At 45.2% G+C, this 72,089-nt stretch overlaps 1 protein-coding gene and 1 pseudogene across 2 annotated transcripts; both read right to left on the reverse strand.

The window, feature by feature from the left end:
- Positions 1 to 11,542: 11,542 nt before the first annotated feature.
- LOC310784564 (delta-type opioid receptor-like) lies at positions 11,543 to 42,915 on the reverse strand (the record flags this gene model as incomplete). The annotated part of the gene is made up of 3 exons (XM_083645553.1): positions 11,543 to 12,072; positions 13,394 to 13,749; positions 42,671 to 42,915. The coding sequence occupies 3 exons, from the start codon at positions 42,913 to 42,915 to the stop codon at positions 11,543 to 11,545; spliced, it is 1,131 nt and encodes a 376-aa protein (XP_083501679.1).
- LOC310784563 (cell division cycle 5-like protein pseudogene) lies at positions 19,232 to 21,960 on the reverse strand (annotated as a pseudogene). Its single transcript has one exon. The product of its transcript is annotated as a cell division cycle 5-like protein pseudogene (transcript).
- Positions 42,916 to 72,089: the final 29,174 nt, after the last annotated feature.

The raw sequence follows: 72,089 nt of genomic DNA on the forward strand, positions 1-72,089 counted from the left end.
TTTTCTGTTTTCATACAGACCAACAGCGTTGGCTAGTTGTTGATATTTATAAAGATATGGCCCCTCTCAAATAAATTATTTTTGAGGCAGTAGGCAAACTGTAATGGCGTCGATTTCCGAAAAAGAATCTTGACTTCAACACAGCCAAAGAGTCCAGTATAGACAAGAGCATATGTCATTTCTTGGTTTTTTCCATAGGTATTTTCAAATCACTGTTCTAATACATATCTAGGGGGTTAGTCCCCCTTTAAATTAGCAGGCTTATCTAGCCGCCATACGTCAATATATACATTATGTATGTACATGTACGTAAACTACGACGTATATATACATTATGTATGTATGGGACAATGTGTCCAATAAATCCATTGATTGATGATGCTGTTCAAAGCAGCAGTTCTAACGAGGCGCTCTGTCATGATGCACACATCGTTTCCAGGAGCCGCCCCTCCTCTCTACTTACATCATTCAACTCCTCTAATGGATTTGGCATCTGCATCTGCTGGAGACACCTTTTCATTAGTGACTATAGGCTGTCAGAGTGATAAGGCCTCCTGTCACATACATCATCTTTAAGGGGACATTAGCTCTCGCTCTGCTTCTGTAGGCTGCCCCTTCAATCTATTGGTCTCTATTCAAGTATTCAGGAACTGCAAATGCCTAATTATCATAAATATGATAAATTGGAGGACGCAATTGTACATATAGGCTGTAGTACAGCCTGTACCAAGACTCAGGGAGTGTTTTTCTAACATAATTTCAAGATTGAGCCTGAGTTCTCCTACTTTTGTGTCTGCACAAAGCTCCCCAGTGTAGCCAATTACCTGGGACTGGGTGACCTGTATCCATAGAGAGGCAAAGTGGAACGTCACTTCCTGCTTCAGCACTGTACCAGAGATTTTCATCCGCCATTTATTTCCCCATAGACATTTAGCAAAAATGCTTATAAAATAGTTTCACTTCGTCGAACCAAACGGATCAGCTAACGCTATAATCGGGAGAGACCATACAACATTTCACTCGGACCAAAACTAAAAAAAAACATCGAAAAAATATTTTCTTTAAACCCGCATTTTTGTTACGTTTTGGTCCCAGTGAAATGTTATGCGATCTCTCCTGTTTCTAAATATATCTGTACCGTTTGGTTTTAACCAGTAAAACTATTTTTATATGCATTTTACGAAAATGTGTATGGGAATATAAATGGCGGATGAAAATCTCTGGTACAGTGCTGAAGCAGGAAGTAGTCACTTTGCCTCTCTATTAGCAGAAATTACTGAATGTTATTTTAGAAGAAAAATCCATCGTGGAACAGATTAAAGCTAAGTGATTTCTATGAACTCCATTATTTCACAATATGAATGATCCCGGGGTCCATACAGTAAAAGCAGTTTCTCTGCTACCCTCTGCTGTCGAAGCCATTTCCCCCCTAGTTTTGCTCCATCTGGTCTCCTTGTGTAATAATGCTTGTACACCTCAACCCTGTAATGCACAATCAAGTGATATACATCAGTAGGTGGCGCTACACATCAGTCCCCCCTCCGCTGATATGTGAAGTGCTTTGACTATTATCTAGAAAGGTGCAATATAAATGCAAGCAATTATTATGATCATGATTAGACTCTCACACAAATGTATTCAAATCACACAGAGAACAATAACAATGAAGGTCTTTGGCAATTGGAAATTGTTCTCACAAGTCAAGCGCGCAGCACACCAAACAAACAAACATGAGTTTTTGTCTGTGTTTGTCCATCTTTGTTGTAGAATATTTTTGACAAACACTTCAAATGTTCAGAAAGACATTAACCTGTAGAACACCATTTGCTTCAAAACAAGCTGTTGTACAAAAATATATAGTATTGAACCCAAAACGAATATACTGGAGCCTGGAGCCAAAAACCAACACATAGACGGATCCCATCCTGGTCATAATGGTAAGTTGACGTTACAGACAGCGCCCTCTAGGACCAGCGCAACACAAAGACAACAGTATTTTCTGTTTTTGCCCAAAACACACATAACCAGTGTTGGGAAATTACAAAAGTAACATATTACTTGTAATATATTACTTTTAGCAGTAGCTAACTCAGTTTAATTTTTGCTAGAGTAACTATTACTGTTATGTCACATAATATGTGACATAACAGTAATAGTTACTCTAGCAAAAATGTATCTCACATGTAAGTTAAATGTTAGGCAGCAAGTGTGCAAATGTTTACCAGTTTTAAAAATGCACAAACCTGTAAAGACAGGAGAATGAATGAGACAGGTGACGCTGCTTCTTATCAGTTCAGTTCCTCTCATCAGAATGAGGAAGTAGCGAAAATCAACGAGCAAGAAAGAGAAGAAGCAACGCGCGCACTGCCCCCTGCAGGCAGCACTGAAACACTGAAATTCTCAAAGTGCATTAGAAATTGTACTTTTACAAAGAAGCAATACATGACTGTTTTGGCTGAAATTAAAATATTCTTCTTCCAGAAATAACATGACCAAAATAAAACCATAAACACAATTACATAAAATGTGACCATACATTTTGTGTGCGTCACACAAGCAAAACACTAATGAGGGTTTCAAACTTCCATGATTGGAATTTTGAAACCCTCATTAGTGTTTTGCTTGCACCTGTGTTTACCCTGCCTTTTCGACACAAAATGGTCGTAATGGTCAAAAAAATCGTACTCCTACTAACAGTGCAGTCCTTAGCTTTCAGAGGAAAAAACTGTACGTGAAACAGCCATAGTAGATATTCAATATAACATTCAAGCCATTTCCACACATGAAGTCTGGACCATTACAGTAAATCAGGCCAGGCTATTTACCAGTCTTTATTTACCCTTCTAGACATGAGGGATCAGTGGTTCTTAAGGAAATGGTCTGTGTTTTGGCCGAGTGTGTGTGTGTGTGTGTGTGTGGGGGGGGGGGGGGGGGGCACTATATGTGTGCTGCATACTGCTGCAGAGAGCGCAGACAGGAACAGAATACAGGCTACAATTCTCTTTTCTTGGACACCCCTGTTTTACAGGGACGCCAAATCACTTTGTCTGTCCCTGCTTATAATGCACTATAGATAGTCATCATAGCAATTGTTGCCATAATTGCCTTTGGAGAAATACTTAGTTCTATCCATTTTCCTTTGCATGTTTTTTTTTTTTAGCTTTTCTAGTGATACACCTCAATGCAATGCAAGTGAGTTTTGCAGTGGGGAATCCATACCTCATCCATACCTCATCCATACCAACAAACGCCTTCACTGCCTCAGATTCACTGGAGATAACTGTTCAACTCCACTGGAGGTGTGGAGACCAGTGTTGGGCAAGTTACTTTCAAAATGTAATATACTACATACTTTCATTTGAAAGTAATAAGTTACTTTACAATATTACTGTCTGTGTCGAGTGACTCGTTACTTATTACACTACTTTTGCATTACTTTCACCAAAATAACAGCAGTAGCAGAATGACATCGCTGCCCTGGAACCATCCCGAAAAATAATTCCAACCATCCAAAATTCTAAATGTTATCCTTTTCCTTTGTTATTGTCATCTATAGTGGTTATTTGCATAAAAACACACAATTTGATTAGGACATTTTTGTATCTTTATTGAGATATGTGCTTTGATTAACATTTTTTTTACTCAATTTGTAACTTGTGTTACTTGACAAAGTAACTGCTATAATATTACTGAAATCCTGCCCAGGTAAAACCTTTTTCTATATATGTTCCTCACTGTTGAGCACCAGGACTCCTCTTCTGTTCCAAGCTTGGCTGATGCGTGCTGGGTGTCTCTTTGGACTATTACTGAAATCCTATTAGTAATAAGTTATATTACTGAGCTACTGCTAAAAGTAATACATTACATGTAATATGTTACTTTTGTAATGAGTTACCCCCAACTGTCCAACTCCACTGGAGAGGTGTGGACGGAAAGAAAGCGTACACCGTCTCCACGGTCCAAAAGGCTGAGGTTGGCTCACCTCTCCGTGGGAAGGCGGACGGGCCCACGGTTGGCTGACCGGGGGGGATGGGTCGCCTTTTGTCCACTGGGTCGCTCATGCAGGCCTGAGCAAAGACTGCCCTCTCTACCAGCACCGGCACCTCTGCGCCAGCCCGATAAGGTGGGGTGCTGAGTGTAAGCTGCAGGGTAAAGCCCCATCATGACGTCCTCACGCCGCTTAAAGCCGAGCTGCTTGTGATTTCAATGCCTCACAGAGGTCAGCTCAGCTCCCTGCATGAAAGAGATCTTCCATCCATCCAGCTGTCACGCTCTCCTGCCACACCACCAGCCTGTTTAGTGAAGAGCAGACTTTTCTGTAGGCCAGGCGGCTTCACTCCAGCCGGAGAAGAATGTGCAAACGTTTCCAAAGTTATGATAAGCTGTGGCAGCATTTCACAGCAGCATATCAATCCAGTATAGGCAGACATCCACAGAATGCATAAAATATGAGGTTCATCTTCCTGATATTGAGTTTGCAGTTCCCCTGCACCATCCACATCTCCAGATCGCCTCTTTATCTACATGGGCCCTATCTTACGCCCAGCAGGGCAAGGGCAAGCATTATCTCAAAATCTCTTTTAATTACCACTGTCTCAGGACATCAAAGCACGTGTTTCATTTATTTAGAGTGCTAGAAACTAGCAAAGATAACGCTTACCTTTGCCCTTGCGCTTGCACTATAGGCATAATGGCCGACCTTCCTTTGTGATGGCGTGGATTTAGTGAGGGAAATCAATATGTAATAATGACTTTTACCTGGATCCACCTCATCAGTGAACTTGATGAATAATGTGTCCCTGATGTTTTGTACATTCAGTGTTCAACCAGTTTCCAATATGAAATGAAATATACAGAAACAAATGAGGGAATGCAGCCTGTGGTTTCCATTTAATGACTTTACAGAGAGTTATTTAAACCAGACTGATACTGCAGCACATTTCCAGGTGTTAACAGCTGTTGACTTTACACAGAGTTATTTTGAATGGCGAATGTTGTTTGTTGGCTGATCAAACTGAATCTAAAAGTGTTAAATGAACTGTGATGGTGTGGACTGACAGAAACACTGACATACTGTAATGAACTGTGATGGTGTGGACTGACAGAAACACTGACATAATGAACTGTGATGGTGTGGACTGACAGAAACACTGACATACTGTAGTGAACTGTGATGGTGTGGACTGACAGAAACACTGACATACTGTAGTGAACTGTGATGGTGTGGACTGACAGAAACACTGACATACTGTAGTGAACTGTGAGGGTGTGGACTGACAGAAACACTGACATAATGAACTGTGATGGTGTGGACTGACAGAAACACTGACATACTGTAATGAACTGTGATGGTGTGGACTGACAGAAACACTGACATAATGAACTGTGATGGTGTGGACTGACAGAAACACTGACATACTGTAGTGAACTGTGATGGTGTGGACTGACAGAAACACTGACATAATGAACTGTGATGGTGTGGACTGACAGAAACACTGACATAATGAACTGTGAGGGTGTGGACTGACAGAAACACTGACATAATGAACTGTGATGGTGTGGACTGACAGAAACACTGACATAATGAACTGTGAGGGTGTGGACTGACAGAAACACTGACATAATGAACTGTGATGGTGTGGACTGACAGAAACACTGACATAATGAACTGTGATGGTGTGGACTGACAGAAACACTGACATAATGAACTGTGATGGTGTGGACTGACAGAAACACTGACATACTGTAATGAACTGTGATGGTGTGGACTGACAGAAACACTGACATAATGAACTGTGATGGTGTGGACTGACAGACACACTGACATAATGAACTGTGATGGTGTGGACTGACAGAAACACTGACATAATGAACTGTGATGGTGTGGACTGACAGACAGAGTTAATGAACACTGGTGACTTTGCTTTGCACGATATCCTGCGGCTCTGAAAGAGTAGGAATCTATCTGAGAATGTCATCTTGTTGCTCGGTGTAAAATTGCTTCCAAGTCTAAATCCATAACCTTGAGATTTTCAAATATCCATGGCTAAAAGGCAGCTTAGCCATTCAGATGCATTAGAAGCTATTAGAAACAGGTCCAGTAACCTTGGGAGCCGGGCTGGGGGAACGGTAGAGATGAATATGTCCGCGTCAACGCTCGTGATAAGAGAAAAAATTCCATTTCCAAACTTTGATAGTAAAGTCTCCTTACTGTTACCTCTGCATATGTCCCTCATGTCCCCATTGTTATCTCCACCAGGAGATCATGTGTTGGTCGTGTGTGTGTGCGTGTGTGTGTGTGTGGTGTGTGTGTGTGTGTGTGGTGTGTGCGTGCGTGCGTGCACACGCACACAGAGCTCTGACTCTGACTCGAACACTGGGGACTCGACTCAGACTCTTCTTTGGTGACTTGCACTGGGACTGGAACACTGGGGACTGGAGATATAGTGACTTGACTACAAGCAGTGGGCAAGCCCACCCCCTTTCCCCTGAAGAAGCGGAAGTCTTTGTTTAAGCTGTAATTCCTCGAATGGCCACTTGAGGCAGGACTCAGAAGTCCCGTCGTCCGTGTTAAAATGCCTCACTTTTTAACAGTAATTAAACATCTTTACAGGCTGGACCGAAACACGGTTTTGGTCTATATATCTAATTCCACCTTTTCATAACAACTGTAGGGGGGTCATTAATTATATAACTCGCCCGTTTGGAGTAAAATAGATGATAGAAAAGGGGATGATTGACAGCTCGCCTGTCCAGTGATCGCGCAGCTTGCCGATCACGGACCAATAGCAGGCGGAGCTGCGGCTCTGGGAAACTCCCATCTCACGTGAGGTGCGGAAGGACTCAACCCATTCCCTCCCACCACTCTGCTGACGAAAAATCAAGATGGTGACGGCCAACGTTTGAACTCCAAACAGGAGACCAAGATCAATGGGATAGCTGTGTCCATATTATTTAGGTCAGTGACTACAACAATCCGTTGTCTCGGATGCAGCAAAAGCGATAATTGGTATGTGGTCGGTCAGTCATCAGTGAAGGAATCCTCCATGATTAAATTGAGACAGCTCTTCCACTGGAGCACGCTGTGCTTATGGTGCCGCCGGTCGCCATGGTGACAGCAGGATGCCACTCTGAATTTGAAGATAGGGTTCGTGATGATGAGTAATAATTTTCTGATAGCGAAGGATAGCACTCTGGAAACGTGTGCAGCGTTTTCCATTTGAGGGCCATCAGAAATGCACTTTGCAGTTGGATGTCATAATAACTGACTGTTCCAAAGCACTCTGGACTTCTCAATTCAATAACTGTCACGCAAGATGTATTACTCCATTATGAGGCCAATGTCCTTTGGGTTTCATCTAAATACCAAAGTAGCCATTCTGTAATAGTGAGACATATTATAAAGTAGCCATTCTGTAATAATGATACATATTATAAAGTAGCCATTCTGTAATAATGATACATATTATAAAGTAGCCATTCTGTAATAATGATACATATTATAAAGTAGCCATTCTGTAATAGTGATACATATTATGCCATCATATTTCCAGTTGTTGTCAGGACATTTTTAGCAGCTGGTCTTTCACAAATCTTTGCTGGCAAATAGAGAGTCCATACACTTTTATCTATCAGCTTTATTTTATTTCTTTATTCTTTTTTCTTACCAATAATCTGAGTGGAGACATTATTGTTTTGTACAATAGATGCACAATAGCAGAAGCTAAGTAAGGTGTATCACTGTTACAGTCTCAAGTAGCAGAATTGCCTGACACACTGTACTGTAGTCAGTGGCTTATACAGTGGCAGCCACCTTGAAGTGCCGCTCACAGCCGGCTGTCACACCAAAAAACTGAACTTTTTCTTACACCATAAGGGACATTGCTTTAGAGAAACTAAGGACATCTATATGGTTTATTCAGAGGTTGAATTCATTTCACTTATGTTATGTTAAAGGGACAGCTGACCCTAAAATCCAAAATACATATTTTTCCTCTCACCTATAGTGCTATTTATCCGTTTAGATTGTTTTGCTAGCGGGTGTAGTTCGGTTGAAAATAGTTCCTACATAAAACTGAATCACAACAAGTCTGTGGATTATCTTGAGTAACCGGGTCATGATTTCTGTTCCATTGTATTGGAGAGAAGGCAGAAATCTCTATAGCCAATATCTCAAAAACCCAGGCAACTATCCCAAAACTATCTAGATGGATAAATAGCACGACAGTTGAGAGGGAAAATATGTATTTTTGATTTTAGGGTGAGCTGTCCCTTTAAGTCACTGTACTTTTTTTAAGTATTTAAGTCAAGTTTCTCTGTTATCTTTGTTACAATAAATCTGCCACAGATCTGCCCTGTCAGGGAGCTGGATCAGCTGACAGTTGAAGGCGGCTGCATGCATCCGAATGACAAATTAGCATCTTACACAAATTGTACAGTTATTAAATGTTCACACAAATGTTTCAGTTACAGTGTTAAGCGGTTATATATCAACTATAAAAATGACAAAATGGTTACAACAATATGAATGCAAGGTAAATACAAAGATACAAGATACAAGATTAAACTAAAAGAGCTGCAGAATAATTGCCTTCAAATTAGCATGACAAAGAATATCAGCAACCGATTCTGTGGGCGTCTTTGATAATTTAACAATCCCCATTTGATTATGAACTGAAACGCATGCATGCCACGTACGCATGCACACACACACGCACACGCACATGCACGCACGCACACACACGCACACGCACACGCACACGCACACACACACACACACACACACACACACACACACACACACACACACACACACAATCCGTATCTTTTATGTTTTTTCTTTTTCGAGCATACCCTGAAGACACACCTTTTATTTTATTTCAAAATACTTTAAATTCATTAGAATTCATTCATTTTCATTGATTTGTTACAACACAATCACTTAAGTTTTTATTTATTCATCATTACTAATTGTATAATATTTCTGCCACTCTATTTCTAAATGGCTTGGTTGGTAAACATAAATGTACCTGAAAGCTATCCTACAGATGCAACACTTGGACAAAGCTAGACTAGACAATGAGTGTGTGTATACAGTACATACAGTATAGTTAGAATCTCACCACAGTCATTGTATAGAGACACTAAGCAGGAGTGGGACGTGCTGCAAAAATGCCATTTGTGTACGAGAAATCGTCAGTATTTAGTCTCTAAGTGGGTGGTTGAGCTTGAAGTAAAAAAAATTAAATAGAGTTACCAAGAATTCATAAGCAGAGCAACACAAATACATTTCTAAGCAAATGTAATTTCTGAGCCACATGAGATTCAAGTACAAAAAAAATAATCTTGTGAAATAGCAAGATCCCAAAAAGTGAGCGTTAACAAAGCATACAGAATCACAGGCACAAATGAGAAGTCAGCTTTAACCGTAAGGTTTTGTTTTGAACTGCAAAAGCTTGATAATATCTACAAAGTCACACACAGGGTCTAAACCTCTTCTCTCCGTGTGACACTGCAATCTCTTTTATCCTTTCGTTTCCATGGTGACAGAAGTCATTTGTCCCTTTAACTTCTCTGCAGTAGAATGACAACTTATATTTGAACTCGGGTTCTCGACTCGTTTCCCTGTCAACATGCAACCTCCAGAATAGACCTTATTCGATTGACGTCACTCACGTACGGGCATGCCCACCGCCGCCATGTTCTCGACATAGCGCTGCAGCTCTTAAGTGACAGCCTATGTGAGAGCAGCGTTTATAGGAAGCTAGCCGCCGTTAGCGTTACCTGTATCGTTCCAATTGTGTTCGGATGGTGACCTGCATTACACACGGCTGTAGTAATGACAGCAATAAAGTCCCCGTGGTTTGTTTCTATCTCTTCCGTCCACAGACGTGAAGGGAGCGAGACTGGGGATACGTCAGCAGCACAGGAGATGTGTGGATAGTTAGGAGAGACAGGTGAAACTTTCTGACAGCTCCTCACAGCAAAGTCTGTTCACGTCATTTTTTCTTTTGTTTATTATTACAGGCATTAACGCCAGCATACAAACAACAACTCTGGGGTTTTTATTGCTGTCATCACTATCGCTATTTTGTAATGGAACAGAAATGACAATAAGGCCGTTACTATAGTTGTCAGCTGCAGGACGGTATGTCAACAATATGGCGCTGTCCGGGGTTAGCGAATAAGCTCTATAGTCGAAGACCACATGAGCGATTTCCGATCAACTCTGTCCCATACTGCCTCTTGACATATTCCAGAACCTAAGCTGGTTCTTTTTTATGAATGTCTCCCATTTGTGTCCAGACCTGTCAGAGACGATCACATGACCTTTGTTCAGTATTCTCTTGAATGTGCTGCAGGTATTCGATGTGACAGATGACTCCTTTAAAATGCAGATCAATAATCTCCTCCAAGCGCTTTGTCTGTTGACGTCAATCTATGTGATAAAGCTGTTCTCTGTGCCATGTCGGCCTTGTTCCTACATGTTGCAATTTGCTGTACGTCAATGCACTGTTTCAGTGAGCCGTCTTCTTCAATGTCAGATTGACGATTCTTTAGTGATTCTGCTCAGTTTGCCTGTGGGTTTGACCACCACCACCACCCTCCACCACCCATGAAAGCCAAGTAGGTGTGGAGAAAAACTCATCTGTGCGAAGTCAATCTCCAGTGGTCCATATACTATTCCGGATATTTCATCTGAGAACAAAAGCTCTGCATGTGAATGTGACTTGTATCCTTGATAGCATACTAGAGTAGCGTGTTCCTCATCCAGCTGTTCGGCAGGTATGTGTTCAATTTGATTTGTGTCGACTTTGAAGAGAGAGATAAAAACTAGAACAAAACAAAAGCTTTTTTCTCTCGGATATTTGTTTTTCGACCTTCAAACTCCTTTTATCGTCAAAATCCAATTTGTTCAGGTGAGTGGGAAACAAGTTTGAATGCGGCTTTGTTGCACGGTGACTTTCAACACAGCTGTTTCAATCAACACGTCTTATTGTTTCACACTTTTCTTTATCTTTTGGGGTTATCATTATTTTCCCTTCACATCACTCTGACATCGGAGAGCCAGGCAATTTTGATTTACAATCTTCTTTGAACTTTCTTTCACTACGGAAGATGAAAACCTGTAGGCGGTTCTTTGTTCTTTTTTCATTTTCAAAAAGCCCCGTATTGGAGCTAATACATTTTTGATGTGTCCTTTGCACCTTCTCTGTATTCTCGCCTTCGTAAAAGGCATCACATTTCCTGCGAGAAAAAAATAAGATTTCCATTTTGTGATCAGAGCTTTTAAGAAAAAAGCATCATCAGAGCAAAACTCATGTATTATTAAAGCTCTTTAGCTATTTCCTTTGAATGTGTGTCAAACAAACGAATGAGCGGACATGATTCCCTCCTGGAGCTGAAGGCTCGTTTGAGACTAGCCTGTCCTCAAAATGGCCTCTTATTAAAATTCTGTGGTGGAGATTTGGGTAACCTCCGACTGTGGATCCTGCTGGACCATCCTGGAACGAGAGCCGTGGGGGACCCGCTCCATGCCTAGTCACGCCGGCTTCCTCCCAGCTCCCGAGGGGGCGCAGACGGACGCCGGCTCCCTGGCGGTGCTGCGGCCTCGCGTCATCCCGTTCTGCTCGGCGCGCCCCCGACACGGCAGGCAGAAATCCCTGAAGCATCTCTTGAAGTTCTCGTCCAAGAACGCGTAGAGGACCGGGTTGAGGCTGCTGTTGGTGTAGCCCAAGGCGATGCACAAGTGCCAGCTGGCGATCACGAAGGGATTCCTGTTGTCGATCTCCACCAGGGTCTTCACGATGATGAAGATGTGGATGGGCGTCCAGCAGATGATGAAGGCCGCCACCACCACCAGGACCATGCGGGTGATGCGGCGCATGTTGCGGTCTTTCTCCTTGGAGCCGGAGAGCAGGCGCACGCCCCGCAGACGCAGGATCATCAGGCCGTAGCAGATGGTGATGACCAGCACCGGCACCACGAACGCAAAGATGAACACGCAGATCTTCATCACCGTGTCCCAGTACCAGTCGGGGTCGGGGAACTTCAGCGTGCAGATGGTCTTACCTGTGGAAAGAGGTGACGTGGAGTTCAGACAGAATAAAAACTAAAACTGTTGTAGGGTTTTGGGGAAAGGGTTGTCAAGTAGGGTTAGACTGATTTGGTTCTCCTGCTCTATTTTTTTTTATACCCCCCCCCCCCCCCCGATTTTTTATTAAAAAAAATTTAATCCCCCATTAGTGCCATTTTTTTATTTATTTATCCTGGTTGCTGCTCCACCCTCTGCCGATCTGGGGAGAGCCAAAACTGGCTCCATGCTTCCTCCGAGACATGGGCAGTAGCCAGCCGCTTCTTTTCACCTGACAGGGGAAGCTTCACCGGTAGGACATAGCACGTGGGAGGATCACGCTATTCCAACGAGTTCCCCTCCCTCCGAACAGGCGCCTCTAACGACCAGAGGAGGCACCACTTCAGCGACCAGGATATTGCATGTTTTGGTGAAGGGGGTTCCTATATGAAGGAAACCCCCAGGGGACACGGGGAGAACATGCAAACTCCACAGAGAAAGGCCCTTTTGACGACCCCACCCAGGCGGTGGGCACTCGAGGACATGCGGATGGGCACACACTCCTTCCAACGCTCACAGCGTCCCAGGTGGGAATCGAACCCAGGACCTTCTAGCTGTGAGGCGACTGCACTACCACTGCACCACCGTGTTCAAGAGCAAGAGCTACACTTGTGAATGCACAACATACCCTTACCTTGTGTGCCATGAATGATGAAGGTCTTGTAGATTGAAAGCTTGGCTTAATACATGTAAATTGCTTAGATCTAAGGGGTCAAACCCTGAAACACTGAATACTTGTATAAACCCATATGGGTCAAACCCTCATAGAATCATGCAGGAATGAGCCATAAAACCCGGGGAATGATTTAGCATGCTTCCCCTCGTCTCGAAGTCAATAGGTTTTTTCAATGGCTTTTGGGTTAGATGCTTGAAATAATGTCTGAAAAAAGGTATATGATGTTGTACTTGGAGGTTTTGTTCAGCAAGATTTTTGAAGAGTTTTCTGGTGATCGTGATTAATCACGATCACATTTAAGCTTAAAAAAATCATAAAAGTGGTGTTCGTTTGTGAAGACTACTGTATCTTGCTGAACACAAATATATAACTATCTGTGTTAACCACAGAGCTTATTTCAGGCATCTAACAAAACAAAACATTAACGTTGAGACGATGGAACCCAGCGCAATGCTAACTTCCAGGTTAGCCTACAAAAATGTCATCCCTGCAACACAAGTCAATACAAGACGAGTCCTGACACAGACGCTTTGCATAGCACCAAGAAAGAGGAGAGAGGAGACCAGATCAACCAGCTATCTCACCACTGGCGTGGACCTTGGTCACGGCCATGATGATGATCGGCACCCCGATCGCCGAAGACAGGACCCAGATGAGCACGTTGATCAGCTTGGCCTTGACCGGCGTGCGGAACTCGAGCGCGCGGACCGGGTGGCACACGGCGATGTAGCGGTCCACGCTCATCATGGTGAGGGTGAAGATGCTGGTGAACATGTTGTAGTAGTCGATGGCGATGACCACTTTGCACAGGATCTCCCCAAAGGGCCAGGTGCCCATCAGGTACTTGGCGCTCTGGAAGGGCAGCGTGCTCGTGGCCAAAGCGTCGGCCAGAGCCAGGTTGAAGATGTAGATGTTGGTGGCTGTCTTCATCTTGGTGTATCTGGTTGGAGAAACACATTTGTTGTATTTTAAATGCTTTTGTACTGTGTGCCAGATTTACACTGTAATTGTAACTTTGTGTTTTTGTGTTTTTGACTATATATCCTTGTATCATCATTCTAGGGACGCAGGGACTGCAGATGAAATGTTGCTTCCTAGCTACAGTAACTCTGGGACAGTTTCTGACTGTCCATTGTCCCTGTCAAATAAACTAAATAAATAAACTAAATAAAAAGCACAACATGTCCTCATACCAAAATGACAGAGTAAGCCGATTTCCAACGACTCCCAAAACGATATACATATGAGCGAAACGGTGTGTGCAGGTGATACACCTGCCATTGGTTAATTTGAAAACATGTTATGTTTAAATATCAGCTATGTTTGGGCAATTAAAACAACTTTGGTCATGTTTAGATCATTAACACAACGGTTATGTTTAGGCAACTAAAAACAATTTGGTTAAGGTTAGGGTTATGGTTATGTTTGGGTCATGGTTCAAAACGGAACACATCGGGAGCTGAACCGGGTCTCTCAGGACAAGGAAGTTGAAAGCGAGGAAGTTACCCATCCTCCAATCCCACCCCTTCACTGCTACGTGTCAGCGAGCTATATCGGACTGTCATTACTGTACGTTAAAGACCGCCAGAGGTCGCTAGATATCACGACTCTGCATTCGTAAACATCGACCAATTCAAAATCGACCAATGTTGTCTTTTCATTCGTGAGGACGGCCTCGATAAGCATCGTGCATGCAGCGTTAATGAGAGCAGCTGGTGCATGCAGCGTTAATGAGAGCAGCTGGTGCATGCAGCGTTAATGAGAGCAGCTGGGGTGTGCATGTTTCCGTTATGGGACGTAGGGATTTGAAAGTGGTCACGCTGCAATGTGTTTTCACGCCCTAGATGAAGAACTCATTATGTAGATGTGGACTGTAGAACAGCTCATGCTAATTTGCCTGTTTGGTTCTAAATGAGTTTTCTGAATGATAATGGATACAACTGGCTTGTTGGCCTCAGGAAAGTTGCAGTGAAAAGCACAAGAGTTCAAATTAAATACAGTAAAAAAAAGAGTCCTATCAAGTTCATATAAATAGCATGATGTACTGGACCCTCCTGCGTTTAATGAGTTTTTCTTTGTGTGCATTGATCATTTTTCTCGCAGCCTTGTGAAATGGCTTTGGACTCATTATGCTTCTTGGTACAGAAACAGCGTCGTCTTATTGGGGTCACAAAACCTCATTAGGTGTGTTTCACACCACAGAATATTCCAAGATGTATTCACACATGAATTGATTTGCTGATCTATGGACACATGAATTGATTTGGTATTTTAGAAGATAGCGTGTACTTGAATGATTACTTCCAAATACAATCCATCTTGTATATATGTATAATGCATCGTGCATAATGGCGATGTTGTATGAAGACATTGTGATGGTACTTTGTGGAGTTGGGTATATACCATAATATGTGTCTTTTGTTCCATTATGTATTTATAAATAAATAAAGAGTGGAATGGATAATGACAGTCACAAGAACAATGGCTTTACAGTGAACAAAAGAGCATAGTAAGCAAAGTAAAGCTGCCATACTGCACATTTCAAGAAGACAAAAGGAAATAATAACATATTAATAGTGCAGTCGTTATTGTCTTGGTCCTATAGAGCTAAAAAGTGACGGCCAACTTTTTCTCAGCTCCCGTTCCGGATGAGAATTCCCCATTTTTCATGTTCCCCATAGACATTAAAAAAAATCCTTATATGGTGAGCTTTGAGCCTGGAACTGATATGTGGATATATGCATCTAATATGTATTTGTATTTGCCCTGGTCATTTTTCACTCAGACGGGGTTCTGGGGCATTTTTGTAGCCAAGCAGCATCAACAGAATGGGGGGGGGGGGGGGGGTTGCAGGCAGAGATGGGAAAAGTGCACACATTCTTTACTTAAGTAGAAGTACAGTTACTTGTCTAAATAAAGACTCTGGTAAAAGTAGAAGTACTGATTCAACTTGTTTAATCAAGTAAAAGTAACAAATTACAGGCTCTGAAATGTAATAAAGTATAAAAGTTAAAAGTATTTGTCCCGGCTGTTTCTGTGCAAAGCTGGACCTCACGTCATATTCAGATAAACAGAATTTCTGGGGTGAGGACTCTGGAGACAATGAACCGAGCACACACGGACACACTCCAATTAACGCTCTCCAAGTAGGCTAGTTAGGATTGGCTACAGGTGGTGTATGCTGCTGATGGTATATAATCTCTGGTCCTGGATTTGTTTGAAACAGTCACTGAAGAACTAAATCTAGCAAATGAGCAAATGAAGAAAAATAAACTGACTCCTTTCAAGCTTCAAGTCAGTTTTGGTGGAGCACAAAGTCCTTCATCACTTGTGTTAGTGGTAGTGAGTGCACTTGGTTCAGGCGATGTGTGCCCAGCGCTTGGCGAATCCGGATCCGACACACGTGGGCAAGACTGCGAGGACATCTCTTGGCATCCAGAAAGACCCTGAGAGCCTCAGGATCTGCCCTCTCCTCCAGCTGTGCCTGCTCTGTGGTCACCAGGGCCGGGTCAGCACCGTGGTCCAGCAGCAACTGGACGACGGCCATGTTGCACCTTTTAAGCAGCAATATGTCCAGCAGGTGAGAAGCCACGTCACGGGTCAGAACGCCAGCGGACTGGAGCAGCAGGTGGAAGCAGTCCAGGTGGTTGCGTTTAGCACTTTTGTAGAGAGGAGAGTCCATGAGGGTGTCCTCGCTGTCTATGTCAACAGAAACAGCAGCACGGAACCTGATGAGTTCCTGCAGTATCTCCAGCTTTCCATCCCGGGCAGCCCAGTAGACCGGGGTGTCCCAGTCGTGTCTTCTTCCGTTAGGGTCGGCCCTGGCTTCCAGGAGGATCCGGACACAGTCCAGGTGACCGTGGAACACGGCCCAGGAGAGAGGCGTGCAGTTATCCTCATTAGCTAGGTCTACCTGTGCTCCCTGTGTGATCAAGTAGTGCACACAGGCAGCATGACCCCGCCAGACTGCGTGCACCAGAGGGGTCGACCTCCACCACCCATAAAACAGACACAGCTCATTGATCTGCCTTCTGAAGTGGTCTTCCTGCAGCAGGCTCCTCAGTTTGTCCAGGTCTCCTTCCCAGACGGCATCATAGAGCTGTGTGTCACCACCCAGCAAGCAAAATTACGTCATGATAACGTTGTGATGACGTGTTCCAGTGACGTTCAGGACTAGGCCAGATCACGTGGTGATTTGGGGATGATTTAGGTCCTGTAGGTTCTCTCTCTACAACATCCGCAAAATCCGTCCCTTTCTCACAAGAGAAGCGACTCAACTCCTGGTCCAGTCTCTTGTCTCCTCCCGCCTGGACTACTGCAACGTGCTCCTGGCCGGCCTACCTGCCACCGACATCCGACCGCTTCAGCTCATTCAGAACGCTGCAGCCCGTCTGGTATTCAACCAACCCAAATTCTCTCACGTCACTCCCCTCTTCCAGGAGCTCCACTGGCTTCCCATCTCGGCCCGCATCAAATTCAAGACACTGGTACTGGCCTACAGGGCAGTACACCAGTCAGCTCCCCTGTACCTGCAATCCATGGTCAGGTTCCAAACCTCTCAGCGCTCCCTTCGCTCCTCCACCAGTGCAGGTCGCCTCGCCCCTCCTTCGCTACGGGGGCTCAAAAGTCGCTCATCCCGATCTCGACTCTTCTCGTCCCTGGCACCTCAATGGTGGAACGAGCTTCCACCTTCGGTCAGGACAGCTGAATCACTGCCGATCTTTCGGAAAAGACTAAAGACACACCTTTTCAGGCTCCATCTGGGCCCTTCTTGATCTAACTTCGTTAGATTAAAAAAAAAAAAAAAAACTAACCTTGTACCACTAACCTAAACTTGTACCACTGTTCCTTCAGAAGTTGTAGTTGTCATAGACTGTGCTCCATAGTTGATTGCTCTATTGCTGACAAAAAATGTGTTATTGTAAGTCGCTTTGGATAAAAGCGTCTGCCAAATGACGTAATGTAATGTAATGTAATTTAGACGTCTACGCGGGAACGTCAAGCTGACGTCGAAATATGACCGTTACCATGAATGGGCATGTTCAGTTATTCTGCTATGTACACAGTGTATATTCAGCAACTTTATACATAAAGCTATAATTGTGTCCAGATTAACAATTTTATGCTACATTTTCAAAAAATATAATACCACCCCATGTGGGATTTGAACTCGGGATCTACAATTTACAGGCCGGCTATTCTACCGCTACGCTATTTGCTGAAATATTCTGCTGTAGGTTGGAGTAATATAGCCTATTGTTTCAAAACATGGACCCCTTGTTATTTTTATACCACTATAACATCCATGGAGTCGGGACAGTTTTATTAAAAACGATAGCTAATTTAATTCAAAACTGAATCTGGAAGAATCATTGAGGGTCCCCTCAAAATTTACAAGTGTCACCAGCCTGTACGTTTGTTTGCCAATGCTCCTGCACACACAAACAGGCTATGAGACACGGATAATACATAGCCTACCGTACAGTATATGATAGGATTATGGTAGAAACTTGTTTTTTATTTAAAACGTTGGCGTCAAGTCTGACGGTCCCTAAGCACTTGCCTCACCGCCCGCAGCACATAGAGACCAATGTTATTTGTCCAGCTCGGAGGATCGTTCATTTAGGTGAAAATGAGGTTGTAGCTCGTTGTCTACCTTACTAAGATGGGGAGGCGTCGTGTGTGCAGTACACGCTTCGTTTATGAGCTATTGATCCGGGAAGTGCGAAGCTGTCAATATATTTCCAACTTTACCGAACTTTTGTGGATCGCACATGTAACAGTTTACAATCTGTGTAAGCAGAACCCCGAAACACATGCTACAGCATGCAACTCCCAACTCAAATATTTACGCCTCGCAGTGTATTTTCTCTCTTTCAAAACAATCTGGCAACACGATATGCAAGTGAGACAATTGCAGGATTCGCCCGCAATTCATCTCCTCGTAGTCCCACCTCCACGAATGAACAGTTTGTTAATCAGCAGATGTCCACAACTGCTGATCACTCGGATTTTGGATAAAAAATAGCCCAGGCTGAGAAATACGTGATTGATTGCAGCCATTTAGTTATCCTCATGGATATTTCAGTGGTGAGTGAAATTAGTTGGATAGTGATACTTGGGCCAGATCTGACTCGTCATGATATGACTTGAGCTGGCCCCGATTGGGCTCTCTCGATTCGTCCGGGTCTGGGCATGCTCTGCTTGAACAGCCATCTTGAACAGCATCTTGAACATCTTGAACATCTTTTTTTTTTTTTTGTTGTCCAATAGAAACTTTATTGGTCACTAATACAGAAACAACAGACTACTGAACACATAACTCAGTCTGTGACATCACTGCAACATCAGTACGCAGAGGCGGGGCTTATCTCTGGAGTTGCCATGGCAATCAGAGAATGACAGAAGGGTTCTAGCAGATACTCGATGGGATGGAAGCTCACGGGAATTTATTTGTGTCAGCATTTCTCAGTATTGCTAAATTGTTATCTACATTAATTTAGCAAAGTCTCCATAATGCCTGTTATGAGTGGGTATCAGTTTGCGTGTGTGTATATCTAGTATGTATGTTTATGTGATTTGTGTGTGTGTGTGTGTGGATCAATATTTCTGAGCGTTGTTGAGCAGTGTCTCCCTGTCGAGCAGCAGCTCTCCATATCTCTGCTGCAGCTCTCGCTCCCTGCAGCTCTGCCTCTCCACGTCCTCCCGCAGGGCCTCTTTTCTCCTGGGAATAGCAGTATCTTCCTGCTTCTTCAGCTGATTGAAGGTCTGGAGCTCTGTAGCTGCCTGCTCCACCTGCTCCCAGAGTTCACTGTGCTGCTTCAGGAGCCCCAGCGCTCTGGACTGAAAACCTCCCAGCAGGACTTTCAGTTTCTTCTCCAGTTTGGCGGCTCTCCGGGCCTCCGCTGTCATGTGACCGCGGTTCACCTCTAGCTTTCTCTCCAGGCTCTCAATGCGGTCTTTCTTGGATGCCAGGTTAGCTCTGGTATACCTGCTCTGACCTGCTAGATACAACACCTGTCCGTAGCACTCCTCCCACACCTGGCTGTAGGCCTCCATGCTCAGCTCACCATGAGCCATCCCTGCCTTCACCACCTCCATTTCTCCTGTCAGCACTGCTGACGCCTTCTCCATGTCCTCGGTGCTGACTGGCTGGTAGCTGTGTGAGTCCAGGTACGCTATGTGCGAGGCGTTGTTGGAGGCGGAGGCGGGCCCTCTGGCTTTGCTGCGCAGCAGGAGGTTGGCTGCACTGGCTGACGGGTGGTGCAGGCAGTCGTAGTGCAGCATGGTGATCATTTCCATGTCTGATCATCTCTTCCGCCATTTGGAGATCAGACAGCTGCTCCAGGGAGGGGGGGCGGAGGACGGACTCGTTGACCTCAGTAGGTCTCGGCAGATCCCTCTGAACGGAAGTGTGACGCAGCTTCAGCTCCCTTTCCTTTTCTGCATCCCGCACAGCCTGCTTGCGTGACTGTATATCAGAAGCATCCTCTATGAAGCCGCTTTCCGTCTCAGTTTCCTCCATCTCTCTCTCCGCATTCTCAGGCAGGACGATCTCAAAGTCGTTCTTGGGAAGAGGGAGCGACAGCAGGCCCTGCTTCAGCTGCTGCAGGCTCTCCCTCTGCATGTGTTTGGCGTATGCAGGGTCAGTCAGCTGCTCCTCACTGTTGATATTCAGTTTGTCCCTCAGTGGCGTGCGGCTGGGGGCCGTCCCCGGGGTCGTGGCCCCGCGTGGGGTCATCGCCCCTCCGGCCTGAGGGGTCATGCCCTCTGACCCCTGACCCTGCCCGGGGGTTCTGAACGGGGTGGTGAGGACAGTGTTAGGTGTTTGAACCTGCTGGCGCTGTGGTGTCACTCCGCTGAAGTCACTCTGGTGCAGCGGAGTGTTGAGGCCGCCCTTCAGGGGCGTGTCTATGTTGGTCAGTGCCATCAGGTTCTGGGCTTCCTGCAGTATCTTATCCTGGGCAGCAGGGGTGCGGGGGGTGCGCAGCCCCGTTCCCGTGGCGTTGGTGACGCTGTACTCCGACAGTAGGGTCGAGGAGGCGGAGTTGGCGATGTCACTCTCCTCTGCGGCTTGGCGGGCGACCTCGCTGGCCACGCCCAGTTTGACCACTTCCTCCAGCTCCGCATCGCTGATCTGTGGTGCGGGTAAAACCAGTTTGGAGCGTTTCTTCGTAAACTCGGCCACTCCGCTGGTCTGGAGGATGGCAGACGGCAAATCACTCTCTTTCTTCTTCTTTATCTTCTGTTTGTCTTTCTTCCTCTCGCGTTCCTCGCGCTCATTGCGCAGTTCTCCGTCCAGGTGCTGCTGTCGGAGGCGTTTGAAGTTGGGCTCCAGACCCTCATACTGCTCCATGCTGGTGTCGTAGAATCCCTGAGAGGGTTTCTTTTCAAAGGGGATTTCGGCATTGTAGTCGACGCCTCTCTTCTTCTTCCTCTTCTTCTGAACATCTATTCCTGCAGCTCTCAGCTCCCTGCGCTTCTGGAGCGCAGCCAACCGCCTGGCTTCCTCCAACTGTTTCTCTCTGGCCTTCCTCTTGGCCTTCTTACCCTGGGTGTTGGCCAGTCTAGCCCTGGCCTCCGACAGCATCTCCAACTCATCTTCGTCCATGTCCACAGGGTCCGGTCTGGCAGGCTTAGTTTCAGGATTGGGGTCAATCTCTCCTGGCTTTAATTTCCTAGGGTCATCTCCCACTTCCTCCTCATTGTCCCTCTGCGCTGCCTTGTCTAGCAGGAACTCATAGTGCTCCAGACACTGTGCGGCAGTGCGTCCTATGATGGGAGCGATGGTTCTCCACTGAGTCGGCATCAGTTTGGCCAAGTGAAGCAACTTCTCCTCTTCTTCTCTGGACCACTCGGTTTTCTTGATACTGGGGTCCAGCCACTCGTACCATCTGGCTTTACATTGCTTGGCAGACTTGCGGTGAAGCAGGGAGGCGATACGTGACCACTGGTTTTTCCCATATTTCATAACCGCTGCCTTGAGGATTTCATCCTCAGTGTTGCGCCAGACGCCTCCTTTGATCATAATTCGCGGCATCTTGGCGGCTCTCCTCCTTCAATACAACACTTGTTTCAGCAACCTGTGAAGATTGTACTGTTCACTATTTTACACTTTAAACAAACCAACGAGCGAGAACGTGTCGGTCCTAAACCCCGAACATCTTGAACATCTTGAACAGCTTCAGATGTGTCACTGTACCACACTGACTTATATGCTGTGTCTCAAACAGAAGGTATTATCAGTGTTGCCAGGTGGGAAATGAGGAATTATCGTACCTGAGGGTCAAAATTATCGTTTTTGGAGGGAAACTATCGTACGTGAGCAGCGGGTTCTTCTTCTTCCCCCACTTATATAGCCTCAGCCAGGTACGATTTATGACATCACTGATGACATCACAATTGCTTGAGTGACATCACTGATGACATCACAATTGCTCGAGTGACATCACTGATGACATCACAATTGCTCAAGTGACATCACTGATGACATCACAATCCCTGATTTATGACATCACTAATGATGTCACAAACAGTCAGCCCGCAACATCGTGACTAACCACCGCCCACCCACTTAAGCGGCGTTCACACCCAACGTGCTTTTTTCAGTTAGAACGCTATGGAAATCATGTCGAGAGCGCTTCCATTGTGCACAAAACAGCGCACGGAGCGTTTTTTTTTGCGTTTCATTTTGTTTTACCCTGCAGTCGCGCGCACTAGCGTTTAGGACACAACGACCACACGGACGGTAGCCAGCTGGTTTTGTCTGTTTGATGTTGTTCACTGTCAACATGAAAGCCAGATGATTGCCATTTCTGGCAGCAGTGGAGTTTGAGGATCCCTCTGGGAGGAGAAAAGGTAGGAGTGAAAAGACGAGCAGCGCGCTTTTCCTCCAAATGTTCAACCATTAGTGCTCCTCCAAAAACAACAGACGCCACCAGCACTAAACACCAGGTGCGCTCCTTGAAAGAGGAGCACGTTTAGTGCGTCCTTACATAGAGAATGAACCTTACATAGAGAACGAATCCTTACATAGAGAATGAATTGCAGAAAGACGCTGGCAGCTCCAATGAACGCGTTGTGTGTGAACGCCGCCTTAGGCAATTTTATGCACCACAGGCTCTGAAATGTACAAAAGTAAAAACCATTTCTCTGTTCTGTTCTGTTCTGTTCTGTTCTATGTAGCACAGAACTTAAAGGACTTTGTCCTAGAGGACATGAATGCATGATTGGCTGCAAAGATGTGAGAAGACATGTAGAAACAAGCAAGCGAGGAGCCGAGGAATCAAGCACACGTAGCGCACCAGATCCCTAGTTGATTACAACTACAGTAAGTGTCACAAAATTATCAAATTATTGTACATTATGAGAATTTTGGCATTATTGATCGGTGCACCTGGCAACGCTGGGCAATATGAAGGGACTGAATGTGGGTTGGACATTATGACATCATAACATGACATCATAACATTATTACATGATGACATTATAATAACATGATGACTGATGACATCACTCACTTATGACATCACAATTGCTCAAGTGACAGCACTGCACTCACTGATGACATCACTCACTAATGACATGACTATGCTCGACATCACTGATGACATCATCTGTGACCTCATCCGTGATTTATTTGTGACATCGGCCACGCCTTATTTAGACTCTGTGTCTTGTTTTGGATGTGCGACGAGAGAGACACAGACATCGTTTTTGTCTGTTGTGCAGTATAACTAAAGTAACTAGACTGTTTTGAAAATGTAAGGAGTACAAAGTACAGATATTTCTGTGAAAATGTAGGGAGTAAAAGTAAAAAGTTGTCAGAAAAATCAATACTCAGTTAAAGTACAGATACCTGAAAATCCTACTTAAGTACAGTAACAAAGTATTTGTACTTAGTTACTTCCCATCCCTGGGTGCAGGGGGGGGGGGGGGCAGACCCACCACACACCGATGCATATCTTACACCAGTAAATGCAGAATAGTGAGTGAAACTCAATTATATAACTTGGAGTTTTGGAGACTTCAATTCCTCAATTAAATTATTTCATCTTGTATGTTTGTTTGTTTCTCTGTCTGCCCCACTGATATCATCTGTCTGTCTGTCTGTCTGTCTGTCTGTCTGTCTGTCTGTCTTTCTGTTTCTCTGTCCCACTGTGATCTTTCCACTGTGATGTCATAAATCCCAGTGTGACATCATCAGTGATGTCATAAATCACACACACGCACGCACGCACACGCACACACACACACACACACACACACACACACACACACAAAGTCTGACCATAGGAGGCACTAGTACAGCGACCAGGACACATACACAAGCTTCCCACCCACAGACACAGCCAATTGTGCCTGTATGAACCCCCCAACCAAGACGGAGGTAACACGGGGACTCAAACCTGCGAACCTCGTGTATACGCAGGGAATCTACCACTGCACTTCTCGGACGCCCGGTTTCACAAACTTTCCCCAATATAGCGGGGAACCAGACAGTGGAAAAGCTGTAAGAACATGGACCATGTAACCTCCTGAGATACTGGACTTGACCAAATGGAAGCTTGACTCTGAAGCATATCCTCGTGCTGCATTAGTTAAATTGCAAAGATTGTCAGTCATCTTTCAGTGTGCAAAGCCTTTCATTTCCCAAGATTTTCAGTTGGCCAATCTCCTGAAAATGGGCTGTATTGTGTTAAAAAAGAATAAACCTGGAGTGCATTGTGTGTTTAGTGAGAGTGAAATCCTGGAAGGCTTTCAGGCTCACAGCCAGAAGTAACTGGCTGTGAGGCTGAAATCCTGGAAGGATTAACGCAACATACATTTCAAGTAGCTACTGTATGGACTAGAATGGCATCATTATTCTGCTGTCTCTCCTGGTCAGGAGGAGCGATGTGGTTCAAACTGGTAATTTAATTTCCCAGATCCAGTGAGAGTGGAACCCTCAGATCCCAGCGAGTCTGCCCTTTCCTCTTCAGGCACAGTATGGACCCAATTAACAGGCCATGAAACAAGTCCAGGGAGGGATGTTAATGCTTTTGAAGTTTGGAGAGGACTATCTGTAATGCTCTCTGTACTCTTATTAGAGCTCTCTGCATAATGCTGCAGACGGGAGCGACGTGCCCGCCGCCATTCTGACAGGGAGAAACTCTTTAATTGTCCAAAGTCATTTCGAGCGGAGTGCTCATCGCGTGCTGTTTTTGAGCGAACAATGCACGGGACCCCCTGGTGCGCGAGGTCCTGGAGGTGGGGGGTCTCTGCCGGAGGTGTGGTACCCGGGCAAGGTGAGGGGCAGGGCGGGTAGTGGAGGGGGACCTGCCTGGGTCTCTGGTGCCCGGGAGAGGTATGCAGCCTCGTTTTTTTTTGCATGAGATCATTACAGTATCTGAGAGGACGAGTAAACGTCATTTGCCAAAGATTAGAAGCATTGATTGCTATTCTGAGAAGGCAATCAAAATATCTGGTGTGTAGTACGCGGTACGTCTTACATCCTTTGAGGTGCAGAATGTAAAACATTTTAAACTGCTTAAACCGATCTATAATTGGGCGCTGTGGCTTACAAATCCATAAAGATCGGTATAAGCCTCGGTACAAGCGGCATGCTACTGCAATAGGATTAGGCGTTATCTATTTAAAGTCCATGTAATTTTGAACTGCGTCTGGTCTCTTGACCTGAACAGGCTTCGGTTGGTCACTGTATTGATCATGTCCAGTCACCTTCTCCCCAAAGTGCCCTGATATCTATGCAAATCAATCATGTCAATCAATTTACAATGGATCTCCGGGGGCCTAAAATAAATTCAACTTGCTGAAACCTGTAGGGAAGAGAATACCTTTTTATACTAGCGGACCCGTGAGGCCCCCCCTGGTCTGGAACATGACATCATCACTGAACTTATAGCCTCAGACAGCCACTGATGACATCACATCATTAGCTAATTAGGGCAATCACCTAATTAATAAATCTGGCTCCGTCAGGTCACCCGCTGGGGTGCTCCTTACACCCCCTGAAGGTTTCAGCCCGATCGCACGTAAAACGTCATAGCTGTGGCCGGCCGAAATTCTGCTCACACACACACACACACACACACACACACACACACACACACACACACACACACACACACACACACACACACACACACACACACACACACACACACACACACACACACAGACATTTCTCTTATTATAATACGTTTTGATCTTCCTAACTCCATGCTCATTAGGTCCCACTTATAAAGAAAGCAGCGCACCCAGCTTCCAACAGCTCTGTGAGGCAAACAAAAAATGCACTACTTTAACCCCTCGAAGAATCAATGAAAAATCCTCTCTTATACTTAGAGAATCTCTAGACTTAGAGAAGGGGAAAGCTATAGATGATCAATGACGAGTCATTGGGAAAAGGGGGAAGATTACTGGGCAGTTTTGGAGTTTTGGATCACAGCCATCTTACGAGGCAAACTGGGTTAAGGTTTAATCAGCAGAAATTTCTCTCGATGCAGGAGTGTATTTGCACATTCCATCTGTACAGGGCTGGACTGCAATGTAATTCTACCGGTGCAATGGCCGGTGGGCCGCTCGCTAGTGGGCCGGTCAGGTTGGTGAAAAAGTATGTATTATGTATTTGAAGAATTTTTTTTTTTTTTTTTTGGGGGGGGGGGAACTGAAATGTACCCAGGCCCGGGCCCGTGTGGCACGGGCGGTTCCGCGACCCATGATTACACCTAAAACCCCTAGACCGGGTCATAACATGTGGCTTTATAAGTAAATCCCCAACCCATGCGAGCGCAAGCTCGAAAAATTGGGCCGATTCGAAATTGTGGGCCTGTCTGACACATGGCAGGTAGCTTTTTTGGTCCCAGTCCAGCCCTGCATCTGTATAGGTGTCTTTGTCGTTGAGAGAGGTTGATATTAATGATCAGATCCCCCCCTCTCCTCGCCTAATCGCACCTGACAGCTGATCGGCCCTGCGCACAATACCCCGCTCTGTGTCACTTCCCCTCAGCTTAGAGCCATAGACTGTATACAAATATGGAAGTGGCATTTTGACCATCGCCATCTGCCAGAAGCAACTAGCGTGAGACCAGGGGTTTGCCACGGAGCCGCCTGCTATTGGTCTGCAATCGGCGAGCTGCGTGATCACTGGACAGGTGACCTGTCAATCACGCCCCAAAACATAGTCTGCTTTATCTTCTAATTGATTCGAAATGGGACCATAATTGACTAAATGAACATCAGGCTGCATTGAAGAAGACTTGAAACTAGCGATTGAGACCATAAACTCATTAGGAAAGTGCTTACTGAGGTCATCAATTAAATGAGAAGTAGGATCATTTTCTCATTGCCTTCTATACAACCTGACGTCTTTTTGCAGCTAGTCACCCCCTGCAGCCCACTCGAAAGAATGCAGCTTTAAGGCACAGCCTACATTGCCTTCATTTGTCAGAACCAAAGGTTGCCCCTTGCTTTGAGCAAATAAGCTGCCTGGGGGCCTGAGTGGCCCTGGATGATATATCACCACCGTGTGGAGAGTGGAGGTAACTGGCCAGAGGCGGTTGAAACTAATGCGATTTTGTAATGTAGTAGCTGTACTGTACTGTACTGTAGCTGCTACCATTACGTATGTCTAATGTTTAATAGTATGTTTAATTAGGTATATGCTATTTGCACCTGTGCAAACATAATGTTAATTATGTTTAATTATGTTTTCCTGCACCTATATGCCCTGTTATTTTGCACTATGTTGTAACGGAGTCTACAGCACAAGAATTTCACACGTGATACTTGTACTACGGAGTGACATTAAAAATCTTGAATCTTGAATCTCTTGAATCTTGATTTGGTGACCTGTGTTGTAGGCTTTTTTTATACAGGTGGGTAGGCAGCGTAAATCAGAGGTAAAAAGAGAGAGAGGGAGGGAGGGAGAAAAGAGGGGGGTAGCCTCGCTTCACCCCCAACACGTCACATTCACAGAGGCGAGCAGGAGCTCCGCGGGAGTTCAGTTCAGATCTTTTTTATTTTCAGATTATAGCGGATTATGAGGATGCCAACACAAAATGACAGCATGGCAGAAAGTATGTGAAGTGGCTGCAGGGGGAGAAGCTCTTTCATGGTATTAGTGCTGCTGAAGTATGCAGTCCTCTCAGCAGGGCGGCTGCAGAGCGCAGGCAACATCTTCTCCATTTCTCACCAAGCTGTGACAGCTGTTTATGCATAAACCATAGAGGTAGCAGGCTTTTCCCCCCTCCTCCCCACTGCCCTCCCACCTCCCCACTGCCCTCCCACCTCCCTACACCCTCGCACCTCTCCACACCCTTGCAGGTCAGAGAGTGGGAACTCTCTGTCTGTATAGCCGTTTTCACACATGCGTACAGGAAAATTGCCTGTAAATCAATATCGGCCATTTCCCGGAATTTCCCTTCACATCTGAGGGCTCACATGTGTGAATATAGCCGGCACTGCAGAGCGGGTGGGGAGTAACGTGTGCACTTGGAGGGGGAATTTTGGGGGTCGGCAAAACTCCGATGGTGAAATAAGTTTGCTTGTCACACAATAAATCACACTCGTTTGACTTAAGAGGGCATGTATGTTGTATCCTTCACATTCGCTAACCAGTCTTTGAACTGAAATCTTTGAAGAAGTAGGGATCCCTGTCGGAGAGAAATAGCCTGTCGTGTTGAAGCACTTTTTACAGACTGGCTTCGTTTGATGTGTCCAGGAGCTTGCCTTCGCTGTCAGCAACGTAAGCAAAATACTTCCACATTTCGCATCGTGCATTTGCTTTCTCTATGTAACCAGTTTAGAATGATACCTTTATTTTTGTGTTTGAAACATCACCAAATCCTGATCTATGTTGAATAACATCTGTTTTGTTATGTTCAAGTTGTATTTCATAGTTTTATCCAATGGTGTGCTCAAACCTGTACTGTCACTTTAAGACGTCCGTTGGTTTTGACGTCACTGCTGCGACTCCCTCAGTCCGCGCTAAACATTCTGAGAGGAGGTATGTATTATTTTCTGTGTCAGGAATAAGCATTTATTTTGGTTTTTGGACAATACAAACGTATCAGTATGCACTTGTCAATGATAACCTTAAGGTTGTGAACATGTAGAGCTCTGTGTCATTAGAATCTGAACTTTGTAAATTCGTTTTGCAAGTTTATAGTGACATGTGTTTCCAAGTACTACAGGGTTTCCCGTGTGTTTTATTGCTAACAGGGGCCGGTGAATCCGTGTCGTGTGGAGACTGCATGTTACAGCCTTTGTTTATATTGTATTATTTCATACAGGTATGTGCACTTTGTTTATTTTCATACATGTCCATTGTTACTGCTAATGTTTAGCATCATTAGAGTAATGTGTAAATGAAAGCAGTCCGCGCTAAACGTTCTGAGAGGAGGGGCCGGTGAATCCGTGTCGTGTGGAGACTGCATGTTACAGCCTTTGTTTATATTGTATTATTTCATACAGATCCCCGTTTCCACTAAACGTCTTCCAGTCGCAGCTTGTGTCAGAGTCCTTCCTTCCACCTGCACAGCCACAGAACACAACGCAGATCATACTAACGTTAACGGACGCGCAGCCAGCCAGACTGAAGTGGCAGGCCAGGCACGCCGTTACATCTACATACAAGCGTTGGGCGGCTGTGTTTACGCTGGCTTGACGCTGCCTGGATAGTACTCTTCACTGCAGCCCACATGACTGCAGCGCATGCCTGCTCGCATCGCATTTCCTTGTCGAACTCCGACGTTAAACGTTTGCTCGTCACAAAATAACACTCGTTTTGGGAATGTAGCCTAATGATGTTATCTATCACATCCGCTAACCTGTTGCTCGTTGAACAAGTCGGCATTTATCAGTTCAGCTGCTATTGCTTCATGTTCATTTTGGATGATTTAACATTGGCTGTAAGGTCATTTAACTGTGCGCTGTGCAGCAGGCATGGGGAGGAGGACGTAGGGCAGAGGAGACGAGAAGATAATTTCGCCAGTTTGCTTTGATGTGTGCGAATGATTAGATTACGGTATGCATGCTGGAAGTGAACGTTAAGCAAGGTGTGTACACCTCGCCCATGAGAGAAGGACCGGCAAATGACTTGACACGTTTCACACTTGAGTCGCTCTGCCAGCATACCGGTCCTGTCACTACCGAGGAGCTGGTAAAAGATCAGCGATCGCTTGTGCCGGAAAACAATTTTCACACATGAAAGGCATAGACCACTTTCTGGTAATGTCCCGGTATAAAGCGCATGTGTGAAAACAGCTTAGGTCACACAGTGACACACAGAGTGAGTGGGACCTCTCTGTCTGTATGTCACACAGAATGAGTGGTACCTCTCTGCCTGTATTTCACACAGTGACACACCCTAACCCCATTCAGCATGTTGGTAAGAATCAGCAGAATTTGCATTTAGATGGCTCTCCTCCCTCGTCCCGCATGCTGCAGTGCTGTCTTCCTGCTCTCCTATCTACTCTATACAGCAGTGCTTCTTAAAGTGGGCTCGCGGGACCCCCAGGGGTCCTTGACGGGGTTGCAGGGGGTCCCCAGTAAAAGGGGGATCATTTATTTTCACTATAATTCCATCCATAAGTCACACAATGACAATGATGTGTGACTATTTTGTTCATGGGTTTCATACACTTTCTGTAGTAACGCATCTAAAAGCAAACATCTTATCAGATGAGGACCCTGGCTGCTGGGACCAAATGTGATCATGAATGAATGAATATTTTATTTTCGTGTCTGGCTGCACGCAGCACATCCCTTACGGGATTATTCAGACACATTTTAAATACAACAATTGTTTCCAGTGCCAACACACTGACACAAAATAATAAACATTATAAATACAATATATGACTCCAATCAGACCTACACAAACTTTTTATTTTTTTTACCTTTTCTAACTATTCAAGATAGAGTGAAGGAGGGCAAGAAAAAGAAAAAGGATGATCAAACGGGGGTCTGTGATCTAATTTGTGTAAATTTAGGGGTCCTTGACGTGAAAGTGTTTGAGAAGAAGATTTTATTGAAACCAATGCCATTATTATCGATTCTGTTTCTTGATTCGATTCTTTATCGATTCCTGATCAATTTTCTGTGTGGACAAAATAGATGGCCTGATTTGATTAATTGTATTTTATTATGGCTATAAGACAACAAAATCCAGGGGATAAAGATGTAAAAGTGCGGACACTTATTTCCCACGTGGTCCCTGGTCTTAGAAACAGGACGTACAGTAACACATTACATCAAATAAACAATACAGAGACAGCAACAAGAGTTCAAAAACCATTTAAACTAGGCTCAGCACGTTACTCTAGCTTACTCAGCAGGATGTTTTCAGAGCGTTCTTAACACATTGAGTGCCAGCCGTTTTTTCAATCCTGTAGGTAAGTTGTGCCAGGTTTTTTTTTGAGGATTCTGGCTCATTTTACAAGAGCCGAGGATTATTTTCTGTTAAGACTTCGTGAACACCAATCATCTAAAAATAACTAATAGAATGTGTGCTTTCTCTGTCTAAAAGAGTTAGTTTGCAGAGTTAGTAGTTATGTAGATATTAGCCGTTGAGTACAGCATGGTTTTAGCGTCTGAGACAGCAAGCTGAGATAATCGCAGTTTTGTGAAATTCAATCAAACAGCAGAACAGTCACCTGCCTGTGATTGTGGGTGCCCTTGGGCGAGTCTGTATACTGTATTGTGTGTGTGTGTGTGTGTGTGTGTGTGTGTGTGTGTGTGTGTCCGTTCTTTGCCCCCGCGGCGTGTCTGTCTCCCGCTCTGTGTGCTCTCTCTCTCTCTCTCTCTCTCTCTCTCTCTCTCTCTCTCTCTCTCTCTCTCCTCTCTCTCTCTCTCGGGACTAGAGAGAGAGAGAGAGAGAGAGAGAGAGTGTGTGTGTGTCTCCAAACTCCTCCCTCCGTCTGTGCTGCGGAGTGCTCTGCTGCTGGGAGTTTGAGCAGCGTCCCTCCCTGGCAGCGAGTTTGAGCAGCCTCTCTCCCTGGCAGCGAGTGTGGATAGGTCTCACTGTCTCTTGGGTTTGAGAGCCCCGATGAAGCCCCGTGCGACTCTAGGCTTTATGCTGCTCACCCAGTCCATTTCTGGAACCCCCCACCGCAGCAGCGCGAAAGCGTCCCCGCCTACAGTATGAGAATGAGGCTCGTTCGTTTCTGACTGTAAAATCGCCAAGCCATTTCCGCGGGAGGCGGCTGCTTTTGGTTGACTTTATCTCTGTCGGGAGAGGACCGTCGCCACCTAGCTGGTCGGTAAAATAGATTATACACATTCAATACTTCCAATATCTCCATAGGAGACGCGGGGGGCATTGATCCACGTAGCACCGTCAAAAAAACGCCCAGCTATTTCCTTGAAAATTAGAATGCTTTCTCCAGCATGCTTTCTCTCTGTCTCTGTCTGGAGAGAACTGTCGCCTCTTAGTGGTCGGTAAAATAGATTATACACATTCTCTTCCTCCAATAGTGATATAGAAGACGTAAAAGGGGTTGATTGATGTCCCACCGTCAAAAAAAAAAAATGTTTATGTAAGACGAGATAGCTCGTCTATGGCACTCAACCGTTGGATTATGTAAGACGAGATATCTCGGCTATGGCACTCAACGTGTTAAAACCGTTCAGAGAATTGACAGACTTCATTTCGTTAGGGATCTTGTTCCACCCCCCCCCCGCATATAGAGGACTGTACTTCTCCACACCTGCTTTTTAGCCTGCACAGGTTTTCAGCGTCAATGCGTCAATACAGCTGTTTTATTACATGTCTCTCGAGTCTGAAGCGTGCAGAATGTCTGTCTAATAGCATTTGAACATGTTCAAATAAATTGCAATGCTCTTTTTCTTACAAAGACAACATGTTTCAACACTATTGCTGGTGTTTCCAGCTGTCCAATCACGATGACAGAGTAGCTGGCCCAGTTTCCCAGAGCTACAGCAAATATGGAGAAAGTGAAAGTACCGGTGGAGCAATGGGACATGTAATCGTGTTACTGTAACAGCGAACATAAAGGCAGTATGGATTATACCTCGCATGTATTGGAAATATCTGGTAAGCCGTCTTTTGTCGCACAACACTGTATTGTCTGCTAAGAGCTAACCAGCTGATTACTGAGCTACAGCTGCTAAGAGCTAACCAGCTGATTACCGAGCTACAGCTGCTAAGCTAACGTCAGCTGATGTTGCCATGGTCAGCTTTTTATTTCTCCTCACAATAATGCTACAGGCAGAGCTTGTAAAATATAAAACATAAAAAACACTGTGTAACAAACCACAACAAAACAAATAAAATACACATATATAATAAAAAAACACTGTGTAAATGCAGCCAAATTGAAATGATAATTTGACAGACTTTACAAGCATCTCTGTTGTCATCTTTGTTTGTGAAATGATGCCATGATTTGGACCATTTCCTCGAGTCAAGTCAAGTTTATTTAGCCCTAATTCACAAGCATGTCGCAGAGGGCTTTACAGAGAATATGTCTAGCTAAGCACTATCAATAAACATGATTGAACAATCTTATATTAGAGAGAGAGGGAGGGAGGTTCTGCCATGACTCCTTGCAAGTTTCCAGCAGCGTCGATGAGTTCAGCTCATTCATGATGAATGAGTTCAGAGTTTTTGCGAAGAGCAACTGTCAGAAAAACATACCGGCATTGATAACATGAATAAACTCAGACGCATAAGATTCTGGGTGATTGGAAAATTTGGGAATCGGATGTAAACTGGAACCGGTTCTCGATTCCAAACCCCCCACGAGTCACGACACACACACACACGCACACACACACACACACACACACACACACACACACACACACACGCATGTATGCACGCACGCACGCACGCACGCACACACACACACACACACACACACACTCACACGCACACACAAACACACACACACACACACACACACACACACACACACACTGTATGTACATGAGGGAACATGCCGTGAGACACAGTGGCCAAGTGACTCAGCCCTCAAAATAAACAGGCTGACAGATTGACGCACACACACACACACACACACACACGCACACGCACGCATGCACACACACACGCACGCACACGCATGCACATGCATACACGCACATGCACGCACGCACGCACACACACGCACACGCACATACACACGCACATACACACACATGCACACACACACGCACACACGCACATGCACGCACGCACACACACACACGCACGCACACACACGCATACACGCACACGCACGCACGCACACACACGCACATACACACACACACACACACACACACACACACACACAGAGTCCTGCTCCTACTGGCAATTGGCAACAATATTTTAAGCCATATTTCCACTCGATGTACCTCAAAGACAAAAATAGACAAAGATGTAACTCATGTTGACTCACACTGTGCCATGTCTCTTGTAGAGCAGCAAGCATTAGCCGATCAATCGATAAGTCGATTGTCAGAAAATTAATCGCCAACTATTTTTATAATCGCTTAAAGAAATTACAAAAAAATCCCTGGTTCCAGCTTCTTAGTAAATGTGAATATTGTCTGGTTCTTCTATGACAGTTCTGTTTGGGCTGTGGACTGTTGCTCAGGACAAAAGAAGACATGAGGATGTTCTCTCAGGCTTTGGGGGAAAAGGTGATCGACCATTTTGTGACAATTTATAGACCAAACGAGTAATTGATTAGTCGAGAAAATAATTGCTACATTAAGACTGTATCTGTCTTCACTTCTTAATCACATGAACACCAGTTATTGTAGACGCTCGCAGTCTCACCTCAGGCTGCGTATTCCACGAGAGAGATCCGAACAAGGCTTTTTTATTTTATGCCCCTAACAAGTGGAATATGCTCCAGGACACTCTGAAGCTGGAGAAACTGATCTCTCTGGACTCATTTAAAGTTCTCCTCAAGAGCACCCTGCACGAGGAATGCACATGTTTTAGCTGATTATCATCGGTTCTTATTGCTCTTATCTTGTCTGTCTGTAAACCCTTGTATATGTTCCTTGTAACAGGGCGCTCTTGAAAATGAGAGCTTGCTCTCAAGAGCCTTCCCTGTGTAAATAAAGGCACACACAACAACAAAAATCGATAACGAAAATAATGGTTAGTTGCAGACTAGCTTCACGTGCTCAGACCCAACATCTTGCGTCAGCACACTTCCAGCGACGGAGGGTCTGAATCACACGTCAGCAGTTCCGGGTTTTGCCCTAGGAATTCCTACGGTAACATCTGATTGGCTGAGCTGTTACGGAAGTCCAGCTCTCTGCATGCATTGGTGCATCATTCAAACCCCGCCCCCCCCACGAGTTGCGTCATGCTGTCCATGGTTGGTCAGTCCATGTTTGTCACGGCTCACGCAATTTGTTTTGGTCTTAGGGGGCGGTCTTTAACTACTTTTCAAGAGTTGAGCAGCAGATGTAGATATCTACTGTAGATATCTACCAGACGTACAGTAGATATCTACCAGACGTAGATATCTACTGTATCTGTATCTACGACTGCCTACTGCTTCTTTTCACCTGACAGCGGGGAGCTTCACCGGCAGGACGTAGCACGTGGGAGGATCACGCTATTATTCCCACCAGTTCCCTTCTGCCCCGACCTGGCACCCCAACTGACCAGAGGAGGCGCTAGTGCAGCGACCAGGACACATACCCCCAATATGTCTTCCCACCCGCAGACACAGCCAATCGTGCCTGTAACGCCCGACCAAGCTGGAGGTGACATGGGTGCGCGAACCTGCGACCCTCGTGTTGGTAGGCAGGGAATCTTCGGCTACACTCACACCACATACGCACACACACACACACACACACACACACACACACACACACACACACACACACACACACACACAGACACACACACACACACACACACACACACACACACACACACACACACACACACACACACACACACTAATCCTGCAGAAAAGCGATTGGAGATGCTAACCACTTGAGAACAGATTGGCTGCTCACTGAGCCGCTGCTCGGCTAACAGGTGTGACGGGGCCATAGCCTGGACTGAGGAAGAGGATGGTCGCACGCCCAGTGAGAGAGAGAGCTGAGAGAGAGATGGTCGCACGCCCAGTGAGAGAGAGAGAGCTGAGAGAGAGGATGGTCGCACGCCCAGTGAGAGAGAGAGCTGAGAGAGAGGATGGTCACACGCCCAGTGAGAGAGAGAGCTGAGAGAGAGGATGGTCGCACGCCCAGTGAGAGAGAGAGAGCTGAGAGAGAGGATGGTCGCACGCCCAGTGAGAGAGAGAGAGCTGAGAGAGAGGATGGTCGCACGCCCAGTGAGAGAGAGAGCTGAGAGAGAGGATGGTCGCACGCCCAGTGAGAGAGAGAGAGCTGAGAGAGAGGATGGTCGCACGCCCAGTGAGAGAGAGAGCTGAGAGAGAGGATGGTCGCACGCCCAGTGAGAGAGAGAGAGCTGAGAGAGAGGATGGTCGCACGCCCAGTGAGAGAGAGAGCTGAGAGAGAGGATGGTCGCACGCCCAGTGAGAGAGAGAGAGCTGAGAGAGAGGATGGTCGCACGCCCAGTGAGAGAGAGAGAGCTGAGAGAGAGGATGGTCGCACGCCCAGTGAGAGAGAGAGCTGAGAGAGAGGATGGTCGCACGCCCAGTGAGAGAGAGAGCTGAGAGAGAGGATGGTCGCACGCCCAGTGAGAGAGAGGCTGACCTTCAGCAATCACACCAAGAGCTCTCATCTCTCCACACTGCCCAATTCAACCTGACATCAGCCTGCAATGCATGTGTGTGTGTGTGTGTGTGTGTGTGTGTGTGTGTGTGTGTGTGTGTGTGTGTGTGTGTGTGTGTGTGTGTGTGTGTGTGTGTGTGTGTGTGTGTGTCTAACCCGGGATGTAGTGGAGGATATGTATCCTCCTCCTCTCATCCTCCTCCTCTCATCTCATTATCCTCCTCCTCTATGGAAAAGTGGGACATTTCGAAATCATTCCACCTGCATGTTTAATTCAACGGCTGGCACAGAGGACTTCCTGCTTCAGGTGAGATTGGGAGAACACACACGGTGAGCGTATGAGATTAGCAAGTAATTAACGTGATGATTTAGGACAAGCGAAGCGGATACACTGTGGCATGACAAACCAAGGCTACAGCTGCTCTGTCCCTGATAAGTATGGACCGCGGCCATCTTGGGATGACATCACCCGCTGGTTGGGAACGCAATGAGACTCTCATCCAAACCCCTGTCTGAAGATGGAGCAGTAGACCTAAAGTTTGAGTTCTGTCACACCAATTTCGTTTGATCACATCGATAAATGGGCAGATGAACGTGTACAGGATTTAAAAAAAAAAGGGCTACAGCAACTGGATCAAGTCTTAAATCCACGATATTCAAGGAAGCGCAGCCGATGGTCTAAATTGTAAACTGCACTACACCCTCGCACCACTGAGCACCGAACCGATACATCTGGCGCTGTGGAGCAGTTGAACCCGAAATGGCACAGTCGAAGAAGGCTGTGTTTGAGCTCACCACTGTCATGCTAACCTAGCTAGCGAAGGTGCTAACGCTAGCGTCAATGTTAGCGCTACTATAGTTGTCAGAGGTGTCACCTCCGACACGATATTGTTATCCAAGATTTTGATGCCATGGTATTCCCAAATATTGCGTAGTTTCACATGTATTCACATGCCAGTGCCTAAGTTTAAGCTCAAACACAGCCTTCTTCGGCTGTGTCAACTGCTCCACAGCGCCAGATGTATTGGTTCGGTGCTCAGTGGTGTGAGGGTGTAGTGCAGTTTACAATTTAGAGCATCAGCTGCGCTTCCTTGAATATCGTGGATTTAAGACTCGATCCAATTGCTGTAGGCCTTTTTTTAATCCTCTACACATTCATCTGCCCATTTACCGATGTGATCAAACGAAATTGGTGTGACAGAACTCAAACTTTTGGTCTACTGCTCCAATGTTCAGACAGGGGTTTGGATGAGAGTCTCCTTCGTTCCCAACCAGCGGGTGACGTCGTCCCAAGATGGCTGCGCTGTGAATAAGGTCCATTGCAGGTTAGAGCTGAGAGGCGCTCTCGAAGAAAAACATGCCAGGATGACAAGGTGCAGGATCTTGAGTCTTGAAGCTTTTTACACCAATCAATCACTCTATCTATCTATATACATGTATATATATCTATCTATGTACATCAATCAACATTCAGCAATATAAATGTACCCGAGTTAGCTAGAAGGCAAATTTTTGAGTACCAGTGGAGTTTAAAGGTGGAGAGAGAGTGCTTGAGCACCAGTGGAGTTTAAATCACAGCAGGTAATCAGCCACTGAACCACTGCAATGAAAAAAATATTGTAGCAAATCCGTTAATCTGTTAATCCATTTGAAAGCAGCAAAAACAAAGCTAGTTTTAGGTAGGATATTCGACAGCCATTCATAGTGAATGTCTGTTAAATCAGTGGTTCTCAAAGTGGGGTCCAGGGACCCCCAGGGGTCCTTGATGGTGTTCCAGGGGGTCCCCAGCAAAAAGTTGAATAATTTATTTTCACAATAATTCCATTCATAAGTAACACAATGACAGAATGTATGACTATTTTGGTCATGGATTTCTGTAATAAAACATCTAAATGCAAAAAGCTTATCAGATGGGGGACCCTGGGACAAAATCTTATCAAATGGGGGTCCGTGGTCTAATTTGTGTCAGTTTGGGGGTCTTTGATGTGAAAAGGTTTGAGAACCACTGTGTTAAATATGGAACCTATAACTAACTTCACCGCGGTGCAAAACACCTCTCTTCAAAATCAGCGTCCGTTTTGGTTTTCCAGACCGTGCGGACGTGCACAAAAATTGGAGGCATGCAGTTGTTCGAAACAGACAACAACAACCCCCCCCACGACACACACACACACACAGACACACCACACCACACCACACACACACACACACACACACACACACACACACACACACACACACACACACACACACACACACACACACACACACACACACACACACAGAGGCATGCAATCTAGGCTGTATCTGCTGCGGCTCTGCATAGGTGACATAATCGACAGGCTTCACACAGCGACTCAACCCAGCTGACAAAGACATGTTCCTTAAACATTAAGTCAACTCAGTCAGATTGGGGGGCATAAAAGTTCATTTGGACTGGCATCGCCACAAAATGCTCAGCTGAGAGAGAGAGAGAGAGAGAGAGAGAGAGAGAGAGAGAGAGAGAGAGAGAGAGAGAGAGAGAGAGAGCATAGAGGCCAGATATCAGACAGATCCCTGGAGGGCATGGATCCTTTGCTTGAGCGGCCCTCCGCCCAAGGCCGGATTAACCATAGGGCAACCGGGGCAGGTGCCCCGGGGCCCTCGGGGTGAAGGGGCCCTCCAAAAAAAAAAAAAAAAAAAATTTTTTTTTTTTTTTTTTTTTGGTCGGGCTCATGTTGGGCTCCACAGAACTATGACACAAATCTAAGACCAATCAGAACAAAATAAAATGTGTTTCCAAGAAGATTAGGTCTGATGATTTAGTCTCATTGGATGCCTGTGGGCAAGTGGTGACCAGGGGCGCGGGAAGTGGGGGTGCTTGTGGTGCTGCGGCACCCTCTGCTGTTTTGTATTGGAAATGTAATGTCAATTATTTTTTCATCATTGTAAAGCCACAGCACAGTGAAGAGGATATTAATGTGAAGATTAGCCTCTTCCTTTTGCTCTCAGAGTGCATCAGATTCATGCATTTTACTTTAAAATGTACAAAATTTCTTTGTCCAGGGGGGGCACAGCCCCGCCTAGAAACCCCCCAGTCACACTAATATTTTTATCCTGCTGGTGCTACCCCTGTTTGCAAAGCCTAGAATCGCCTATGAGTGAGTGAGAAACTGAATCTGAGAAACTGAATAATGACATAACAGTATAATACTAATGTTAATTTAAAATTAGATATTCCTCTAAATATGGCGAAAAAACATCCAAACATCCGGACGATAGGTAGGGGGGCCCCTGGGAGATTCAGTGCCCCGGGGCCCCTGGGGGTGTTAATCTGGCTCTGCCTCCGCCCGAGGCAAACTGAGTCACAGTCAATTGTGAGATGAGAGGTTCAGCTCTACACACACACACACACACACACACACACACACACACACACACACACACACACACACACACACACACACACACACACACACACACACACACACACACCCTTGTCTTAGATATGGGGGGAAAACCGCCTCTGGTAGTTGGGTGGAGGAATGATGAAGGAGCAAACTGTGTATGCAGCCATCTTTGATTAGTGGTTTGGATGGTACACATGGATATAGGCAGGATGTACCAAATACACTGTGGTGAAAATGACCATCCTTCCTGTGTTCGACTAAGGCGATGCAATCTATAAAATGGCGTCAAAGCGCATCCGAAATGTGAAACTTCAGAAAAGCGCTGGACGATGTGACTGCTTTTTCCAGCTGGGCGATGATGGAGAAATAGGGCGTTGAAGGCTAATCATTAGCGATCATAAAGGCACCACGGATTATAGCAGAAATGTATCGTCAATATCTGCCATCTATGCTTCGCTTGTTCTACAACACCGTATTGTTAGTAACGTTACTGCTACTGTAGAAGTGCTAACGTTACGTTAACCAGGTGGTTAGCGCGGCTGGTAATAATAATTTAAATAATAATACAATGAATTTATAAAAACTCAGACGCTTTACAGTACATGGGTTAAAAAGAAGAAGAAAAACAACACTTTAAAAACAAGAAATACATAAGCTAGGTAAGCTAGCAGCAGGTGTTATCATCTGCCTCACAAAAAGTGCTCCAGGCAGCTCTTTCTCCAGACCAAGAAGAAGAAGCCTTAGAATGCTCCACACACTCCACCAATCAAGCTCCACACACTCCACCAATCAGAGGTAATCTCTTTTGTCACATGTGCTGCACCCTTTGCCACTCACTCACCACTGTGATACAACACTGGCTGCAACTAGTCGATAAAGCAATCGCCGCCTCACTACTTCTCAAGCCTCCTGCACATTTTGCCACAGCAAATTAGAGCTTAGAGAGGAGCCGGCCATTTCATTATGCTCGCCATCCCAAACTTGTGTACGATTGGAACACTATACAAGACACATTTAGCACGTTTCACACGGCTCTCACATCGCTTAACATGTTCAAACTAAACCTGCCACAGGGTCAGGTGATTGCTGTACCTGCTGACGAGCCCCTTCCCCCTCTCTCCCTGTTATAATTCTGTTACAGCCCCATAAAGATGCTCTGAGGAACCATTGGGTGCCATACTGAACCATAGGCTAATGAGTCTTTGCCATAGACACCATTTTGTTGATAGCGCACTTTTCCACTTTTATATTCCACTTTTCAAATGGTAAAAGCCAAATGCATGATCAAATAGGGATATAGACCTTTAAAAAAAATTATAGTTCACTCAAGTGTTCAACATGCTGTCATAGGTTGAGTCGCTGTCTTGTCATAAACGCTGGGGTAGATGGCTGGGGGGCGTCGTCAGGGTGGGGTAAATCCCCCCCATTCTCCCCATTCAGCACAGTTAGCATTTAGCTGCTAGCCCAGCCCTGGCAGACACGATCGGCGATTTAACCCCCGCAGTAAACGCACGTCTGAACAGACGTCTATATGTACCTGCTCTAGAATCCCCAATCCTGTAGTGTAGAGCCGCAGCACTGTCCTTTGGTGAGTCAGCCCATTGAGGTATATGTTGTTGTTTTTTTACCCCACCCGCGTGCCAGCTGTAGCAACATTTTGTGGGCGTTCCCACACAGACCGACTGCATCAGAATATGACTCTCTGAGCACTTTACTTCAAGGATCTCTCACTGAGCATTATAAGTCCTCATAATCGCTGTGTGAGAATATTCTGAGTGCATTCCAGTCATTCCAGGAATACTCATGATTGCACTCTATTCTGCGTTTAAAATAAGCATGTGAGCATTACAAGCGGATGCTGCTCAGAGAGTCCTCACTAGCTTCAATTACAGAGCTACACACACACACACACACACAAACAGAGAGCTATACACACACACACACACACAAACAGAGAGCTATACACACACACTGATGTGGTGGTAGTAAATGAGAAGTTGGGTAATCTCCAGTGGCTGATATAGACACCAAAACCAGAAAGCAGTTTTTTCCTGCTAAAAGATATATGAAATGGAGCACAGCCTTAAATGATGATGATGTCTTTCTGTGATGATTTCGGCATTTCCCCTGCCACTTCACCAGCCTTAGACCTGGGGTGTATTGTTATTTTATATTTTATATAGCCTAGGTTATTTTATATGTCACTTGAATATCTGTTTTTCTTAATAGCCACTGCAGCTGGAAAATATACAGGTGGGGGTATATATATATATATATATACACACATATAAGCGTATGTGCGTATTATACTTTTGCAGCATAAAATGCACGTTTTGAGTGTTATGCCGTGGGATTTGGAAATTCGGTGAGATCAGGTTGTCTAGTGAGCCAATGCCATCGCTTGAAATATTTATTTTCTTCTCTTGCTTGCATGCTTTCTTTCTTTCGTATTATCTGTCTTATACACAATATTCTAGTGTGTGTGTTCTATCTCTGCTGGCCTATTGTATAGCCTATTTGTGTTTTTACAAACGCCCATTAGGGACAAACATTGTAAACTGGGTTGTTATTATGTGACATCAGACTTTTTTCATGTAAATGGCTACAGCCTATATAGCTACCGGTACTATCACTACTCAAATAAACACTGAAATGAAATTATTATTATTATTATTATTATTATTATTACTATTATTATCATTATTTTTATTATCTAAATTAAACACAAAAACACACTCAAGGTAATTAGCCTACCTGACTACCCCGTACATGACGAGCACGTTGCCCAGGAGTCCCACCACGCAGATAACGGAGTAGAGAGCCGTGATGGAGATGGCTATGACCATCCCCCCGGCGCCCCTGGCCGGGCCCGGGGCCGGGCTGTGCCGCTCGGTGTGGTTCTCCAGCTCGTCCGGAGGAAAGCTCACATTGAACGGGATGACGGAGTACAGGTCGGCCAGAGACAGAGGCGCAGCACCGGGCACCGTGAACGGCTCCATGTCGCTCCGAAGAGGCGCGCTGTCCACTCTGTCCGCGGTGCTGAAAACTTGGTCCAGGCAACTCGAGAGTGCGTGTGGGGAAGCGAGAGAGGGGGAGGGAGGGAGAGAAAGACAGAGAGCGAGAGAGAAAGACAGAGACAGAAAGAGAGAGAAAGACAGAGAGAGACAGAAGGAGAGAGAAAGACAGAGAGAGACAGAAAGAGAGAGAGAGAGAGAGAGAGAGAGAGAGAGAGAGAGAGAGAGAGAGAGAGAGAGAGAGCGAGCGGGTGAGAGAGACAGAAGAGAAGGAATTGGGGAGGGGCGATATGGAGTTCCAGTGAAAAGCAAGGAGTGGAATAAAAAGCTTTTAAAATGAGAAGGGGCAGGGAGAGGTGGAGAGAGAGACAGAGAGAGAGAGAGAGAGAGAGAGAGAGAGAGAGGCTGCGCACCAGAACGTGAAATAATTGAGATGGTCTCTCTCTCTTCTGTTGGATGGAGGGAGGCAGGGAGGTGGCCCCTCTGCTCTGTGGCTCTGTGGCTGACTAGCAGTAGTAGGCTGCAGGCTCTCCAACAACATCCACACCTCGCCTCCCGGTCGCTCCGTTTTAACCCCTCGTTGACGTCAGGGCTGCCTTAACGACGGCAATGCTGTCATTTGGGAATGGCAAGGTTGGTATATGTTGTGCTCTCCATATACCTTAGAGCAGTCATTCTCCATTTTTCATATCAAGGACCGATGCCCCCCCCCTCTTGGACGCATTGTTTTTGGTATTTTTTTTAGTACAAAATAAATGTATGTATTTGATGTATCTGATGCTATCTGCTATAATGAAATGATTGATGTAGGCTATGAGGTTTTGCTGCTACAATCGCCCAATTTCCCCATGGGTATCATTCAAGTTTAATCTATTAGATGAAACTCATTCAAGTTTCATCTATTAGATGAAAACTTCATCTATTATATGAAAACTTCATCTATTAGATGAAAACTTCATCTATTATATGAAAACTTGAATGAGTTTAATCTATTAGATGAAACTCATTCAAGTTTTCATCTATTAGATGAAAACTTCATCTATTAGATGAAAACTTGAATACGTTTAATCTATTAGATGAAACTTGAATGATACCCATGGGGAAATTGGGCGATTGTAGCAGCAAAACCTCATTATATTAGATACCTATTCGATTCTAATATAATCATCAAGTTGTGAGTCTGGGGGGAAATGACACAATGTCTGCTCTTCTTACATTTAAACTAATAGCCTTGGTATAACATTTGTGAACCAGTAATCCCTTTTATCAGCAATTTTGACTCTTGGACCCAAATCTGAAAATATGTTTTATTGTCAGATATTATTTTTTTCCCCAGAATTGCATGACTGTACAGGAGAGATAGCAGTGAAAGTGAGCATTCTTATACATTCTCTAATTTTATTAATTTAACCCCCGCAAGGACCCCTGGTCAGGGGCGTACATATAGACCAGGGGTGGGCAATTACTTTTCATGGGAGGCCACATGAGAAACCCAGATTGTTGCCGGGGGCCGAACAAATATTGTCATGCCCTAACCCATGGATGGGTAACTTTGATGATAGAGAGGGCCACAAAAAATTTCCTCGCTACCAGGTTTTGCTGAGGGCCGAACGGCGCCAGCGCGAACAATTTGGTGCATTTGAAGCCAGGTTTAGAGGAATAACTAATTTTAAATTAACAGTTGTGATGTCATTATTCAGTCTTAACCACCAATATTTGATCCTTTTCTCATTCACTCCTATGTCACCAGCTGCTCTCAGGGCTTGAAATGAATTTTGACCACCTGCTAATATGGCTGCTAGATTTTAAAGTTACCAGCCAATTAGAATTTCCACTAGCTGAAATTTTTTTCTTGAAATAAATCAGAATATGAGTGGGTTAATTTAAGCATAAGTATCAGTAAGTGTCCCGGGATGATCAAAGCCTGTGTTGAGGGTCACACAAACAAAAATGCAGTCTTGAAGCTAAATAAATCCAAAACCAATGAGTTATTTGAGTTATTTAAATGTCTACTTCAATGTAGCCTTTTAGTCATAAAGATTATTGAAAGATTCCATATTCCAGACTGAAATGCTATAACAGAAGTGGAGTATAATTTTTTTTATGCAATTCCATCGCGGGCCACACAGGTGGCGCTGCCGCCGCTCGTATTTTGCCCATGTGTGATATAGACAGTGCAGCAGTGCGGCTGCACTGGGCCCCTGGGGTGGAGGGGCCCCAGCAGTGCGTGCGGCTGCACATTCACAGATGTGAATAGAGTCGTCATGGGACAAATCATAAAGGGCTTGACGCTCATTAGAAGATAAATCAGAAAAAACTTCATTTTGATCAGCTCCCTGATGTGTGTTTTGTTATGGTGTTCCATTGTTGTCCAGACTGTTTCTGTGGGCCTCTATGCTATTTTTTCTAGCTTTCTACTTCCTTGTTGAGCAATTTGTCCTTTTTGTATCGGTAGGGGTTTTACTTCTTTATACAGTATTTTCTATAGTATGTATTTCACTAGGGTTTGAAGTATGTTGGGGCCCAGAGCCCTATTTGTTAAATCCCTTGGTTTATGACAGAACAGTCCTTTAGGCTCTTTTCCAGAGTAATCTTGGTTTCGAGTAATAGTTTGAGCCCTGTAATGTTTTATGGTCTTCTGTGTGTCTATAGAGAAAAAACATCACATGGATGCAACTGGGACGTATCCTCAGTGATGTACCCTGGGGTCATAGGATGTTTCGGGTCTCGCAACATCATACACCCTCGCCCAGGTGACCCAGCCGGGGTTGATCAAGCCCCGACTTACATCCCAGTAGCTACTCACGGTCAGCCCTCTTAGGGAAAGACAGGGCCACTCAATCCGCTGCTCCGGAAACTACTCTGCCAGGACCGGAAGGCTCTGGCACGTGGAGGGACTGGGCTCTGTGGGTTACCCCCTGTCCGGGCTCCTCCTACGTCTCACCAGGTCCAGGACCTGTGCGTTGCACCAGACTCCCCCGGTCCCAACATTTCATTCCGGTATGATGTTTCTTGGGCCGTGGTGGTACTGCAGGCTCCACTTGCGGCTTGAATGGCCCTCCTAAAAGGCCTCTCGTGGATTTGTTGGGCTTCTTCCTCACGGAAGACACAGGCTGGGGCGCTAACCCATACTGCTCCCAGGTGCCGTCTACATTCCGGCTGTCTCTGACATGCTGTCGTTCGAGACATATATATATATATATATTTAAATTTGTTCTACATATTTATTTATAGCCTATTTCCCTGTCTCTGTAATTGATGCTGATTGCCTGTTTGTGCTGTAGCCTCACCTCCTTCTCTGTGATTGGCTGCATTGCAGCTTCCACAGATTAACTCCATTACTGAGGTTCACACCTATGTAGGCTATATATGTATTCCATTGTCATTTGTTCTGGTTTACACCGATTTAATTTTTGCCCCTATTAATTAAAACTTCAAGAACTACTTCTAATGTGAGTGCTGTTGCCTACCTCTGTTCCTGTGATCTCCCTGCAACCTGCACCAATTAAGCTGCTTCAAAACCAGGAGTTATGTGTGCTATTCCCTGCTGCAGCTTCCAGAACAGAGCCATACCACCAAAAATATCACTTGTGCAAATAGCAAGAAAAACCTGTATTTTTGACTAAAGCGGTTGTCAGGGTAAAATAATTAATAATTTTACCCTAAACATTACATGTCAAATATAGTCAGCCCAGCCCCCCTCCCTCAGATGACTGGTGACTGGTACAATCCCATGGGATGTTTCCCATGGAGACAAAATAAGACGCTGATCTTCACAACAAACCAAAACAAAACCTTCTATACGCCAGGAAGACAACATACTACGTTATCCCCTCCTCTCCAGGTGGGGTTGCCTTTTCAACATAACAAACTGCTTCCCAGCAGCAGAGACATCTCAGATTGAGTGCCTCACATGTGAGCCATGCATGTCAACTAGATCATAATTAAATAGAGTCTACAATGATCAAGAATCAATTATTTTACCCTGACACGGTCTTGACTGAACTGGGTTTTACGTGTATACCTAGGGGTACGTGGAGGTAAGGCTACTTGAGAGAGGGGAAAATGGAAACATGTAAGAATAAATCATGAAAATAAATAAAACGTTAAAATAAATCTGCTCAGGAGGCACTAATTGCAACTCTTTCACTCAATTTCTTATTTTGTAACGCTAAATATTGCTCAAAAGGTGTATGGGTTATCAGTCATTCATTGCATTATATACTATAGTTTTCTATTGCAGTTTCCTAATCAAAATGTTGTAGTCGGGTAAAGGGGGTAGACCTGTGTGGATTCAGAAATCAGGGAAAGGGGGTACTGAAGACAAAAAACATTGAGCCTCACTGCCGTGGTGCAGACACCCCACGTCTACTGTCTGTATTAGCTCTATCATCCAGCACCACGTGATGCATGCAGAGTGCCTTAACACATCTGTCTGGAGGATGGAGCAGGGCGGGCAGGAGTCCAGGAAGACCGCAATTACAGCGGCGGGGTCTCCTGGGCCGATGCATGGAGGATGGAGCGGCCGCCGTCCACTCGCTCATCAAGGCTGATGTGATGCCTCTGACGGGGCCTCTGGGAAATGAAACGCTTAGCAGATAAAGTGCCTGATGTGCTGCTGAGACTCCTCAACGATCCAGACGGCTCCTTAACACATTCAGGTCCATCACTGCCTTTAAGCCTCCCTGTCTCCCTCCTCCCCCACCTCTGATACTCCTACCTCTCTTTTTTTAATCACTTTACTTTTTTGAAGTGTGAAACACCATAGTGACATAATAACACTGATGATGATGATGATGATAATACTGAGGAGGATGATATCAATGACAGCAATAAAAAGCAAATAAACAAAAGGATATCAACTCTTGGGGAGAGAGGAAAAAAGGCATGCGCACACACACACACACACACACACACACACACACACCTCTCTTTCTTGCCTGGATGGCGTGTTGCCAGCCGGCGCCACACTTGCTGGAATGTAATTGGTCGTGACTCCTGGGTTACTCTTGCTCACACTTTGCCTCCCTTCCTGCCATGACAGTCTAACTGAGTAAACCTGCTCCTCGATGGGACATTTCATTTAGCGTGTTTTCCCTCCCTATGGTGCACTTCTCATTTGCTTTATGCTCGGCGCTGTCCCCAGTGTGCCCCCCCCCCCCCCACACAACCCCCCCCCCACACACACACACTATTATAAGTCTTAATTACTACCTCTAATCGAGACAGTCTCACACCCACCAATTAATCATATCGTTACCGCTTTCCCCCGACAAGCCTGTTCTGTGCTGTTTAGGCAATCAGCTTTTTGCCCTTAGCTAAATAGCAGAGAGCACACTGAGGGTAAAGGAGTTAGATGAGGGCTTGTGACTTGTAGGTCTCCGGCTCAAATTCCCAGACTGGAGGGGAAAATGTGGGCTTTGGAAAAGGAAGGAGGAATACGGAGATCTGATGATCCGATCCCTGTGTACTAAAATCGTCACAGGTGTTATTGCTAGATTTGTGGGTTTTCATGCGCGGGCCAGAAGCTTAACAAAAACCAGTCTAGATGCAGCTATGTGTGGGGAAAAAACAAAAGAGAATCCTAATTGCTACTTAAAAGTCCCACATATGAATGCAAAGTGGTCTCTAGCCTGCACCACGCTCTTTAAGCCATTGATACCATACCTGATGCAGCATTTGCGTGTATATCCCTCATTTGTGTGTGTATCCCTTTAAGACCGCATGACGCGGTTCGCGGTCTTAAAGGGATACACACAAATGCTGCATCAGGTATCAATGGGTTAAGAGTGAAAGACAAACTGTCTCGTAAACAGCAACAAGTGAATGTGCCGCACTCCGGGGCCACCACAGTGCCACAGCGCCACCACAGTGCCAGTACTGTACTGCAGCTTTCATTTACACGATTCAATTTGGCCATGCGGTCAACAAGAACACATCGAAAAACATCTGTTCTCACTCAAGCATCATCTCCAGCAGCGGAAAAGAAAAGAACATGTCATCTCACTACATTGTGATGATGTTTGTCGTCTTTTAATTGTGCCGGTGGTGAAAATGTAATGTAAGTAATGTAATGTAATGTAATGTAATGTAATGTAAGCAGTGTTAATTTTGACAGCTAAATTTGATTTAGTTTTAGTCATAGTCTTCGACTAAAATGCCATTTAGTCTTAGTCATACTGTATTTCAATCATCTGAAATGTTTATGATTTTAGTTGACTAAATCTAAGGTAGATTTAGTGGACTCAAATCTAACAGGCTTAGTTAAAGTGCAATGCATTATTTAAATGTTTCTCTAGAATTTCCAAACTCATTGGAAAGATCTATTGATCTGTTATTATGGAATGGTATTAATGTTTGAACGTCTCAAAACACACGATGTCGATGCCCTGGGCCCCTTGGGCTCAAACCTCTGCACCTCTGTCAGAAATCTCGGAGTAATGTTTGACAGCACTTTTAAATTCGAAAAACAAGTGAGCTCCGTGGTTAAAAGTAGGGATGGGCATCGAATTTCGAATTTTCGAATAATCGTTGTTATTATCAAGGTCGACTTTTATTATTGAAATTCGAAATTCGGATTTTTTTTTTTTTTTTTTTTGAGTGAAATGTTGCATTGTCTCCCCTGATTCTAAGTATAGTCAAATCGCTTGGTTTGAGCAAGTAAAACAATTTTTATAAGCATTTTAAGCAAGGTTTATGGAAAAATGAATGGCGGATGAAATCCCATGAAGAGGGAGAGGGGGTGACTTTGGCACCCCTTTGGCACTCAGACCTGAGCCTACTAAATATTTAATGAACCACTCATGATTGTCAAAACTGTTTTTTATTTTCGAAAATGTCAATGTCATGTAACATGTTCTTTACTTCAGTGGTGCAATGCTTGTTTGAGCTAAAAATCCACAGCAGAAGCTTTTTATATTAATTAATAAAGCCGTAGACTTAGAATCAGGGGAGACAATGCAACATTTCACTCACAAAAAAAAAAAAAAAAAAAAAAAAAAAAAATTATTTTATTTTCGAATTTCGAATTAAATTCGAATTTGGCCAGCGAATTTCGAATAGTGTTTTTGCTAGAAATGCCCATCCCTAGTTAAAAGCAGCTTTTATCATCTCAGACTCCTGGTCAAGACCAAGGCCTACCTCTCCCAGAAACACCTGGAGAGGGTGATCCACGCCTTCGTTACAACGCGCTTAGATTATTACAATGCACTTTATGTGGGGCTCGACCAGTCCCTGCTCCGCCGCCTACAGCAGGTTCAAAATGCCGCTGCACGCCTCCGCACTATATAGGACCAAGAAGCGTGACCATATTACCCCTGTCCTCTCCTCACTCCATTGGCTGCCTGTCTGCTTCCACATTGATTTTAAACTATCGTTGACTGTTTTTAAAGCCCTTAATGGACTGGCCCCTCCCTACCTCTCTGAGCTCTTGCACCGCCACACCCCCTCTAGATCCCTTCGGTCAGCGGATCTGTCGCTCCTCGTGATCCCCAAGACTAGGCTAAAAACTAGGGGAGACCGAGCCTTCGCGGCAGCTGCCCCCAAGCTGTGGAACAGCCTCCCCCTCCACGTAAAGGTCTGCCCAGAGCCTGGAGGTTTTTAAATCCCTCCTCAAAACCCACCTGTTCTCCCTGGCCTTCCCCTCCACCTAACCATCGTCAAGTCCCGGCTTCTATTGTTTTAATTATTTTATTGTTCTTACTCCTTTTATCTGCTTCTCTTTTCTCTCCTTTTAATCTCTATCATCCTGTATTGTGTTGCATTTTTTACTTAGTATTCCTGCACTTTACCTGTTTATATTTGTGCTCCTCATTTGCTCCTTGCCTGTGAAGCACTTTGGTTCAGCTGCTGCTGTTTGTAAATGTGCTATATAAATAAAGTTGACTTGACTTGACACAGATTTAACTGTTTAACGTATTCTCTTCTGATTGGATCTCTTCCCAATTCGTGCCTCCCTCACATTTTTGTCTAGTTTTTACTCATTGACGAAAAATGTCAATAGATTCCCTCGTAGTTTTTGTCATCACAACTTTGTTTCGGTCAGTTTTAGTCTAGTTTTCATCAGTGAAAAGGGCTAGTTTTAGTCTAGATTTAGTTTTAGTCAACGAAATTAACAATGTAAGATGAATCGCTGGCCCTCTGTCTGTCTGTCTCGACTGGTTTAGTTGAATTCGCCAGGCTCGTTGAATTCATAGCAGGGCATGCAGTACCAGTCTTGACCCCTCTGTCATGTTTTTGACTAAAACAGAGGGCAGACAGACAATATGTCAACCAAACCTGGTGTCTGGCAGAAAGGCCGAGCTGTTCCTGCTGACTGCTGTTTGTTTGCAGGTGATGTGGAGTTGATTTAGAGGCAGACAGACCCAGCAGGCGGCTCAGCCTGCCAGAGGACCTGTGGTGCGTCTCAATAACTCTTTCAAAAGTGTTATCCTCTCAACTTTGACAGAGTCTCATCCTTGCACCCTGGAGATTGTGTGTCTGTGTGTGAGGTTTGAAAAGCCAGGGTCTCGGTATGGTAAATGGTAAATGGTCTGCATTTATATAGCGCTTTTATCCAAAGCGCTTTACAATGAGTAGATAGTCTACATTCACCCATTCATACACCAATGGCGGCAGGCTGCCACGCAGGGTGCCTACACACCATCGGGAGCAATTTGGGATTAAGTGTCTTGCCCAAGGACACAACGACAGCAGCTGGGAGGGAGCGGGGATCGAACCGCCAACCCTTGCGTCATTGGCCGACCCGCTCTACCTCCTGAGCTAAAGCCGTCCGTCCGTCCCGGTACCTGAAGGTAGTGGAGGGTGAACTCACTGAAAGTTTACTCCCACTTTTTATCAATCTTAAAAAGTCTATAAATCTTTAAGAGCTGACATACAACATATGAAGTAGTATCCAACTGTATCCAAGTTGTATAAAGTCTTATGAGAGAAGGAGTCTTATACGTTTTTTCTTTAAAGGAGAATTTCGTTTTTTTTTTAACCTGGAGCCCTCTCCTCACATTAATTATTATCTGACGACTCACCCAGTGACTCTCGTCAAGTCCCGCGAGACTTTCCTGCCGGCTGGCCTGTGGACCATACAGTCTATGCTGTGGACTGACTTGACGAGAGTTGGTGACACTGACCCGAAATGAGGAAATGGGATCCCTGTAAATACCGCTGGAAATAGCCCGGGGGAGATTGGCAGTCTGATGTTTATTTATATATATATAATGACGATATGGGTCGAAAACGGGAATAAAACTGTCTATTTAAATGGAAGAACAGCACGCTGCCATGTGGCCCCGACGGAGCTCAATTCTAGGACTGGCATGGACACTATTGATCTCCAAACAACGCGTAGGAGGCACAAACACGCTGCGGAGAACACTGGGTGAGTCGTCAGATAATAATTAATGTGAGGAGAGGGCTCCAGGTAAAAAAAAAACGAAATTCTCCTTTAAGTATAGTATAGTATAGTATGTATATATATATATATATATATATACACAGTATATATATATATTTATATTATCATGGATCAAATCTTTTCAGGATACACATTATATGAAATGCGTGCACACTCACAGACTGACACACGACAAAATGACTTACTTCAAAGGTTCATCTTTATTCCACAACAGAACAGCGCGTTTGGCAGATGCGCTTCAACAGGTCCATTCATGCATATAATTGATTTTTGTTTACATCGCTGCCGGGAGCTTGCCTTAATTATGATGACTGCCGGCTGGAGGTCAAAGTTCACCCAAAGTTTTATTTACTACTATATCACTGCCTGGATGAATAGAGGGATTTTGGATGACAGGTGGAGAAACAGACAAATAGAAAAGGTAAGAAAAGAGAGAGAGAGAGATAGGAAGGATGAGAGAGAGAGAGAGAGAGGGAGAGGGAGAGAGAGAGAGAGGGAGGAAGGATACAGGGGGAGGTCTAACTCCCACAGGTCCACTAGTCTACTAAAAACAATGAGAAATATCCGTGTGTCTGTGAGCAGAATTTTGACCGGCCACAGCTGTGCCGTTCTACGTGCGATCGGGCTGAAACTTTCAGGAAGGGTAAAGAGCACCCCTGCGAGTGACTGTGACAATAACAGAAGAAAATCAGAGATAACATGGGTCATAAGTTATGTAACCTAAGCTGATGGGTCATAAGTAACCTAAGCTAGAGTTGATTCTGAAAATGATGCAGCAGTCAGGCGGTGGCCTATAGGGCATAGAACAGAAAGAAATAAGATCAAGAGGAGACATTAATACCTTTCATTTACACATACTCACACACACGTCTGTACACAAAGACCTAAGCACACAAAGAGTGTGTGTGAGTGTGTGTGTGTGCGTGCATGTGTGTGTGTGTGTGTGTGCGTGTGTGTGTGTGCGTGCGCGCACAATTTGTATACACTGTCTCAGTTATCATAATATCATATCATATGTAGGGCCACAACATCAATAATTTGGCATGCTTTACATATAACCCAGATAGATTAGCATAAAAACACAGCACAAAGAGAACACAAAAAGTGAGAAAGCCTCAGCAAAAAAACTAGGTCTACAGATCTAAGCCTAACTATTTGAGCAAGCAGCCAAGTAAATAATTGTTAACCTATTTAATTATAAATAATTGTTGACCTAAGCACACAAAACAAAACCGCAATCATTATGTCTTACAGATCTTAAATCTCGTAAGATAAGTTCAGTGATGATGTCATCAGTGATGTCATCAGTGATGATGTCATGTTCCAGACCAGGGGGGGCCTAACTCCTACGGGTCCACTAGCATGTATAGTAAGTAGTTCCTCTAGAGATGAAACGTGTGAAAATTTCATATCACGATTATAGTGACGAAAATGATCACGGACAGCATCCGTATTTTCACGGTATTGTTCAAATGTGCGGAAAATGCTTAAAAAGGACTGATACACCAAGGCTGCATGCCTGCATCTGCGTTTATCAGGATCACGGTTTACCGTTTCACCCCTAAGTTCCTCTCTGTGATATGTGTATACTTTGTGATGTGTCGTGTGTATATTTCCCCCCCTATGTAATCTAATATGTATTCTCACCGTGGCTTTGCACTACTTTACATGTGTTTTCCTCTTATTGATTTGATGCAAAGCACATTGATTTTCCTTGCTGATTCCCCCCCACTCCCTCTCTGCACAGCTTCTCCTCAGCCACAGAGCAGATGGGGAGACGTCCAGACACATTAGCTCCAGCCTGGTCTCCTCCCTTCACACTGTTGGAAAAAAGACGTTAGCTGACTTGGCTGTGTTCTGTTCTGGGCGTTGGTCTTCTGCCACACAAGCATATGGTCAATGCTGCCTTCCAGAGATACATCAGCCCTTTCCTCATTGAGTTTGTAGATATATTCCAGACGCAATCATGACGATAAACCCATATCATTATTCACAAAGTGTTGCTACACCACCACCACCACCACCAGAAACTGCAACTTGTACAGAAATGCTGCCATCTAAGCCGCTGTTCTGCTTCACTGGGGCTCAATTGTAGGCTACTGTATAAGTCATATTTTATGTTTTCTTAGACAGTTGCTTGGTTTCTATCTTAACACATTGACTGCCAGCCGTTTTTTTCTTGCTGTAGATAGCTTCTGCCAGGTTTTTTTTTGAGGATTCTAGGCTCATTTTACAAGAGCCGAGGTTTCTCTTCTGTTACGACTTCGTGAACACCAATCATCTAAAAAGAACTAATAGAATGTGTGCTTTCTCTGTCTAAAAGAGTTAGTTTGTAGAGTTAGTAGTTATGTAAGCATTAGCAGTTGAATACAGCATGGTTTCAGCATCAGAAAAAATATTTAGAGATAAACGGCTTTTTGTGAAATTCGATAGAACAGTCACTTTAACCATTCATTTTTGGCATCAGTAAGACCTAAACAATAGTTTTGAACAGTAATTTCCTCCATAACAGCAGTAAACTTCCCTCTGCTCAACTCCTCCCTCCTGTGGGCATTCTTTTTGGCTGCAGCGCCATGTCACAAGCACTTTCCTACCTTTGCAAATGCACTTTCTCATACTCTCGACCTCTCAAATAAATTTCTGAATAGAAATTAAATTACTCTAAATTATAGCGAAAAAGAAACAAAAAAGAATGGGTTGAAAATCCCATTCTAAAAGCCTTTTAGAATGGGATTTGTTTCCAATTTGGTGTCGGACTAGGGGGCAGTCCCCACTTGTCACCAGTCTCATTGCTTTGCTGCTGCTGTGCGGGTGTGAGCCTGTCTGTGCGGCCGCTCTTTGAGGAAGTCTGGTTAGACTCGCTCGCTTCTTGGAGTTTTGGTTGAGGGCTTTGATGAAGCTTTTGCGATTCTGGTCATATTTATGCTGCGTGTTTCAAAGTGTGTCCCACCCGCAATCCACTATGCAAATCTGCAATCCCGCACCGCCAGCAATCAGCGCGAAATGAAAGCGCCTTCGCCAATCCACCTTCATGAGAATGAGAATGGCTTCAGTCACACTGCTTTTTGCTTGCCTTCCTCTAGTCAGGAAAGCACTGTCACCACTTAGTGGGTCGGTGGAATGGGTTGTACACGTTGTACACGTCCAATACCTATATAAGAGATGTAAAAGGGTTCGATGCACATCCCACCGTCAAAAAAAAAAAATCAAGGTGTTAAAAAAACTTTTCTCTACACATCACCATATTTTAGTTATTGTCTCGGCACACAGCAGTCAATTTGTTGCTCTGTGCTATGTTGGTGACAAGCATGACATGACAAACTGCAACTATAGGCTACTGTTAATAATATATTGTAGGATAGATAATGCACATAATTTTACACATTTGTTAGACATCATCTTTTCTTCTTATAATGTCTCTAGGCTTATATAATAATATCTAAATACAATATATAATATAATCTTGTCTTCTTATGTCTCTAGGCTTATATAATATATATATATATATATTATATAATATATAATATAATCTTGTCTTCTTATGTCTCTAGGCTTATATAATAATATATATATATATATATTATATAATATATAATATAATCTTGTCTTCTTATCTTATAATGTCTCGAGGCTAAATATTCCCCTACTTGAATGTGAGCGATTGCAGCGTTCTCCAATTCCCCCTCTGGGATCAATGGAGTCTTTCTGCTTCTGACAGTCATTACTTTCATGACTTGATGAAAGTGGCACATTTGAGGAGTAATGACTATTTGATGACACCGGGGGTGTCAGTGAGCTGTAGTGTATTTGCCAGCTCATTAGGCGGGCTGGCTCGGCTCCGTTGGCATCACGGTGCCAACAAGCCCAGATGCTCTCAAATTGGCTGAAGAACCACACAGAGAGAAAAGCAGATAAAAAACAACATCAAATTACATTACGCCTGGCATCTCTCTCTCTCTCTGTCTGTCTCTGTCTCTCTCTCTCTGTCTGTCTCTGTCTCTCTCTCTCTGTCTCTCTCTCTCTCTCTATCTCTCTGTCTCTGTCTCTCTGTCTGTCTCTGTCTCTCTCTCTCTCTCTCTCTCTCTGTCTCTCTCTCTATCTCTCTGTCTGTCTCTGTCTCTCTGTCTGTCTCTGTCTCTCTCTCTCTCTCTCTCTCTCTCTCTCTCTCTGTCTCTCTCTCTATCTCTCTGTCTGTCTCTGTCTCTCTCTCTGTCTCTGTCTCTCTCTCTCTCTCTCTGTCTGTCTCTGTCTCTCTCTCTCTGTCTGTCTCTGTCTCTCTGTCTGTCTCTGTCTCTCTCTCTCTCTCTCTCTCTCTCTATCTCTCTGTCTGTCTCTGTCTCTCTCTCTGTCTCTGTCTCTCTCTCTCTCTCTCTCTCTCTCTGTCTCTCTCTCTATCTCTCTGTCTGTCTCTGTCTCTCTCTCTCTGTCTGTCTCTGTCTCTCTCTCTGTCTCTCTCTCTCTCTCTCTCTCTGTCTCTGTCTCTCTCTCTATCTCTCTGTCTCTCTCTCTCTCTCTCTAACAGATTGCACTGCCGTTGGGGGTCAACATGGGGCCATAATAACACAGGGCAGGTTGCAAACAGAAGGGAGGAACTCAATCTCCTCCAAACAAAGCGTTGTGTTTGTCCAGAGAAAGGGATTAGTGGGCGGGCGCGGTACTGCGGCCTTGAGAGCAAAACATCACCTGTAAAACATGTGCATCTTTCCTCAGCATCAACCTGTTGGCTAACCTGCTGCTGCCAGATGGTTTGTTTTCACATAGCCACCTGGGAACGAACGGCTGGAGAAACTGTTTCAAAGGGGCGGGTGCTTTAAACAAATACCTGTCGGGTGATTGGATGAACCATCGGTCTGTCACGTCTATCACGGGCTGGCTCTCGCTGGCGTCACACCTAAAGCCCGCCCGTAGCTGATTGGTGTGAACCACTGGTGGTCCGGATTCAAACCGGGCGCCGACAGGGCGTCGACCATTTTGAGTGTCTTTGCCCTACCCCCCCCTCTCTCTCACTTTATGGGTCCTTCAAAGGTAATTTTAAGAGAAGACAGACTGGACATTTGGGAAGTATTGTTTGCCATTTCAAAGCCTGTCCTTGTTACGGTTGTGTCACCTAGATTTAGCTAGACATATTCTCTGTGAAGTCCTCTGAGACATGCTTGTGAATTAGGGCTATACAAATAAACTTGACTTGACTTGTTTGAGAGGTTGGGAGGTTTTCCGGTTAAGAGGTAGCCTCCGATCCTCAGAATCGCCAAGCTCCTTGTCTGCCACGGTTGACTGATTGATTGATTGATTGATTGAAAAGTTTATTTCTATAGGGACAGATACATAAACATAGAGCATTCACAGGAAACAGTCTTTGTTATATATCCTGACATTTATAGCCTAAGCTAGTTTGCAATGTTTGTCCCTAGATGTTATAAGGCAAATATAAAAACAGGGTACAGAATACAGACTATAGAATACAGCTGTTAGGTTACACAAAATATAAAACATAAAACAAATATACATCTGTTATGTACAGTATACAAGATATGTGGTAAATATACATTAGTGTGTTAATGTAATACATTAACACATTGAGTGCCAAGGACGTCTGTGGACGTCCTAAAAAAAAGTAACGAGAAGTGCCAAGGACGTCTGTGGACGTCCTAAAATCATAATTCATATTATTCCATAATTCTGCTGTTTAAGGTCGTACCCAGCCAGTGAGCATGAATCCCTTCAAGGGATCACACGGCGCCACCTTAAACATCTACACGGGAGCTGCGCCACCCACCTCAGATCCTTTACTTTGTGCAGGAGAAAGCGGAGAAAGCCGTGATCAAAGCGAAACCGATGCATGCTGCAGCCAGAGCCATATAGATTGCTCTGTCTGCAGCTGACAGTTGGCTGCGATCCGCGCCCACAACTGAGCTCTTCTGCTTCTGTCTATCTGTCTGCATATAGTTTCTCCACACGATTCCCTGCCAGAAAGGCAGCACCCGAAGCCGAACGGCCAAACCTTTTCCTTCAGTCCCGTTTGCCATTTCCTTGTTGCGCTGGGATCCGCCCGGGGCAAAAACGGAGGCTGCGAAAACAGACTGTGTGCGTGTGGGGAGGAGCCCGCAGCTCAGGGGTGGAGAGGGGGGGAGAGGGGGGTGGGGCACGCAGGCTGCACAGAACTACACCATGTCACTACATCAGAAAATAGTAGCTAGAGTCAGTGAATGTGCTTGAAATTAGAGTGCAAAAAGTATTCATAAAAGTGACTTTATCTTGAAAAGTAAAAAAAGACAGCAGAAAACCCTTGAAAGTGCTCTTCTTTCAGAGGCTGTCATTTCATAATGGAACTGTCTAGAAACAAAATTTCTTCTTTGAAAGAAGCAGGAGTGTCCAATGTTTCATTAGAGTCCAGCCCTGTCCATATAGCCCTAATATAAAAAATTCTATAGCTGTTTTCAACTGAATGGAAGTGAATCTGGCACAGGCTCCAGACAATTTTACTGAAGCGTTGTTGCACTCAATGTGTTAACAACATCAAGGAAAGCAACATAAGATTAGCAACTTAAAATGGGGAGTTTTATCCACACTCATACCCATCCACTCTCACACTGGCGCACACTTCTGCTGTTTGATGCACCTAAAGGCAACACGGAGCTCCGTGTTGGATGTGATAGGACACATAAACCACAGAGATTGGCTTTGTATGAGACGGGGATTAATTTGGCTAAATAAGCATCAGGCAGGTTGCCACGGTGATAAGCTGTTATCAGTAAAGAGCCAATTAGGATCCTTGCTTGGGTCGTTCTCGCAGAGAGACTATCATCAGCACCAAGAGCTTTCCCAACAAACCCCCAAGTTGCAAATTGCCAAGGAGCAATTACAGTGTTTGAGTCTTTCCAGTGATGCATAGCATTCTGAGAAACAACAGAGAGAGAGAGAGAAAGAGAGAGAGAGATAGAGAGAGAGAGAGAGGGGTAATGAATGAGTTTTTGAGTTTTAATGAGACCTTTAGTAAACAATGAACAAACATTCAACCCTTCAGTGAGCAAAACAAAAATGCTTCCTCAAGACACCACTTAGTACAAAACACTCCTCAATCTGCCATCTGAGAGGGAGGCAAGAAAGAAAGAAAGAAAGAAAGTAAACAAATAATAGTGTTTGAGTATTTGTGGTGATGCATATCCTACTGAGAAATAGTTGTGTGAAAGAGAGAGGGAGAGGGAGAGGGGGGGGGGGGGAGAGGGTGAGAGAGAGGGAGAGAGAGGGTGAGAGAGAGGGAGAGAGAGGGAGAGAGAGTGAGAGAGAGGGTGAGAGAGAGAGTGAGAGAGAGAAGGAGAGAGAGGGAGAGAAAGAGAGAGGGAGGGAGAGAGAGAGGGAGTTAGAGAGAAGGAGGGTGAGAGAAAGAGAGAGTGCGACAGAGAGAGGGAGAGAGAGAGAAGGAGAGAGAGTGAGAGAGAGGGAGAGTGAGAGAAAGAGAGAGTGAGAGAAAGAGAGAGTGAGAGAGAGAGAGGGAGAGAGAGAGAGAAGGAGAGAGGGTGAGAGAGAGGGTGAGAGAGAGAGGGAGAGAGAGAAGGTGAGAGAGAGGGAGAGGGTGAGAGAGAGGGAGAGGGGGAGAGAGAGGGTCAGAGAGAGAGGGAGAGAGAGTGAGAGAGAGGGTGAGAGAGAGCGAGAGAGAGAAGGAGAGAGAGAGGGTGAGAGAGAGGGAGAGGGGGAGAGAGAGGTTGAGAGAGAGAGGGAGAGAGAGAGAGAGAGGGAGAGAGAGAGAGGGAGAGAGAGTGAGAGAGAGGGTGAGAGAGAGAGCGAGAGAGAGAAGGAGAGGGAGAGAGAGAGAGAGGGAGGGAGAGAGAGAGGGAGTTAGAGAGAAGGAGAGTGAGAGAAAGAGAGAGAGAGGGAGATAGAGAGAGAGAGGAGAGAGGGAGAGAGAGGGTGAGAGAGAGAGAGGAGAGAGAGGGAGAGAGAGAGAGAGGGGAGGGAGGGAGAGAGAGAGGGAGTGAGAGAGGGAGGGAGAGAGAGAGGGAGAGAGAGAGGGTGAGAGAGAGAGGAGAGAGAGGGAGAGAGAGAGTGAGAGAGAGAGTGAGAGAGGGAGAGGGGAAGCGAGAGGGAGAGAGAGAGGGAGAGATAGAGTGAGAGAGAGGGAGATAGAGAGGGTGAGAGAGAGAAGGAGAGAGAGAGGAGAGAGAGAGAGAGGGAGAGAGGGAGAGGGAGAGAGAGAGAGGTCCACTGTGGTCACATTAACAGCACTGTCTGTTTCTCCACTGAAGGAAATCGAGAGAGAAGTGCATCTCTTCTGCTCTGTGCAGCACAGATGCTGCTTCAGACAGACGCCGTGTGTGTGTGTGTGTGTGTGTGTGTGTGTGCGTGTGTGTGTGTGTGTGTGTGTGTGCGTGCGTGTGTGCGTGCGTGTGTGTGTGCGTGTGTGTGTGTGTGTGCGTGTGTGTGTGTGTGTGTGCGTGTGCGTGCATGTGTGCGTGTGTGCGTGTGTGTGGAGAACCTGCGCTGTGGAACTCTCCCTTCAGAATCATATCCATTTTATTAAATCACTCGTCTTTCCACCTATGGAAAGCAGCTGTTATTTTGCTGCTTATTAGATTTGTTTTGAAACCTTCCGGGAAATACAGAGCTGGTACGGCCGTCCTAGAAGAGTCTCAGGGGCTCAGGGGCTTACTGACTGACTGACTGACTGTCTGACTGACTGACTGTCTGACTGACTGACTGACTGACTGTCTGACTGACTGACTGACTGTCTGACTGATGACTGACTGACTGTCTGACTGACTGATGACTGACTGTCTGACTGACTGACTGACTGACTGACTGTCTGACTGATGACTGACTGATGACTGACTGTCTGACTGACTGACTGACTGACTGTCTGACTGACTGATGACTGACTGTCTGACTGACTGACTGTCTGACTGACTGACTGATTGACTGTCTGACTGTCTGACTGACTGACTGTCTGACTGACTGACTGACTGTCTGACTGTCTGACTTGACTTGACTTGACTTGACTTGACTGTCTGACTGTCTGACTGACTGACTGACTGACTGTCTGTCTGTCTGTCTGACTGACTGACTGACTGACTGACTGACTGACTCACTAGGCATGTTTACATGGAGCGTAATCAGATTATAATCCTATAATAAAATTGCCTATAGGTTTTCCCATCACGTTTTGTTCGTCTTTCGTGATGTCGACCGAGACCACGCGGCCCGGCCCCAGGCTGTTACGTGCTTTTATATCTAACAAAGTGGAGATTTTCAAGTCTCCGGCGACGTGCGAAACATGCAGGCTATAAAAGCTACAAACGTTTTCTCATCAGGATTCTGTGTCTCTCATAGTCGATATGTCTGGCATAACTCACGCTTTAGGGATATGTCTGGCATAACTCACGCTTTAGGCTACCGCCATAATCAGGCTACAGGATTTTCACTAGGAGAACATGCAGGGCGTGAAGAGTGTGTGACAAAGTGTCAATTGCTGGAGTCTCACGGTCGACTCGAGCCTTGGCAGACCTGTCAAGTTGTTGCATTCGTCACTTTTGCGCACGTCACACAGCTGTTCACTTATATGCGTCGGCACACAACACCAGATCGTGTTAAATCACCACATCACATGTATGTAAACAGTTCACCCTAAATCTTCAAACTGATTGATTTCAATCAGACTGAGGAAAAAGTGTTGATGTAAATGCAACTAGTGACTGACCTGTGACCTGTGTCAACCAAACTCCACAGCTCCAATATTTTGGCTTTAAAGGATTTCGATTTGTTTTCAACCTGGAGTCTATTCTCCACACTGTATGTGTCTAAGGGACTCATCATGACATCTATTCTCCACACTGTATGTGTGTAAGGGACTCATCATGACATCTATTCTCCACACTGTATGTGTCTAAGGGACTCATCATGACATCTATTCTCCACACTGTATGTGTCTAAGGGACTCATCATTACATCTATTCTCCACACTGTATGTGTCTAAGGGACTCATCATGACATCTATTCTCCACACTGTATGTGTCTAAGGGACTCATCATGACATCTATTCTCCACACTGTATGTGTGTAAGGGACTCATCATGACATCTATTCTCCACACTGTATGTGTCTAAGGGACTCATCATGACATCTATTCTCCACACTGTATGTGTCTAAGGGACTCATCATGACATCTATTCTCCACACTGTATGTGTCTAAGGGACTCATCATGACATCTATTCTCCACACTGTATGTGTGTAAGGGACTCATCATGACATCTATTCTCCACACTGTATGTGTCTAAGGGACTCATCATGACATCTATTCTCCACACTGTATGTGTCTAAGGGACTCATCATGACATCTATTCTCCACACTGTATGTGTCTAAGGGACTCATCATGACATCTATTCTCCACACTGTATGTGTCTAAGGGACTCATCATGACATCTATTCTCCACACTGTATGTGTGTAAGGGACTCATCATGACATCTATTCTCCACACTGTATGTGTCTAAGGGACTCATCATGACATCTATTCTCCACACTGTATGTGTGTAAGGGACTCATCATGACATCTATTCTCCACACTGTATGTGTGTAAGGGACTCATCATGACATCTATTCTCCACACTGTATGTGTCTAAGGGACTCATCATGACATCTATTCTCCACACTGTATGTGTGTAAGGGACTCATCATGACATCTATTCTCCACACTGTATGTGTCTAAGGGACTCATCATGACATCTATTTTCCACACTGTATGTGTCTAAGGGACTCATCATGACATCTATTTTCCACACTGTATGTGTCTAAGGGACTCATCATGACATCTATTCTCCACACTGTATGTGTGTAAGGGACTCATCTATTCTCCACACTGTATGTGTCTAAGGGACTCATCTATTCTCCACACTGTATGTGTCTAAGGGACTCATCTATTCTCCACACTGTATGTGTCTAAGGGACTCATCTATTCTCCACACTGTATGTATCTAAGGGACTCATCTATTCTCCACACTGTATGTATCTAAGGGACTCATCGTGACATAACTTTTTCCAAATTGGTTGAGTACTCACCTAGATAGCCTTGTTTACAGCAATATCGTCAGTGTGACCCAGTCGGGCATTTGCGCACCGTCATTCCACGTTCGCTAAAACTGCTTGTTTTGCGGCTGGGAGACTCAAACTGTCATTATAGTGTCTGGCAACATGGAAATGACTCTATACATGAATATGATCCTCCGGGGTTTACTGTCGGACAGAGAACATGTGCGTATAAACCAACAGGCGAGGAGAGGGAGAGAGAGAGAGGAGCAGAATTGTCTCCAGCACAGCGCTGTTGATATGAGAGGGGAAATCCTCCGTGTTGACCCAGCTTCCCTGTATTGCTGGTTGCCCCTCTGTCTGCTCAAAACAAGGCAGTGTCTCTACTAGCCCGTTGAGCTGCAGACTTGGCACGCCCAGTTACAGTCTGTTCCCCGTCCCCATGCTAGCAACAGTCTGGGACAGCAGGAGGCCTGGAGAACCAACAGTCTGGGACAGCAGGAGGCATGGAGAAACCCTCAGACTTCAGGCGCTGTAGGTGGCCAGGATCAACATGGGCAAATCTGCTTGTTTAGCTGCCATCTGCGTGGACCCTGGAGATGATGTTTAGCTGCCATCTGCCTGGACCCTCGCCACTGTTCCCTTCCAACCCCCTCCGGAGATTTGGGGGTCAACCTCAGGTCGGCAAAAAGGCTGCCCTGTAGCTTGCAATGGAGTCCCGTGGTGGGGGACAGTGAGTCCCGAGGTGGGGGACAGTGAGTCCCGAGGTGGGGGACAGTGAGTCCAGAGTCCCGAGGTGGGGCACAGTGAGTCCCGAGGTGGGGGACAGTAGCTGGGTTTCTATCCAAATGTATCGCAACTTTTAATCGAATTTTCAGAAAGTCGGCAAAAGAAAACGCGAAATAATGCGCATTTCCATCCACTGCTATTTTGCGAATTATAGAGCTGTCAATCACCTCGTGTTTGAGGCTGTCTAAGCATTTTCCTTTTATCGATACACCCCCGAGTTTTCCGCCTCCCTCAAGCGTGAAAACTTTTTTGATATATTTGGAGGTTTTTGCGAATTAGGCAGCGTTTCCACTCAGTTTTTTTATGCGCAAAGTAAAATTTCGCATAAAAACAGGTGGATGGAAACCCGACTCTCGAGTCACACTCACAGTTGTAATCACGTGAGACTTGACTTATTTGGGTTCTGGTGACTTGGGATTTGAGTCTGACTTGTATTTTGATTGTTTTCTTAATTTGCACGGAATGTTTGAATTTACTGCCACCTCCTGGTTTACCAGCACAGCGCAGTGCTTGAAGAACAAACTTCAGACTGGCCAAAATAAATTTGCCAGGGTGGTGTTAAAGCTGCCTCCCAGGACACACCTTGGCCCAGCACATTTCCAACAGCTAAACTGGCTCCCAGTTCAAAAACGAATCATCCAAATTAAATTAGGTCTTACCCATAAAATCATACATAACCCAATTATCTTTACAACTACTTTAACCATTTCAGGGACATCCACAGCTATACCAGAGGCAGCTCAACTAATATTGGACTTTTTAAATATAGGACTCTAGTAGGTAAGAATACCTTTCTGTACTCTGCTGCCATTGAATGGAACAAAGTTCCGGCATCACTGAAGCTTATTGAGGCACAGAGCAGTTTTAAGACAGCAATTAAAAAATGGTTGGCTTCCAGTCTCTTAGAATAGGTAGGTACCTAGCACTGTATCAGGGCGTGTATGTATATTGCGCATTATAACTTTGTACTCGTTCGTGAGTATTGTATTTGCACCTGACAATCCTGTCAGCCATCCCCCTTCCTTTTCCCCCAGAGGACCACAATGGAAATAAGCCTGTGGCTTTGTTGTGTTTGAATCCTCGGCAGTTTGTTATGTTTCATAATGTCTGTCTTCTGTGTAGCAGTATTATTATGTGTGTTTTAAATTGTCAAATAAAACAAACTTATTGAAGTTGCAACTGATTAGAGAAATACAGTACAGTAAACTCATTGATACTGGAGTCTTGGTTTGTTCTGACTGACTTGTTCTACATGTGAGACTTGACATTAATGACTTGGACTTGACTTGCTGTTCTACATTTAGACTTGGGACTTACAGTACTTGAGACGAAGCTAAGGTGACTTGGTCACAGCTCCCATCTTCTTCTGATGAGACAAATGCACTGCTGAAGTGACTGCTAAATGTGCAGTGTCGAGAGGTTCTGCATACTGTATATATACCATATAGCAACTTCTAATGTAAAGAGAAGAAGCTCGTTAATGTTGTTCTCTTGTCACAATACATTTCATAATTAGCCAGCCTAGCTGTGGTCGAACATTGTCACATGGTCTCCTGATTACCACCCAGCCTATTAAAATCACCAATCACACACATAATTATAATTTATCAGACTAAAATAAAACCATGTTTTCCTCTCATTGTCGCCTTTAAAGAGCATGGAGCAGGGTAATTCCTTTGCTAAATGTATACTTAACCTTGTCCCTATGTCCATTTGAAAAGTTAATGCATCATTAAAAAAAAAAAAAAAAAAGTTTGAAAAAAAATATGGAGAAAAACACCTTCCTTTTTCAGAAGGAAATAACAGACTTTTATTCTGTTAAGACAAAGTCTGCTACGTCACAGTGGGGAGTGGCTCCCGCGTGCGTGTCTCCCTCTCCCCTCCCACTGCATGGTCAAATCAGTCGCATATTCAGGACAGATAGTCAGGTCAGGTACTACGCTAGTCAAAGTCAATCAGTCAGCCAGTTAGTCGGTCGGTTAGTTGGTAGGTTAATCACTAGTTAGTTTTTAGTATATAGTTAGTCATTTAGTCAGTAGCTGCCTGTAGTAAGTCGTTGTCAGTGAGTTTTGGGTCGGGTGTCGCCAGGTTCCTGCATGCAGATAACAAGTCAGCTCCACTCTGCTGCTGCTGCTGCCTGTCTGCGTGACACTCTTTCTATCTCTCTCTCTCTCTCTCTCACTCGCTCTCTCTCTCTCTCTCACTCGGTGTGTGTGTGTGTGTGTGTGTGTGTGTGTGTGTGTGTGTACCTGCTGTCTGCGCGGTGACACGCTCTCTATCTCTCTCTTTTTCGTCTCTCTCACTCGCTCCGGGAGGGAGGGAGGGGAAAGAGCGAGTGGAGGGGCCCTCCGTCAGTCCCCCTCTCTCTCTCTCTCTCTCTCACTCGGTGTGTGTGTGTGTGTGTGTGTGTGTGTGTGTGTGTGTGTGTGTCTACGCTGTGACACGCTCTCTCTTCACTCGAGGGAGGGGGAGGCTGCGGCTCCTTCCTCCCCGCACAGCACAGCACCGCTGCTCTGCTCTGCTCTGCTCTGCTCTGCGCCGCGCCGGGCTGTGTGCAGCCTGGGGTCCGCTCTGCTGTGCGGGAGAAGGAGGAGGAGGAGAAACCGCCACCTCCACAGCCAGCCACCTCACACACCCCAACTGTTTAATAGTGCCCGGCTCGCATGCCTCTCGGTCGGCTGGCCGGACAATATGCACCCCGCTGCAGCAGCAGCTTCGGGAGGTTTTCTCACTGTGTTCGGGACTTCGGCTCTAACTCGGCCAGATGGCTGGACACGAGTGATACGTCACTTTTGCGCGCGCGTGTGTGTGTGTGAGTGTGTGTGTGTGTGTGTGCGTGTGTGTGTGTGTGTGTGTGTGTGTGTGTGTGTGCGTGCGTGTGTGTATCGAATTACAGTCCGCACCTCGGCCCGCCTCCGCTCGCTTTCTCAACTCTCTCCGCGGTCCGTAGTTTCGTAGCTGGGCTGTTCCTGCTCTCTTTCACTGTCAAAATTAGGCCGAGGCCATCATATGCATGTGCATAAACATTTGCTACCTCCTCTTCCTCCTGAAAACCGGCGTTAGCATCCATAGTGTGTGACTGACAGCCCTGACCTAAGTGACGACAGACAGAGGGACAGACAGAGGGACAGACGGTCATGTCTGGCGACTCCCCACTGTGACGTCAGAGTTTTGGGATCCAAGATGTCAAAATAAAAGTTAAAAAAGTAAAACAACCCCAGAAGTCACTGTAGTGTATATGTAAGTGTCTTAACACATTGACTGCCAGACGTTTTTTTTTGCTGTAGATAGCTTCTGCCAAGCCGTTTTTTGAGGATTATGGCTCATTTTATAAGAGCCGAGGATTCGTTTCAGCTTGGAGTTTGTGAACATACAATATCTCAAAAGTACTAATAGAATGTGTACTTTCTCTGTCTAAAAGAGTTAGTTTGTAGAGTTAGTAGTTATGTAAGCATTAGCAGTTGAATACAGCATGGTTTTAGCGTGAAAAAGAATATTCAGAGATAAACGGCTTTTTGTGAAATTGGATGGAACTGTCACTTTAACCATTCATTTTTGGCTCTCTCTCTCTCTCTCTCCCTCCCCCTCTCGCTCTCTCTCTCTCTCTCCCTCCCTCTCGCTCTCCCTCCCTCTCTCTCTCTCTCTCTCTCTCTCTCTCTCTCTCTCTCTCTCTCTCTCTCCCTCCCTCTCGAGTTGCTTCAACTCCGCCCTCCGTGGGCGGACAAGCTTGTCACCAGTCAGTGCTTTGCTGCTCTCCTGTGCCTGTCTGGCCTGTCTGCACGGCCGCTGTTTGAGGAAGTCGGGGTGGACTCGCTCGTTTGGAGTTTTGGTTGAGAGAAGCTTTTGCGATTCTGGTCATATTTATGCTGCGTGTTTCAAAGTGTGTTCCTCCACCTGTTATCTATCACCCGATCATAGTAGATCGGCTGAATCTATTATGTAAATTTGCAATCCCGCATCGCCAGCAATCAGCGCGAAAAGGAGAATGGCTGGGCTGAGAATGGCTTGACAAGTTAAAAAAATGCTTTCCTTTCTCTAGCGAGGAGAGCACTGTTGCCACTTAGTGGGTCGGTGGAATGGGTTGTAAACGTTCGGTGGCTCCAATAATTATATAAGAGATGTAAAAGGCTTAGATGCACAACCCACCGTCAAAAAAAAAAAATCGATGCCAAAAACGTGTAAACACGTTGTTGGCAGGGAACAGCTGGATTCTGAAAACGTGTTCATACGTTGTTGGCAGGGAATGTGTTAATGTGAAAATCGAGTTCCTCCATAATTCACCTACACATTGACTGATTGGGGTCTCTAACCTGCCCCATGCTCTTTAATTGGACCTTTATAATCCATAAATGTCTCACATCACATTGTTATCTCAGCCTTGAGTGTCAACACAGAGAAACTGACTAATTAATTATTGTTCTGGTACTGCATACACATATTGTCAATACATATAATTTTGCATTGTGTAAAGGTTCCAACATTGATTAATCTTGTAATTTGACAAGGTTGTTTCTGCCACAATAAACTACAGGTGCATACTTGTTTTTTTGTTGTTGTTTTTTACATGAGATGGATTGGCCCAGGTCAACTGCTGACCTACAGGTCCATACACATAAAGTCCACGCATAGAAGCAGCTGCACGCACCCCTTAGAAATAAAAAGAGACACTATCAAATCCAGATTTTGTACGCTTTATGTTGCCACAGCACAGTGATGGAAAACACTGTCAAGACAAGTTACTGACGAGCGAAGCATTGTGTCAAGATAACCAGAGTAAACAAACAACTTGATCAAACTTTCAAAGAAAACCATTATTGATGTATGTGTGTTGGAAGATTTTTTTTTTTTTTTTTTTTTTTTCTATTTAACTTTGTTTTGAACCCTGAATCCTGGTATCCATGGAGCTTTTAGCCTGAGATTAATTTCATGTGCAGGTACACTGACTATGATTGGGGCGTGACTCTAAGTAATAATTCCTATAATCTCTGCTTGCTAATAATATGTGACTGCTAGTTGGCGCTAAGTAGTTTTGTCTGGTTAAAAGAGGCAAGCGTTTCCATAGTCTCACTAGCCAGACTATCTCTGTTTCATACTGTACCAGCGCAGGAGAGTCTTGCTCCTCTTACTCACACTCTGATATAGCCGGTAGCAATTAAGGCTCTGTTATCTTTACAACCATCCACCGAAAGTAGGCTACCAAGCAGACATGCTTTGTTGCACAATCCGAATCTTCGTCAAAACTAGCTATTTTCAGGTTTTCAGGTAGCTTGCTAGCTGGTGTTGTTGTTTCACAGGCATTTGAGCGCGACACACAAGGAGCAGAAAGGGATTTCCCTTCGCTCCGACTGAAATGGTCGGAGCCAATGGCAGAGCTGATCCCCACAGCCTGCTTCCAGTGAGTCAGACTAGGCAGAGCTGATCCCCACAGCCTGCTTCCAGTGAGTCAGACTAGGCAGAGCTGATCCCCGCAGCCTGCTTCCAGTGAGTCAGACTAGGCAGAGCTGATCCCCACAGCCTGCTTCCAGTGAGTCAGACTAGGCAGAGCTGATCCCCACAGCCTGCTTCCACTGAGTCAGACTAGGCAGAGCTGATCCCCACAGCCTGCTTCCAGTGAGTCAGACTAGGCAGAGCTGATCCCCACAGCCTGCTTCCAGTGAGTCAGACTAGGCAGGGCTTATCCCTGCAGCCTGCTTCCACTGAGTCAGACTAGGCAGAGCTTATCCCCACAGCCTGCTTCCAGTGAGTCAGACTAGGCAGAGCTTATCCCCACAGCCTGCTTCCAGTGAGTCAGACTAGGCAGAGCTTATCCCCACAGCCTGCTTCCACTGAGTCAGACTAGGCAGAGCTTATCCCTGCAGCCTGCTTCCAGTGAGTCAGACTAGGCAGAGCTTATCCCCACAGCCTGCTTCCACTGAGTCAGACTAGGCAGAGCTTATCCCCACAGCCTGCTTCCAGTGAGTCAGACTAGGCAGAGCTTCTCCCCACAGCCTGCTTTCACTGAGTCAGACTAGGCAGAGCTTATCCCTGCAGCCTGCTTCCAGTGAGTCAGACTAGGCAGAGCTGATCCCCACAGCCTACTTCCAGTGAGTCAGACTAGGCAGGGCTTATCCCTGCAGCCTGCTTCCAGTGAGTCAGACTAGGCAGAGCTTATCCCCACAGCCTGCTTCCAGTGAGTCAGACTAGGCAGAGCTTCTCCCCACAGCCTGCTTCCAGTGAGTCAGACTAGGCAGAGTATATCCCCACAGCGTGCTTCCAGTGAGTCAGACTAGGCAGAGCTTATCCCCACAGCCTGCTTCCACTGAGTCAGACTAGGCAGAGCTGATCCCCACAGCCTGCTTCCAGTGAGTCAGACTAGGCAGAGCTGATCCCCACAGCCTGCTTCCAGTGAGTCAGACTAGGCAGAGCTGATCCCCACAGCCTGCTTCCAGTGAGTCAGACTAGGCAGAGCTGATCCCCACAGCCACAGGAAAAACACGGATCGACATAAACATCACAATTACAATTTCCCCCATTTTCAAGTCGTTTTCTTTTCCCCCAGTAAGCAATATACTAGAAGCATGGCCTGGAGAGGTTGTAGATCGTTTGGAATGCTCAGTCCTGTTAAAGGTCATTCGAGATTGAAGCCCCCTTCAGGGGAAATGTAGCTACAGTCGACGGCTCGCTTTGGTCGGTGTCTCACGTCTGCTCGTGTTAGAAAATGATGTCACATGACGACAGCCTCAATAAGACTCATCTCCCATAGCTACTATTAGTATTCACGCCTGCCATCGCATTCATTCAACGTTCTCTGCTTGTCTCCGTCTACATTGGTTTGAGGTGAGGGCAGGGAATTATACTGTAGCCCAGGTCGTGTGAACTGTATTACCCACTATCCAATTTCAGCTTTATAAGATCATAAATGTGAAAGACTTTTATTGTGCCACTGTGTCTTTGCAGCGTACACACATACTGCTGCATGTTACACAGGAGATCAGACTGCATGCGCTAGATTGAAGGTGTCAGGCAGGAACATTCCAGTAAGCTAATGTGTGCTATGAGATCTCCCCCGCCTGCTGGAGCCACACACCTGAGCCATAGAGACACTGCGGAGCGCGTCGTCATTCAGAAGACACGCCCAAAACGAGGGGAAAACACAAACTCCCGTCCAATCCTGGCGTTCTCCTCTGTCGCGTGCACGGTCGGGTGTTGCACACACAAAGATCATATATACGGAAGATGAACACTCCAACTTACTTCCTTGACAGCAACATCCACATTTTTCTTCTCGCCGATTCTCAATGGCTTCCTTGTTTTCCTCGGGAGCACAAAAAAACTTTAACTGGCGATTTTTTTACATTTGTTGTCTGCTCAGCCCACCACACAACAGCTTTTAGCTATGTTTAATTCAAGGAAAATGACGCTGGTGTGTGGAAATGAACGGAGCTTTTCCCCCGTGATGGGCGTGGCCTATTTCATGCAGTGTCTCTATTCTCACATTCTCCCCCCGCCTGCTGGAGTCACACACCTGCCATGCTCACATTCGTTTCCTCCAACGTCACTTTAACGGTTTCATCTGGCGTTCACACAATTTCTTCACATCTGGTGAGTGGAAAGACGATCAATACTCGTCAAAAAGTGTTACTTCCAGCAGCGGGCCTACTGTCAACTCAAATGGTCAATACAATCATGTTTTCATCATCAAGCAGCTAAATCAGATCCCCGCTGAAATATTGACCTGTGCATATATGAGCAGCACATTGCAAAAAGACCAGATATACCTGCAAGTCCCTAAGATGATGGTCTCTTTATGTGTTCAATGCAGATAGGAATACACCAGAGATTTATGTCATGTATTGCTATACTGACTAGTCAATACTAATGCATTATTATTGTAATAAATCACTGCCACAGTCCCAGCTCCCCCCAGATTACGAATGGATGCATTTTACAGACAATTATTTATGATG

Source organism: Poromitra crassiceps (assembly GCF_964638095.1).
Source record: "Poromitra crassiceps genome assembly, chromosome: 11".
NCBI classification, from domain to species: Eukaryota; Metazoa; Chordata; class Actinopteri; order Beryciformes; family Melamphaidae; genus Poromitra; species Poromitra crassiceps.